Source organism: Mobula birostris, chromosome 13 (assembly GCF_030028105.1).
Source record: "Mobula birostris isolate sMobBir1 chromosome 13, sMobBir1.hap1, whole genome shotgun sequence".
Taxonomy (NCBI): Eukaryota; Metazoa; Chordata; class Chondrichthyes; order Myliobatiformes; family Myliobatidae; genus Mobula; species Mobula birostris.
Window position 1 is genome coordinate 13,219,919 of NC_092382.1, and position 60,948 is coordinate 13,280,866.

At 45.2% G+C, this 60,948-nt stretch overlaps 1 protein-coding gene across 4 annotated transcripts; it reads left to right on the forward strand.

Moving 5' to 3' along the window:
- Window positions 1-17,042: 17,042 nt before the first annotated feature.
- Window positions 17,043-48,262, forward strand: LOC140208387 (NACHT, LRR and PYD domains-containing protein 3-like). Of its 4 annotated transcripts, none has more exons than XM_072277046.1 (12): window positions 17,043-17,136; window positions 21,797-21,961; window positions 29,688-29,779; window positions 31,577-31,743; window positions 37,024-37,195; window positions 37,294-37,359; window positions 38,579-40,316; window positions 43,650-43,736; window positions 43,892-44,062; window positions 44,218-44,388; window positions 44,544-44,711; window positions 44,876-48,262. In XM_072277046.1, the coding sequence occupies exons 3-12, from the start codon at window positions 29,770-29,772 to the stop codon at window positions 44,961-44,963; spliced, it is 2,838 nt and encodes a 945-aa protein (XP_072133147.1). In that variant the 5' UTR covers window positions 17,043-17,136; window positions 21,797-21,961; window positions 29,688-29,769; the 3' UTR covers window positions 44,964-48,262. The 4 variants fall into 4 exon arrangements, with proteins under 4 accessions (XP_072133147.1, XP_072133150.1, XP_072133148.1 ...); XM_072277049.1 differs by having other exon boundaries at window positions 29,702-29,779; XM_072277047.1 differs by lacking the exon at window positions 17,043-17,136 and adding an exon at window positions 17,148-17,188.
- Window positions 48,263-60,948: the final 12,686 nt, after the last annotated feature.

Below are 60,948 nucleotides of genomic sequence, written 5' to 3' on the forward strand. Positions count from 1 at the left end.
TAATCCTGGGAAACACTGGGCCATATCACCGGCAACAAGGAGTCCTGGGCGAGTTGCCGCTTGAGCTGTAATCCTGGGAAACACTGGGCAAATGGACCTGTCAGTATCTGGGATTTGGTCCAGGTCAGTACTTCCACAGATGGGAGCTGGATGTTCCTCCTTTCATGATGAATCAAAAGGCTTGGGGTGCTGGGCATTGGTTCTGGGGAAATTTCTGATCACACCACTCGCTGTGAGATGTGGGGATGATGTGTGAGGATTCGGGGTCGGTGAGTGCCAGATTCAGCAGTGTGACCCTGTGAGTTTGGGTCCTGGGATATCACAGTTTTAGATACAAGTAAAATAGACCCGGTGTTCAAGCTGCCCAGGTTCTGAGGTATTTCTGTTCTGGTCTCAGATGTTTGTTTCTGGAGTTCCTTTGGAAATAATGACTGCTGTACTGAGGAGAGGATGAGTTAACATTCCATCCCTCACAGTGAGAAGCTGTGAGTAAATGGGCTGTTCCATGTTTACAACAGTACAAATAGACCTGTGAGCATGGTGTCCAAACTGTATGTGTAATTCCCCCCTTACTGTCACCTATCTGTCAGTCGGTGGAAATCAGACCGAATCTCAAGATGCTGGAAAACTGCACTAAAATGGAAGATGGTTGAAACCATTCTGCTGAACGGTTGTGAACCCAAATCGCTAACTTTGTTCCCTTTGAAATGGACCTATGCACAGGCGCTTGTTTTGTGATACTTCGTGGAACAACAAAGAAACCATAGTTTTCCTCTGTAAATTATCCTGTTACCACATTCCCTGTTATTCCTGGAAATGTGTTCAGTACAACTGTTGCTCACATGGTTCACAACAGTAATCTCAGGAATGAGAAGGTTTATGAATGACGAACATTTGATGACTCTGGGCCTGTACTCTATGGAGTTCAGAAGTACAGAGCTGGACGGAACCTTATTTAAACCTACCGAATGCTGAACAGCCTGGAGACGGTGGACATGGTGAGGGTGTTTCCATCAGACAGAGAGTCTGTGGTCTGAGAGGACAGCCTCGGAATAAACAACCTTCCCTTCAAAACTGAGATGAGAGAAACTTCGTCAGCAAAGGACTGGTCAAACTGTGGAGTTTGTTGCAAAAGATGGTGGTTGAGGCTGTCATTGGGTCTAGTTATATCAGTGGCTAATATAACATTGATTACTAGAGTATGAATCATGTTTTTGTTAGCCAGTACTTCAAGAGGATTAATTCAATACAGCACGAGGCATGGTTAAAAGCAGCCTTTACAATTTTTGATTCACATTTCAAAATGGCTGCAGTGTTACCCTTTGTCACAATATAACTCATGGCGTATGATGTTGAGTTTGTTATTTCCTTTTTCAGTTACCGTTGTTGAGACACTTCCTCCGTTTCCACGGTAACAATCAACGAGAACTGCAAGGCGTGTTGCTCAACTTTATCGCTCTGTGTTCACTTCCTCTCAGGGTGGAGGCGGCAACCTTGGGACCAGATGCAACAGAATGAGAGTGGGAGGAAAGGATGCTGTGAGCATTGACTGTATGGAATGTACTGAGAACATAGAAATATAGAAAAACTGCATAATACACAAGCCCTTGCTTCAGAGATTTCCCAGGGTTACCCATAGCCCTCTATTTTTCTAAACTCGATGTACGTATCCAACAGCCTCTTAAAAGACCCTGCTCGATCCGCCTCCACCACCGTCGCCGGCAGTCCATTCCATTTACACACCTCTGTCTGCGTAAAAGGAAAAAAAAACTTACCCTTGACATCGCCTCGGTACCTACTTCCAAGGACCTTAAAATTGTGCCCTCTCGTGTTAGCCATTTCAGCCCTGAGAAAGAGCCTCTGAATATCCACACGATCAATGCTTATCATCATCTTATGCACCTCTATCAGGTCACCTCTCATCCTCCAACTCTCCAAGGAGAAAAGGACAAGTTCACTCAACTTTTTCTCAGAAGGCATGCTCCCCAATCCAGGAACCTTCCTTGGAATTCTGAACTGCACACTTTCTATAGTTTCTACAATCTTCGGGTAGTGAGTTGACCAGAAATGTGCACAGTACCCAAGTTGTGTCCGATCACGGTAGTATACAGCTGTAACATTACCTCTCGGCACTTGAAATCAATCCCACGGTTGAAGGCAAATGCACCTGATGCCTTCTGAACCACACAGTTGACCTACACAGCAGCTTTGATTGTCCCATGGACGCGGACCCCAAGATCGCTCTGATCCTCCACACTGCCAAGAGTCTGACAATTAATACTGTATTCTACCATCATAGATGAACTAGCAAAATGAACCACCTCACATTTATCTGGGTTGAACTCCATCTGCCACTTCTCAGCCCAGTTTTACATCCAATCAATGTCCCGCTGTATCTTCGACAGCCCTCCACACTATCCACAATACCCGCAACCTTGGTGTCATCAGCAAATTTACTAACGCATCCCACCACTTCCTCATCCAGGTCATTTCTAAAAATTGCGAAGGGAAGGGGTGCCAGAACAGATCCCTTAGGTAGAGCACTGCTCAGCGGCCTCCATGCAGAATACGACCCGTCTACAACAACTCTGAGCCTTCTGTGGACAAGCTAATTCTCGATCCACAAACCAAGGTCTCCTTGGATCCCATACCTTCTTAGTTTCTCAATAAGCCTTGCATGTGTTACCTTACCAAATGCCTTGCTGAAATCCCTATATTCTACATCTTCTGCCCTACTCTCATCAATATGTTTAGTCACATCCTCAAAATCTTCGATCAGGCTGGTACGGCACGACCTGCTTTTGACAAAACCATGCCAACTATTCCTCATCATATTACGCCTCTCCAAATGTTCATAAATCTTGACTCACAGGATCTTCTCCATAAATTTACCAACCACTGATGTAGGGTTCTTTGGTGTATCATTTTCTGAGCTATCTCTACTAACTTTCTTGAATAAGGGAACAACCTCCGCAACCCTCCAAACAGTTGATATCTGTGCATCGAAAATTAAAAAAAAAAATCACTGCTGTTCTAAGAAACTTGAAGTAAAAGGGAAAGAATGTTGGAAACATTCAGCAGATCTGCAGCATCAATGACAGTCCCAGCTCTGAAACTGGGTCTTCCATTATTTCTCCTTTCACGGATGTACCCTGATGTACTGAATTCCCAGCATTCTGCATTTATAATTTTACATTATCTTTCTACTACACTGAGGTAACCATGCATGTTCTACTAGTTTGAATGTTAATATCCCCAACGATTATCATAACATTGCCCTTCCGACAGCCTTTACTATCTCCTGCTGTAATTTGTAATCCACATCCCGGCTGCTGTTTCGAGGCCTGTATAAAACTGCCATTAGGGTCCCCTTATCCTTTTCAAATCTTAACTTAACCCATAAAGACGCTATTCCTTCCGATCCTATGTCATGACCTTCGCATGATTTAATATTATTTCTTACACAGAGGGCTACACTACCCCCTTTAGCTACCAAACTATCTTTCCGATACACAGTATATCCTTGGAGAGGATTGCCTACTGAATCTCTGTGGGTGAATGTTAGGAACAGGAAGGGGTCAATAACTGTACTGTGTGTTTTTTATAGACCACTTAATAGTGGATAGGGTGACAAATTCTAGAAAGGTGTGATAATAACAGGGTCGTCGTGTTGGGAGGTTTTAATTTCCCAACTATTGACTGACAACTCTTTAGAGAAAGGGGATTAGATGTGGTGGAGTGTGTTAGGTGTGTTCAGGAACGTTTCTGGACACAGTATGTAGCTAAGCCTAAAAGAGGAGAGACTGTACTTGATCTTTTGTTCAGAAATGGAGCCTAGTCAGTGTCAGATCTCTCAATGCGAAAGCATTTCAGAGATACTGATCACAATACTATCTCCTTTACCGTAGCATTGGAGAGGCACAGAAAGAGACAAGCTAGGAAAGCATTTAATTGGAGTAAGGGGAAATATCCGTCTATCAGGCGGAAATTTGGAAGCATAAATTGGGAACAGATGTTCTCAGGGAAATGTACGGAAGAAATGTGGCAAATATTGAGGCGATATCTGCATGGAGTTCTGCGCAGGGACGTTCCAATGAGACAGAGAAGAAATTGTGCACACTGTCTGATGAAAATCTAGTCAAGAAGAAAAGAAAAGCTTACGAAAGGTTCAAAAACTTGGCAATGATAGAGGTCCAGAAGGTTATAATGCTAGTAGGAAAGAACTGAAGAATGAAATTAGGAGAGCCAGAAGGGGCCATGAGAAGGCCTTGGCAGGCAGGATTAGGGCCTTCTACAAGTATGTGAAGAGTAAAATCATAACACGTGAGAGAGCAGGAACAATCAACTGTGACAGTGGAAAAATGTTTCTGGAACCGGAGGAGATAGCAGAGGTACTTAATGAATACTTTCCTTCAGTATTCACTACAGAAAAGTATCTTTGCGACCGCAGGTGTGGCTTACAGCTGACTGAAAGTCTTGAGCATATAGCTATTAAGAAAGAGGATGTGCTGGAGCTTTTGGAAAGCATCAAGTTGGATAAGACACCAGGAGCGGACGAGATGTACTAAGGCTACTGTGGGATGAGAGGAAAGAGATTGCTGAGCCTCTGAGGACGGTCTTTGCATTATCCGTGGGACGAGAGAGGTTCTCGAGGATGGGAGTGTTGCGGATGTCGTTCCCTTATTCAAGAATGGGAGCAGAGATAGCCCAGGAAAAATATAGAGCAGTGACCATTACTTCAGTGGTTGGTAAGTTGTTGGAAAATATCCTGAGCGGCAGTACTTATGGACATTTGGAGAGGTACAATATGATTAGAAATCGTAAACATGGCTTTGTCAAAGGCAGGTCGTGCCTTACGAACCCCGTTGAATTGTATGACGATGTGACTAAACACATTGATATATGTAGAGCAGGCAGATGTACCGCATGCAAGGCTTCTTGAGAAAGTAAGGAGAAATGGGATCCAAGGGAATATTGCTTTGTAGATCCAAAAATTAGCTTGCTATAGAAGGCAAAGAGTGGTTGTAGACGAGGCATATTTTGCATGGAGGTCGGTGACCAGTGGTGTGTCTCAGGGATCTGTTCTGGGAACCTTTCTCTTCGTTAATTTTATAAATGACCTGGATGAGGAAGTGGAAGGATGTGTTAGTAAATTTGCAGACGACACAAATGTTGGGGTTGTGTGGATAGTGTGGAGGGATGTCGGACGTTACAGCGGGACATCGATAGGATGCAAATCTGGGCTGAGAGGTGGCAGATGGAGTTTAACTCAGGTAAATGTGAGGTGGTTCATTTTGGTAGGGCAAATATGATGGCAGAATATAGAATTAATGGTAAGGCTCGGCAGTGTGGAGGATCAGAGGGATCTCGGTGTCCGAGACCATAGGACACTTAAAGCTGCTACACAGCTGCTGAAAGCTTGACTCTGTGGTTAAGAAGGCCTACGGTGCATTGACTACAACAACTGTGGGATTGACTTTCGGAGGCAGAAGTAACGTTGCAGCTAAGTAGGACCCTAGTCAAACCCTGCTTGGAGTACTGTGCTCAGTTCTGCAAACCTCACTGCAGGAAGGATGTGGAAACCATAGAAAGGGTGCAGAAGAGTCTTACAAGGATGTAGCCTGGATTGAGGGGCATGCCCTACGGGAATTTGTTAAGTAAACTCGGCTTTTTCTCCTTGGGGAGACGAAGGATGAGCGGTGACCTGACAGAGGTGTATCGGATTATGAGAGGCATTGATCGTGTGGACAGTCAGACGCTTTTCCCCAGGGCTGAAATGGCTAACATGAGGGGGCACAGTTTTAAGGTGCTGGGGAGTAGGTACAGCGGAGATGTCAGGGGTAATATTGTTACGCAGAGAGTGGTGAGTGCATGTAATGGGCTGCCGGCAACGGTGGTGGAGGTGGATACGATACGGTCTTTGACGAGGCTGTTGTACAGGGACATGGAGATTAGAAAAATGGAGGGCTATGGGTAACCCTAGGTGATTTCTACAAGGAGTAGAGGTTCGGCGCAGAATTGTTGGCTTGGGATATCACAGAGTCCTGGGATATCACAGTTTTAGGTCCAAGTACAACGGACCCGGGAATCAGGCTGCGCAGGTTTGTGATGTGTTGAACCAGTACTTATTATCTCAGCTCAGAAGTTTGTTTCGGGAGTTCCTTTGGAAGTAGTGACCGCCATACTGAGGAGAGGATGAGTTACCGTCCCATCCCTCACAGAGAGAGACAGTGAGTAAATGGGCTGTTCCGCGTTTGCAACAGTAGAAATAGACCCGTGAGTTTGGTGTTCAAACCATGTTTGAAAATCCCCCCTCACTGTAATCTGCCTCTCAGTCGTTGGAAATCAGAGATAAACTCAAGATCCTGGAAAAGGTTCAGAAGGCTAGGTAATGTTCGAGATCCAAAAGATTAGAAGGCTAACAGGAAGGGGCTTAAGAAGAAAATTAGGAGAGCCAGAAGATGCCATGCGAAGGCCTTGGCGGGCAGGATTAAGGAAAGCCTGAAGGCTTTCTACAAGCATGTGAAGATCAGGAGGATAAGACGTGAAAGGATAGGACTTATCAAGTGTGACAGTGAGGAAATGTCTATGGAACCAGAGGAAATAGCAGATGTACTTATTGAATACTTTACTTCAGTATTAACTATGGAAAAAAAGAAAAGATCTTGGTGATAATAGTGACGACTTGAAGCAGATTGAAAAGCTTGAGCATGTAGATATTAAGAAGGAGGATGTGCTGGAGCTTTTGGAAAGTATCAAGTTGGATAAGTCGCCGGGCCCGAATGAGATGTATCCCAGGCTACTGTGGGAGGTGAGGGAGGAGATTGCTGAGCCTCTGGCGACGATATTTGCATCAGCAATGGGGACGGGAGAGGTCCCGGAGGATTAGAAGGTTGCGAATATTGTTCCTTTATTCAAGAAAGGGCGTAGAGATAGCCCAGGAAATTATAGACCAGTATGTCTTACCTGAGTGGTTGGTAAGTTGATGGAGAAGATCCTAAGAGGTAGGATCTATGAACATTTGGAGATGTATATTATGATTAGGAATAGTCAGCATGGCTTTTTCAAGGGCAGGGCGTTCCTTACGAGCCTGATTGAATTTTTTGAGGATGTGACGAAACATACTGCAGAAGGAAGAGCAGTAGATGTAGTGCATATGGATTTCAGCAAGACATTTGATAAGGTACCCAATGCGAGGCTTATTGAGAAAGTAAGGAGGCATGAGATCCAAGGGGACATTGCTTTGTGAATCGAGAACAGGCTTGCTCACAGAAGGCAAAGAGTGGTTGTAGACAGGTCATATTCTGCATGGAGGTCGGTCACCAGTGGGGTGCCTCAGGGATCTGTTCTGGGACCCTTACTCTTTGTGATTTTTATAAATGACTTGGATTAGGAAGTGGAGGGATGGGTTAGTAAGTTTGTTGATGACGCTAAGGTTGGAGGTGTTGTGGATAGCGTGGAGGGTTGTCAGAGTTAACAGTGGGACATTGATAGAATGCAAAATTGGGCTGAGAAGTAGCAGATGGAGTTCAACCCAGATAAGTGTGAAGTGGTGCATTTTGGTAGGTCAAATATAATGGCAGAATATAGTATTAATGGTAAGGTTCTTGGCAGAGTGGAGGATCAGAGCGATCTTGGGTTCCGAATCCATAGTACACTCAAAGCAGCTGCGCAGGCTGAATCTGTGGTTGAGAAGGCCTATGGTGTATTGGCCTTCATACATCGTTGAATTGAATGTTGCAGCTATATAGGAACGTGGTAAGACCCCACTTGGAGTACTGTGCTCAGTTTTGGTCGCCTCACTACAGGAAAGATGTGAAAGCCATAGAAAAGGTGCAGAGGAGATTTACAAAGATGTTGCCTGGATTGGGGAGCATGTATTATGAGGATAGGTTGAGTGAACTCGGCCTTTTCTCCTTGCAGTGACGGAGAATGGGAGGTGATCTGATAGAAGTGTATAAGATGTTGAGAGGCGTTGATGTCGTGGATAATCAGAGGCCTTTTTTCCCAGGGCTGAAATGGTTGCCACAAGAGGACACAGGTTTAAGGTGCTGGGGAATAGGTACAGATGAGATGTCAGGGGTACGTTTATTACTCAGAGAGTGGTGATTGCGTGGAATGGACTGCCGGCAAAGTTGGGGGAGTTGGAAAGGATAGGGTCTTTTAAGAGACTTTTGGATAGGTACATGGAGCTTAGAAAAATAGAGGGCTATAGGTAAGCTTAGTAATTTCTAGGGCAGGGACATGCTGGGCACAACTTTGTGGGCCGGAAGGCCTGTACTGTACTGTCGATTTTCTATGTTTTCTATGTTTTCAAAATCTAGTCAATAAGAAAAGAAACACTTATGAAAGGATCAAAAACTTGGTAATGATAGAAATCCATAAGACTATAAGGGGAACAGGAAAGTGCTGAAGAATGGAATTAGGAGAGCTAGAAGAGACCATGAGAAGGCCTTGGCGGGCAGGATTAAAGCATTCTACAAGTATGTGAAGAATAAAAAACATAAGACGTGAGAGGGCAGGAACAATCAAGTGTGACATTGGAAAAATGTGTCTGGAAACGGAGGAGATAGCAGAGGTGCTTAATGAATACTCCCCTTCAGTATTCACTGCAGAAAAGGATCTTGGAGATTGTAGGGATGACTTACAACTGACTGAAAATCTTGAGCATATAGCTCTTAAGAAAGAGAATGTGCTGGAGCTTTTGGAGAGCATTAGGTTGGATAAGACACCGGGACCGGACGCAATGTTCCAAGGCTACTGTGGGAGGCGAGGAAGGAGATTGCTGAGCCTCTGGCGAAAATCTTCGCATCGTCAGTGGGGACGGGAAAGGTTCCAGAGGATGGGAGGGTTGCGGATATCGTTCCTTTATTCAAGAAAGGGAGTAGAGATAGCCCAGGAAAAATATAGACCAGTGAGCTTTACTTCAGTGATCTTTACTTCAGTGGTTTGTAAGTCGATGGAAAACATCCCGAGAGGGTGAATTTATGGACATTTGGAGAGGCATATTATGATTAGGAATAGTCAAATGAATTTTTCAAAGGTAGTTAGTGCCTTTCCAGCCCAACTAAATTGTTTGACGACCAATGTTAATTCTCGGGGACCCTTTCTCTTCGTGATTTTTATAAGTGACCTGGATGAGGAAGTGGAGGGATGGGTTTGTAAATTTGCTGATGACAATAAATGTTAGGAGTGTTGTGGATAGTGTGGAGGGCTGTCAGACGTTAAAGCGGGACATCGATAGGATGCAAATCTGGGCTGAGAGGTGGCAGATGGAGTTCAACACAGGAAAGTGTGAGGTGGTTCATTTTGGTAGGTCAAAATGGTGGCGGAATATAGAATTAATGATAAGAATCTTGGCTGTGTGGAGGATCAGAGGGATTTTGGCGTTCGAGTCCATAAAATATTTAAAGTTGCTACACTGCTTCGCAAAGCTTGTCTCTGTGGTTAAGCAGGCATACGGTGAATTGGCCTTCAACAACCGTGGCATTGATTTTCCGAGCCGAGAAGTAACGTTGCAGCTATGTAGGACCCTGGTCAGACGCCGCTTGGAATACTGTGCTCAGTTCTGATCACCTCACTGCAGGAAGGGTGTGGAAAACATAGAAAGGGTACCGAAGATGCTTATAAGGATGTAGCCCGGATTGGGGAGCATGCGTTATGGGAATTTGTTAAGTGATCTCGGCCTTTTCTCCTTGGAGCGATGAAAGATGAGAGGCGACCTGATAGAGATGTATAAGATGCTGAGAGGTGTTGATCATGTGGATAGCCAGAGGCTTTTTCCCAGAGCTGAAATGGCTAACATGAGGGGGCACAGTTTTCAGGTGCTCGGAAGTAGGTACAGCGGAGATGTCAGGGGTAATATTTTTACTCATAGGGTGGTGACTGCATGGAATGTGCTGCCAGCAATGGTGGTGGAGGCGGATGCTATAGGGTATATGAAGAGGCTCTTGGATAGGGACATGGAGCTTAGAAAAATAGAGGGCTATGGGAAATCCTAAGTAATTTCTTCAAGAAGTAGAGCTTCGGCACAGAATTGTTTGCTTGGGATATCAGAGTCCCGGGATATCACAGTTTTGAATCCAAGTACAATGGACCCGGAATCAAGTTGTGCAGGTTTATGAGGTGTTGAGCCAGTATTTCCTTATTATCTAAGCGCAGAAGTTTGTTTCTGGAGTTTCTTTGGAAGTAATGACTGTCATACTGGGGGGGTGGGGAGTGCCATAAGAATGCCATACTGTAAAAGCGCTGGATGGTTGGAGTGTGTAAAATGTGTGCAGAATAGTTTTTTGCAGCAATACGTAGAGGTACCAACCAGAGAAGGAGCAGTGTTGGACCCCCTGTTAGGGAATGAGATAGGTCAGGTGACGGAGGTATGTGTTAGGGAGCACTTTGGGTCCAGTGATCACAATGTCATTAGTTTCAATATAATTATGGAGAAGGATAGGTCTTGACCCGGGGTTGAGGTTTTTGATTGGAGAATGGCTAGCATTGAGGAGAACCGAAAGGATTTAGAAGAAGTGGATTGGGACAATTTGTATTATGGGAAAGATGTGATAGAGAAATGGAGGTCATTTAAAGGTGAAATTTTGAGGGTGCAGAATCTTTATGTTCCTGTTTTGTTGAAAAGAAAGGTTGATAGAGTGAGAGAGCCATGATTTTCAAGGATATTGGAGACTTGGTTTGGAAAAAGAGAGATATCTACGGTAACTATCGGCAGCACGGAGTAAATGAGGTGCTCAAGCAATATAAGGAATATAAAAGAATCTTAAGAAATAAATTAGAAAAGCTAAAATAAGGTACGAGACTGCTTTGGCAAGTAAGGTGAAAATAAATCCAAATGGTTTCTACAGTTATATTAATAGCAAAAGGATAGTGAGGGATAAAATTGGCCTCTTAGATAATCAGAGTGGAAAGCTATGTGTGGAGCCAAAAGAGATAGGGGAGATTTTGAACAATTTCTTTTCTTCGGTATTCACTTAGGAGAAGGATATTGAATTGTGTAAAGTAAGGGAAACAAGCAGGGAAGTTATGAAAACTGTGATGATTAAAGAAGAAGATGTACTGGCGCTTTTAAGGAATTTAAAAGTGGATAAGTCTCCGGGTCTTAACAGAATATACCCTAGGACATTGAGGGAAGTTATTCTAGAAATAGCAGGGGCTCTGACAGAAATATTTCAATGGTCATTGGAAACTGGGATGGTGCTGGAGGATTGGCGTGTTGCTCATATTGTTCCTTTGTTTAAAAAGGGTTCTAAGCGTAAACCTAGCAACTATCGTCCTGTAAGTTTGATGTCAGAAGTGGGTGAATTAATGGAAAGTAATCTTAGAGATGGTATATATAATTATCTGGATAGGCAGGGTCTGATTAGGAGCAGTCCACATGGATTTGTGAGTGAAAGGTCATGTTTGAAAAATCTTACTGAATTTTTTGAAGAGGTTACTAGGAAAGTTGACGAAGATGAGTCTATATGGACTGCAGTAAGGCCTTTGACAAGGTTCCACACGGAAGGTTAGTAGGAAGGTTCAATCGTTAGGTATTAATATTGAAGTAGTAAAATGGATTCAGCAGTGGCTGGATGGGAGATGCCAGACAGTAGTGGTGGATAACTATTTGTCAGGTTAAAGGCCGGTGACTGGTGGTGTGCCTCAGGGATCTGTTTTGGGTCCATTGTTGTCTGTCACATACATTAATGATCTGCATGATGGCGTGGTAAATTAGATTTGTAAGTATGCAAATGATACTAAGATAGGTGGAGTTGTGAATAATGAAGTAGATTTTCAAAGCTTGCAGAGAGATTGATACCAGTTAGAAGAAAGGGCTGAAAGATGGCAGATGGAGTTTAAAGCTGATAAGTGTGAGGTGCTATATTTTGGTAGGACTAATCAAAATAGGGCATACATGGTAAATGTTAGGACATTGAAGAATGCAGTAGAACAGAGGGATCTGGCACCTCATGTGGATATGGTGGTGAAGAAATCTTTTGGTATGCTGGCTTTTATAAATCAAAGCATTGAGTATAGGAGTTGAGATGTAATGTTAAAATTATACAAGGCATTAGGAGGGCCAAATTTGGAGTATTGTTTCAAGTTCTGATCACCGAATTATAGGAAATATGTCAACAAAATAGAGAGAGGACAGAGAAGATTTACTAGAATATTAGCTGGGTTTCAGCACCTAAGTTACACAGAAAGATTGAACAAGTTAGGTCTTTATTCATTGGAGCGGAGAAGTTTGAGGGGGGATTTGATAGATGTATTTAAAATTATGAGGGAGATAGAATTGACGTAGATAGGCTTTTTCTATTGAAATAAGGGGAGATTCAAACGAGAGGACATAAGTTGAAAATTAGGGGAGAAATGTTTAGGGGTATAATGAGGGGGAACTTCTTTACTCAGAGAATGGTGGCTGTGTGGAACGAGCTTCCGGTAGAAGTGTTTGGAGGTAGGTTCGATATTGTCATTTAAAGAAAAATAGGATAGGTATATGGAAGGGAGAGGAATGGAGGGTTATGGGCTGAGTGCAGGTCGGTGGGACTAGGTGAGAGTAATGCGTTTGGCACGGACTAGAAGGGTAGAGATGACCTGTTTCCGTGCTGTAATTGTTATATGATTATATGGTTATATGGAGAGGATAAGTTAACATCCCACCCCTCAAAGTGAGAGGCTGTGAGTAAATGGGTTGTTCCCTGTTTGCAACAGTAGGAATACTGTTTGGTGTTCAAACTGTGTTTGGAAATCCCCCCTCCTGTCATCTGCCTCTCAGTCGGTGCAAATTAGTCAGAAACTCAAGATGCTGGAAATTTGCACGAAAAACGCGATACTAGTTGAAGCCACCATGACGTACGGCTGTGAACTCAAATCGCTAACTTTGTTCTTCTTGAAATGGAACTGTGCACAGGCGCTTGTTTTGTGATACTTAGTGGAACAGAAAAGAAACTACAACGTTTCCCTGTGAATTATCCTGGTATCACTTTCCCTGTTAGTGTGAGCACGTGGCCAAGTGGTTAAGGCATTGGACCAGCGACATGGAGGTCGTGAGTTCGATCCCCAGCCGAGGGAACGTGTTGTGCCCTTGAGCAAGGCACTTAATCACACATTGTTCTGCGACGACACTGGTGCCAAGCTGTATGGGTCCTAATGCCCTTCACTTGGACAACATTGGTGTCGTGACTTGCAGCATGGGCAACTGCTGATCTTCCACACAACCTTGCCCAGGCCTGCGACCTGGAGAGTGAAGACTTTCCAGGTGCAGATCCATGGTCTCGCAAGACTAACGGATGCCTTAATACTTTTCTTGTTATTCCTGGAAATGCGTTCAGTACAATTGTTGCTCACATGGTTCACAAGAGTAATCTGAGAAATGAGAGGGTTCATGTATGACAAACAATTAATGACTCTGGGCCTGTACTCTATGGTGTTCAGAAGTACAGAGCTGGACGGGATCTTATTTAACACTACCGAATGCTGAACAGCCTGGAGACGGTGGATATGGTGAGGGTGTTCCCATCAGACGGAAAATCTGTGGTCTGAGAAGACAGCCGCGGAATGAACAACCTTCCCTTTAAAACTGAGATCAGAGAAACTTTGTGAGCCAAATAGTGGTTGAGCTGTGGAGTTTGTTGCAACAGATGGTGATTGAGGCTGTCATTTGGTATATTTACGGCAATATATTATTGATCGCTAGAGTAGGAATCATGTTTCGTTAGTCAGAACGACGATATGATTAATTCAATACAGCACGAGGCATGCCTAAAAGAGCAGCCTTTACAATTTTAGGTTCACATTTCAGAACGGCTGCAGTGTTACCCTTTGTCACAATGTAACTCACAGCGTATGATGTTGAGTTTGTTATTTCCTTTTTCAGTTACCGTTGTTGAGTCACTTCCTCCGTTTCCACGGTAACAATCAACGAGAACTGCAAGGCGTGTTGCTCAATTTTACCGCTCTGTGTTCACTTCCTCTAAGCTTAAGGACAGTAGCCTTTGGAAACAATGCAACAGAATAATAGTGGGAGGAAAGGATGCTGTGAGATTTGGCTGTATGGAATGAACTGACAATATGGAAATATAGAAAACCTGCAGCATAATACACAGGCCCTTTGGCTAATAATGCTGTCTGAAACATGTACTTACTTTAGAAATGTCCTAGAGTTAGCCATTGCCCTCTATTTTCCTATCCTTTCAATGCCTCTAGCAGGGGTTCGCAGTCTGGGGACCATGGATCCCGCGGTTAATGGGAGGGGTCTATGGCATAAAACAAGTTTGGGAACCTCTGCTAGCATCTCCCCTCATTCTGCTGTGTTTCACGGAATGATTTTCTATCTTGTTCAATCTACCTTTGTAACTCAGCTCCTTAAATGCCAGCAACATCCGTGTCTGCCAGGGCTCCTGTAGTCTCTACACTAGGCTGCCAAGAGCTATTTGTTATAAACTGGTCCATCTCTGACACGTCCGTGTCCTTTCCTGATGTTTCTCTGTCTCCATCTCGAGAGACATGTTGTCAACCTACTTCTTTTATAAGCCTACTGATTCCTATGATAATCTCGACCGTACCTCTTCCCAATCTGTCACTTGTAAAATGCTCTTCCTTTACCTCAGTTTCTTTGCTTCCACTGCATCAGTTCCCAGGATGTGGCTGTCTTCCCTTCGCTGTTCCCAGGGTGCGGCTGTCCTCCCTCCGCTCTTCCCAGAATGTGTCTGTCTCCCTCCGCTGTTCCCAGGATGTGGCTGTCCTCCCTCCACTATTGATACTGTCCTCACTCACATTTACCATAAGTCGTGCTCCACCCATCTTGCTACCACCGTAATAGTGATAGAGTCCTTCTTGTCCTTACCTACCACCCCTTCAACCTCTGCAACTTCCACCATCTCCAAAGAGATCTTACAACTAAACATATATTCACCCTCCTCTCTCCCACCCCGCCCTCTTCTTTCAACAGGGATCACTCTCTCCACAATTCCCTTGTTCATTCATTCTTCCTCACTAATCTCCCTTCAGCCACTTATCCCTGAAAGCGACCTATGTGCGACAGCTACCCGTACACCTCCTCCCTCACCTCTATTCAGAGCCCAAAACAGTCCTTCCAGGAACACTTCACCTGCGAACCTGCTGGGGTCACCTATTGTGTCCTATGCTCCCGATGCGGCCTCATTTACATTAGTGAGACCCGCCATAAATTGGGAGACCGTTTTGTTGAGCATCTCTGTAACACCTGCCACAAGGACGACAAGGAGAAGTAGCCGAACATTTTAATTCCGATTCTCTTTCCGACGTCTCGATCGATGGCCTCCTCTTGTGCCAAGATGAGACCGCCCTCAGGGTGGAGGAGCAACAACTTGTATTCAATCTGAGTACCCTCCAACCCGATTGTATGAATATTGAATTCTCCTTCCAGTAAACAAATTTCCACCCCGCCCACTTCTCTATTCCCCACTCTGAACTTTCATTACTCATCACCAGCCTATTACTTCCCCCTGGGTCCTCTCTTTCCCTTTCTCCTATTGATAACACTCCAATTCTTTATTCTCCAGCCCTTGACCTGCCCATCACTTAACTTCAGCTATAACCTTCCAGCTCGCCTCTTTCTCCTCCCCGACCTTTTTAATCAGATATCTTCCCCATATTCCCCAGCAAAGAAGAAGGCTCTTTGCACAAAATGTTGAATGTTTACTCTTTTCCATAGATACTGCCTGATGTGCTGAGTTCCACCAGCATTTTTTGTGCGTTGCTTTGTATTTCCAGCACTTGCAGGCTTTTTCGTGTTTACGTATAGTAATTACCATAACTATTATTTGGGCGTTGTTGAGATTATATCGGGAATCTGATGTAAAATCCTGCACCTCATACTCACACGGGTTATACAGACCAAAGAACAAACTGCCGGTGGAACTCAGTGGGTCGGGCAGCATCTGTGGAGGGAAATAGACCGTCAAAATTTTGGGCTGAGAACCTACTTTTGGACTGAGAGTGGACAGGTAATAGTCAGAGAAAAGAGGTGAGGGGTGGGGATCCGACAAGAGCTGGGGTGTGAGAAGTGGATCCAGGTGAGGCGGGAAGTGGGAAGTTGGAAATAGTGACGGGGGTGGGAATAGAGTGGTGGGGGCAGCACGGGGCTGCAGAAGAAGGAATTTAATTCTATGAACGATTAACAAAGAACTTAGAGAGTATTTGTTTTAGAGATTCACCAGACTGATTCCTGGAGGACGATGAAGATCAGTGATCGTCTTCCCATAAAAAAAGAGGTCGACAGATTTGTGGAGACCGAAGGGATCGAGGAAATGAGGATCGGGGCAGAAACAAGGGGCTGAGATGGGAGAGCAGTCGTCATCTTGTTGATGGTTAGACAGGCTGAATGGCCACCTCCTGCTGTTTCTCATTTGATGTTTCAGTGTTTCTGCCCAGTGAGGAATGTGAATAGAAATTAGTGTTTATAAACATAGAAGAGATTTGAATTGAACCTGCACAATTCCTGTTGGAGTGGGAGTTGTGTATCGGATCGGTGTGGGAATCGAACTGCTAACTCTGAGAACAGGGAGGTGGAGCTAAGGGGGGACGTCGACTCAGAGGCCTGCTTCGGGCATTTTCATGCCTTACAAGGCGCAGATTCGAAATCTGTGTGGGGCGCCACTCCTCGCACAGACACGAGAGCACTGTGTGATTAAGTGCCTTGCTCAAGGACACAAACATGTTGCCACAGCTGAGGCTCGAACTAGCGACCTTGAGATCACTAAATGAACTCCTTAACCACTTGGCCAAGTGCCCAACACAAGGGGATAATGAGCTAAGGGGACAGCGAAGGTACTAAGGGAAAAATTGAAAATGTAGCTGGTGTAAATAAGAAATAATGTGTAAAATGTGGCAGGTGGGTCGGGCAGTGGGTGTGGGGCGAGGAGCAGAGTCACCGGTTCAAGTGGGAGACACTCCACTCGTCACGTGATCTAGTTTCTCGCTCCCATTTCAAGCGCAGATCTGCAGCATCTGCGGGGTTTTCGCTTCCGAGGCCCCGCCCCGTCCCGCCCTCACAGTCCCCGGATGGACGCTGGTTTTCTTTCCTTTCTCTGTTGAAACGGATCGTCGGCGGGGAGTCGGTGGACGGATTGCTGTCTGCGGGGCAAATAAATCAAGTTCCCACCGGTGAGTACTGAGGCCGGTCACTCGGTTGAACGACAGGGGCAATTTACCATCGGTGAGTACTGAGGCAGATCCCAAGGGGGACGACCTGATGTTGTTCAGAGAGTCCCGTTAACTTCTCGGAACTGCAGGGCTCCTCCCGCTTCATGGACATATCCTGCCCGGGTCGGTCCGGGTTTTGGAACCTTCACACCGAGCCGCCTGAGTTGAGCCGCCGCTCAGCCCCTGTTGCACTGGTCCCAGGTGCGGGATGAGGTGGTGATGCCGGGACTAAACCCATCGGTCCGGTTGTAGTTGGGGAACTTTACCTCCATGACCCGGCCCCGTATCGGATCCAAACTTCACCTGGATCGATAGTTATTTTGCATATTTCCAGCACAGTAGAAGCAGCCGTTCGGCCTGTTGTGTTCTTGCAGACACAAGGGTTAAACAGAGTAATAACACCCTCGGGACAATGCTCCACGTGTATGAATAGTTTCATTTTCCCCCGTTCAGACAGGACAGTGAGATCCGGATCTCTCACGTCCTCTCGGGGGACTGGGAAGTTTATTTCCATCTTCTTTCCATGACTACGACTTGCCGAAATGCTGACAGTGTTTCCCGATATATGAGCCTATTAATGCGAGAATTAAGTCTTTTTCATCTATCTGGGCTTCTCAGAAGTGTGTACGCTGCCTGCAGAATTTCCAAAGGAGCACGGTTAAATTGGGGAGTCTTTATTTTTTTTACATGTACTGAGGTAGAGTGAAAATCGTGTCTTCGTTATCATCGACATAGATCAATACATTACAGCAGTACATTGAGGTAAAACAATACTACAGTGTAACAACTCATTCTGGTTACAGAGAAAGTGCAGTGCTGATAGGTATGTGGTTCAAGGTTACATCGATTTAGACTGTGAGGTCAGGAGTCCACTCACCACGCTGGAGAACATTCAGTTCGCTTATAACAGCAGAATACAAACTGTCCTTGAAACTGGTGGTATGTTTCTGTTCCCTTTAATCTTCGACCCGAGGGAGGGTGAGAAGTGAGAATGTTTACGGTTCCGGGGATCTTTCATTATGTTGGCTGATTTACTGAGGCAGTGGGAAGTGTAGACTGAGTCCATGGAGGGGAGGTTGGTTTCTATGATGTGCTCAGCTGTGTCCACGGTTCTCCGCTACTTCATTCGGTTAAAGAAATAGCAGTAGACAGTAGTTGTATTAAGCTGTGCGGTAGCGGGATGGGCTACTTTCTCCGGAGCACCGATGAAGCTTGTAGAGTGGAAAACGACATATACCGAACTTCTTATTCAAGTCAAGTCAAGTCATGTTTATTGTCATTTCGACCATAAGCTGCTGGGGCAGTACACAGTAAAAACGAAACAACGTTCCTCCAGGGCTATTGTTTGTTCTGGCTTTGTTATATTGGAATCTGTTATCTAGTAGTGTGTACTATTATTTCAGTGTCTGTGTATTACTGGACGACCATCGGAGAGTGCACTTGATTCCTTCTCCCACCGGGTTCCATCTGCTTATTCCCTGCCCATCTGGTTCAACCTCTGTCCAGTCTGAATCCCACCAACTGAATGATATATATCAACCCACTGTTCAATCTCTGTCCAGCCTGCGTCCCAATGCCGCGATGATATATATCAACCACCTTGTTCAATCTCTGTCCAGTCTGTATCCCATTGCTGCAATGATATATTTCAGCAAACTCTCTTCTAAACTTTGTCTTCATTGTGAAGTTTTGTTTTGCATCTTTTCCAGGATTGTTTTTTTGATAGCTGGAGCTACCAGAGGTTTAATTGAACACAGCAGGTGGCAGCGTAAAAACAGCCATTTCAATTTTAGTTTCCCCGTTACAAAATGGCTGCAGTGTTAATCTTTGTAATAATAGAGCTCAGAGCATCTGATGTTGAGTTTGTTATTTCCTTTTTCGGTTATTTTCGGTGAGCCACTTCCTCCGTTTCCAGGGTAACGGCCCGTCAGAGCTGCAGCAAGTGTTGTACTTTTTATCGCTCTGTGGTCACCGCCTCTCAGCGTAGAGACAGTGGCCTCAGGAGCAAATGTAACAGAGTGACAGTGGGAGGAAAGGATGCTGTGAGCATTGACTGTATGGGATGTATTACACCAGGGTCAGGATGAACTGAGGAACTAACAAATGGGTTGGGGTGGGGTGGCATTTACAGTTTAGGGTGTTGTTGATATTTTACAATCAGTTACTATCTGTGCATTAAAACGAGGAGGGAGAGAATACTACAGTTGCAGGAAATTCAAAGTAAGGAGGAGAAAATACTGGAAACGCTCAGCAGATAGGCAGCATCTCGAACAGTCTCAGTTCTGAAACTGGGTCTTCCACCATTTGTCCTTTCAGAGATGTAGTCTGATGAACTGAGTTCCCAGCATTTTCTACTTTATAATTTTACATTTTGTTCCTGCTACACTGCAGGAAACATGGCAGCCAGCTGTACTGGGCGAGATCCCACGCAGCAAGAAGATTGAACTGGGATTAGCTGAGACACTGCCGCATATTACCGGCAGCAAAGAGCCCTGGGAGAGTTGGTGCTTGAGATACAATCTTGGGATGGGGTCTCCAGGAATATGGAACTGGCAGTGTTTGGGCTTCGGTCTACGTTGGTGCTTTTACAGATGTGGCTGGATGTTCCTCCTTCCACAGTGAAGCAGACGTCTCCAGGGGCTGGATATTGGTAGCGTGAGTCTGTCAGTGTGAGATGTGGAAACACCCAATGTGATATGTGGAAAAGATGTGTGAGGCTCTGGGTGTGGGCTGTGACCCTCTGAGGTTGGATCCTGGAATACCACACGTTTTCACCCAGATAAAATGAATCAGGGGATCAGGTTGTCCGGGTTTATGAGATGTTGAGCGAGTATTTCTGTTCTGTGCTCAGATGTTTGGTTCTGAGGTTCTGAAGTTCTGAAGCAAAGCAGAGAATGAGTTCCCATTCCATCCCTCGCAGGGAGAGGCTGTGATTAGTACGCTATTTTGTGTTTGCCCCAGTAGAAATAGACCGGGGTTTCAGAATTCAATTCACTTTTGGAAATTCCCCCTCACTGTCACCTGTCTATCTGCCAGTGGGAGTCAAAGGGAAACTCAAGATGCTGAAGATAGAACAGAACATGGAACAGTACATCACAGGAACAGGCACATCGGCCACAATGGTGTGCCAAACCAGATAAAAAGTAAATCAACCCCCCCCAAAAAAAAATAATGACGCCTACGTACACAATGTCCATATCCTCTCAATCTTCCTCACACCCATGTGCCTACCTAAACATCTCTTAATAGCTTCCAATGTGTTGGCTTCCACCACCATAACAGACAATGCATTCCAGGCATCCACACCTCTCTGAGTAGAAAAACTTACCCTAACATTTCCTTTGCAACTACTCCCTCACACCTTCATTGCATGTCCTCTGGTATTAGACATTTCTAACCAGTGAAACAATACTCCCCGTCTACTCTATCTATGTCTTTCATAATCTTATAAACCTCCATCCGATCTTCCCTCAGTTCCTACCACTCCATGGAGAACAACCCAAGATTTTCCACTAAAAGCTGGATGATGTTTGAATCCATTCTGATGAAAGGTTAAGAAACCGAATTGCTAACTTTTTTCCTCTCCCCACAGCTGTTCCTTACCTGCTGAGCATTTCTAGTGATTCCAGTTTATCTGTGTTACATTCATCCTGGAACATTTTGTGAGAGTTGACAGAAGAGTAAAGAAGGCACAGCTTTTCCCAGTACATTATCCTGGTACCAATTGTCCTGTTTTCCCCGGAAATGTATTCAGTACAGCTGTTGATAACAAGGTTCACAAGAATAATCTGAGGAATAAGCATTATGCATGTGGAGCATTTGATGGACCTGGGCCTGTGTTCAGTGGAGTTCAGAGGGATGGTGGTTGGGGTTTGGTGGTGGTGGGGGGTGGAAGTTAGGGCGGGGGTGATTATTTACACCAACTGAATAACAGCAAGTCTGGATGCACTGGGAATGGAGAGGGTGTCTTGATTAGACGGAGAGTCTGGGATCTGAGAGTGCTGCCTCAGAATAAACAGACTTCACTTTAAAACTGAGACGAGAGCAATTACTTCAGCCAAAGGTTGGTTCATCTGTAGAATTTGATGCCACAGAGGGTGGTGGAGGCTATCGTTCGGTATATTCATGTTCTGGATTGCTAAATAGGTCGAGTGTTATAGCAGGGAAGCAAGAATATGGGGTTGGAAAAAAAAACATCCTCCGTGATTGATTATGGAGCAGACTGGAATGACCGAATCACCTAATTCTACTCCTATGTATTATAACTTGTATCTTATAACATGACTGAACGATGACTTCTTTGTATCCCATCACAAACAAGAGAAGATCTTCAGATGCTGGAAATTCAAGCAACACACACAAAATGCTGGAAGAACTCAGCAGACCAGGCAGCATTAATGGAAGAGAGTAGAGTCAACGTGCACATGTTGCCTGGCCTGATGGGTTCCTCCAGAATTTTCTGTCTGTTCTTTTGTATCCAAGACAGGTTATGTAAAGTGTGAGGGACAGTTCCAGATTTCTTCACTCAGATCATATCTGTATTAAGATTTAAATTTCAGGTTAATGCTTTGTTCTTGTTTGTGTTAGTAACATATTTCATTATCTGTCTGGTTAAATTTAGACCTGCGGTGAGAGGTTTATTGGAAGAAAAGCCCACGACTGGAAGCGAACCACAACTGAAGATGAGGGAACAGCAAGAATGGAACCAGCCCGAGGACTGAGAGCATCAACTGGAGAGAACCCTTCTGACTCGAAGTTTCCATTAATTCAGCCAGGAGAAAGTTTGGTGAGTCTCATTTACTCTAACATTGGTCCTTTAGACATTGCACTTCTGTACCAAGGAAAATAGGAAATAGCTGGAATGAGACTAAATAAACCTAGATGTGCCAGTTATGTCAGTTGCAATCATTCCAGATCTGCTAATATGCTGTCGGCATCAGCTCTGTGAAGCCACGCACATTCCCTCATATTGTTTGCTCATTTCAAACTTGTCACTTCCGATTTTTCCTTGCTTTGTCTGTGAAATGCGTTTAGAATTTCTTCCCTCTATTAGACGCCGCAGTTGTTTCCTGCTGTAGTGATAACAGAAATGTGGAATTACCATGACTACTACTACATCTACTCAGGCCTAGGGGGCCGGCGTCAGGCACGATGACGGACTCCCCACTGCTCCGTCTGCCTCATCAGTGTGTTCAGTTCACCTACATTAGCCGTGCCGCTGTCTTCTAGGACCGTGTTGACCATAGTCTTGAGAGGGCGCCCAGGGTTCATCCTCCCATGTTTCAGCTCCCATATGATGACTAGGCTGGCAGGTAGCTCGGGGTGTCGTACCATGAACTGCAGCAACATGTCATTAATTCCCCCGTCTATTGCAAGCTGCAATGATATACTTGCCCTCAAGTATATCGTCGTGCAAGCCTCTGCTAAGAGCAAACCCTCTTGAAGCCAAATGTCCCAGCACCACATTTCATTCAGTCCTAACTAGCAACAGCCAACCAATAAATAATACTTACATACCCTGGCGTCATAAACTATTTTTTTTTACCAAAAAATTGTCAGAATCCGTGCTCAAGCAGAAGTAGGTTTTGCAATGTTCCCATCTGACCCTGTAGCAAAGGCACAGGTTACATCTGACTTGAGATGAACGAATGTCCACGCAGCCAGGACTGCTACAGCTGCCGGAGTCGGTTTAAACTCAGTCGTTGAGGGATGGGAAGCAGCCTGTTGAGTCAGATGATGAAGCCGTTGATATTAAGGAAGATGCAATGTTCAGAGAGACTGCGGAAGGATTAGCTGTGGATAGGGCATCATGTAATGAAAAGCAGCATCAGTTTCCCCTCCCCCTCCCCCGACTCCCCTTCTCACTCTCCTGTTTTTTTTTTACCAGTATTAATCACGGGAGTCAGGAACTCTTTCTGCTCACAGACCAGTGAAAGTAAAGCCTTTGATTCCATTTCAGAGCCCAGTTTCTTTATAAAGAGTGGTGTTGAAGTGTTTTCCAGATGAACATGGGGGAATGTGTAACGGAAGTTTGAATCAGATCAGCAGCAGCTTCGGAAAGCCGAGTGGTCCACTTATGCATTTGGTGCGTTGATTAGAAAAGTTCTGACAGTTTAATTAGTGTAAGCCAATATAACTTCTGCATATTAATTATATTGTGGAACTGAATAGAAACACTACATTGATTAGGTATATACATGGATATTTATGAGTTAGTGTTGTACCGCAGCGGGTTGCGGATCGACCATGACTCATTCGGTGAGCTGGCCAGCACGGTACGGGACCGAGGGCCAGGCTCCCGCGGTCTCTGTTACTGACTCGACAGTCTCCCCATCTACCGCGCGCTCCAGCTCACCACCCCTCCCACTGCCCACGCGCGCCCTCTGGCGGAGCGCCGTCACCCTCGCGCTCCCGTGCTGACGCTGCGCGTGCCCGGTATCTCCCGTGAAGTGACGTGAGATTTACTTGTCTCTCATTGGTGACAGCAAATGCCAATTTAGCATACCAACCAATGGGAATATGGGGTTTGTCATTAAGGAGTTCCCTCTCTAGACCCCGCCACTTGTTTCCTAAACTGACTCTTGGGAAAGATCCAACAAGCTTGTTGCTTCAATGCCGCTCTTCCTCGCCATGGAGTTAGAGGAGCTGCAAGGGCGACGGATTGAAGAGGGAGAACAGGGGGTTTATCTCCTCTGAAGTGGCGAGGACGAAGGCTTCAATACATTTGTAGCGGACACCGGTAAAGTGTTGACCAGCAAGTGCAGTGTGCAGGGGGTGGGGGGGGGGGGGATATTGAGAGCAAGTCACGATCTTTCTCTATGACACAACGGGCTGCAGGGACTCAGTGGCTGCCTTTTGTTTGAGCTGGCTGGGTTTAAACAGCGGAGTAAACAGACCCACCTTGGGCCAGCAGCCTGTCCCAGTAACACTCACAACACGACTGTCCCAGTGGGCGCTGTGGGGACAGATGTTTGGAGTATGGTTTCTCCCTGTCTGCATCAGCAATTTATCTGAGGGACAAAATGCAACATTTACAAGTCTGTTATTGACTGAAAACATTTGTATTTATTCTGTATTTTGCTTACGATACAATCATTGTCCAACTTATGTTCCTTTAATCGTCATTCAAAACATACATGAAAACCCATGACTACAGCCAAATACAACAGCGTTACTGCACACCGAGTCTTCTTGTTGGAAACTGCCTCGGTAAGATCCCTCGAGGGCATAGCCATTGTCTGAGTAATATTATCTATCCATCGTAGTGTCTGTCATCCTCTCCTTCTTGTTTTGCCTAACATGTGAGTCTTCTCCAAGGAATCCTGTCTTCTCATGATGTGGCCAAAATATTTCATCTTCTCAAGCCTCCTAGTGAGCAGTCTGGCAGTGTTTCTTCAAGTATTGACTTGTTGGATCTTCTGGCTGTCCAACGAACTCTTCACACTTTTCTCCAGCATCCAAGTTGAAAGCGTCGATTCTTTTGTGTTCAGTCCAGCTCTCACAGCCACACATCACAACTAGAAATACCATAGACTTGACTCTACGGACTTCGGAGACAATGTTATGTGTCTGCGTTTCAGTATTTTTTCTAAATTCCCATCGCTGCCCTCCCCAGGAGTAAGCACCGTTTAATTTTCTAGCTGCATTTACCATGTAGAAACTGTTGAACTGAGGAAGACAAAATCCATCACTGCTTCCACTTCCTTTCCACTTAATACGACGGAGTTAATAGGACTGCCTGGTTTTCTTAATATTGAGCAAGGAGCCAGCTTTCTTCTTTCACTTTCATTCGAAGCTTCCTCAGATCCTCCTCACTTTCAGCCATTAGAACAGTATCACCTGCATATCTGAAGTTGTTTATCTTTTGTCTGGTAATTTTGATTCCAACATTTTGAGTCCTCTAGACCAACATTCCTCATGATGTGTTCAGCATATAGATTAAATAAGTAGGGTGACAGAATGCAGCCTTGTCATACTCCTTTCCCAATCTTGAACCAGTTTGTTGTTCCGTGGTCAGTTCTGTTGCTTCTTGATCTCCGTACAAGTTTCTCATAAGGCAGATCAGATGCCCGGGTATCCTCATTTCTTTAAGGATTTGCCATAGTTTATTATGGTCCACACTGTTGAAGGTTTTAGATTCATCATTAAAACATAGATAAATACTTTTCTGGAATTCTGCTGATTTCTCTATTATCCAGCATATGTTAGCAATTTTGTCTCTGGTCCCTCTGCCTTTTCGAAAACCAACTTGTACATCTGGTTGTTCTCGTTCCATACGTTGCTGTAGTCTTGCTTGCGTGATCTTTAGTGTCACCTTGCCACCGTGTGAAATTGTTCGGTAATTTGAACAATCCTTTACATTGACCTTCTTGGGAATTGGGATATAAACTTTTATTTTCCAGTCTAAAGGCCATTGTTAGGATTATCAGATCTGCTGGCAAATTGCGTACAACACTTTTACAGCAACATCTTTTAAAGTTTTAAACAATTCAACTGGACTCCTGTCACATCCTGCAGCCTTTTTATTGGCGCAAACACGAGGAATTCTGCAGACGCTGGAAATTCAAGCAACAGACATCAAAGATGCTGGTCCTGACGAAGGGTCTCGGCCCGAACCATCGACTGTACCTCTTCCTAGAGATGCTGCCTGGCCTGCTGCGTTCACCAGCAACTGTGATGTTTGTTGCCTTTATATTGGCAATGTTTTCTATCACCCATTTGACTTCACTTTCCAGAATGTCTGGCTCTGGATCGTCGAGGGAGTCATTGCTGGTGTCTTGGCTGTTGGGATATTTTCTGTACAATTCTTCTGTGTATTCCTGCCATTTCTTTTTGACATTTTCTGGATCTGTAAGGGCCTCCCCTTCTTTGCCTTTTACTATACTTATTTTTGCATGAAATGTTCCTTTGATTTCTCTAATCTTCTTGAATAGATCTCTTGTTTTTCCAATTCTTTGGTTTCTTCATCTTCTTTGCATCAGTCTGTTAAGTAAGTTTTCTTATCTCTCCTTTGTCTTCTTGAACGTTGTGTTCATTTGGAGGTATTTGTTCCAATGTCCTTCACTTCTCTTCGCTGCTCAGCTTTCGCAGAAATCCATTTAGCTTTCCTGGTCTTCTTTTTGTTTGCAATGCTCTTCTGGCTTCTCTCTACCAGCTTCACTGCATATTCTTGAGGGATGCTATCAACATCAAACCTTACTTTACCTTGGTTTTCCTGGTGCTCTGCAGTTTCATTTTGAATATTGCATTGAATATTGGTCTGAGATTGTCGCAGAACGGGGGCATTGTGGAGTATGGGTGCACTGTTCGCTCAATACGGCAACATGGGGTGGTGAAGATGTGTTTACCACGTCGTCCTTCAACAGTCAGGGTACTGAGTGCTGGATTTGGGACATTATTTTATTTATTTTTTTATTGAGATACAGTGAGCCGCGCTGCCCATTAGGTCCCCCGAGATCATCTGGAGGAAACCCATGTGATCACAGTGAGAACCTGCAAACTCTTACAGGCAGCGGTGGGAATTGCAACTGGGTCATTCAAACTGTAAAGACGTGTGTTAACCACTATGGGACCGTTGTATCAGTCGTTGGTGAGACTGTGTTTGTGGTACAAAGTATAGTTCTTGCCGCTATATGTTTCAAAAGGCTTGGGTAAAGTGGAAAGAGTGCAGAGACGATTTGCGAGTCTGTTGTCAGGGCCAGAAGGCCTCAGTTCTGGGGAGAGGATGACCACTCTGTTTTTACTCCCTGGAAAGTAGGAGACTGAGCAGCAATCTTACAGAAGTGTTTTAAATTTGAAGGGCAGAGTAAAGCGTGGTTTATACTTCTGCATTAACTGGACGGCGTAACCTACGCAAGTGGTCTACGCGCATTTTGAGCATTTATACTTGTGCGTTGGTGTATCTGTGCAGCTCGGCAATTCCCGCACGCCACGCATGCGCACTCACCCGCCCACGCAAGGCTTCATGGTCATGGTAGTGTCAGGGTAAACAAGACGCGAGCGTCTTTTTTCGTGCGAAATGTGTCCTCCATAATTTAGAACCATAGCACCATAGAAACTACAGCACAGAAACAGGCCTTTTGGCCCTTCTTGGCTGTGCCAAACCATTTTCTGCCTAGTCCCACTGACCCGCACATGGACCATATCCCTCCATAAACCTCCCATCCATGTATCTGTCCAATTTATTCTTAAATGTTAAAAAAAGAACCCACATTTACCACCTCGTCTGGCAGCTCATTCCATACTCCCACCACTCTCTGTGTGAAGAAGCCCCCTCTAATGTTCCCTTTAAACTATCACCCCCCACCCTTAACCCATGTCCTCTGGTTTCTTTCTCCCCTTGCCTCAGTGGAAAAAGCCTGCTTGCATTCACTCTATCTATACCCATCATAATTTTATGTACCTCTATCAAATCTCCCCTCATTCTTCTACGCTCCAGGGAATAAAGTCCTAACCTATTCAACCTTTCTCTGTAACTGAGTTTCTCAAGTCACGGCAACATCCTTGTAAACCTTCTCTGCACTCTTTCAACCTTATTACTATCCTTCCTGTAATTAGGTGACCAAAATGGAACACAATACTTCAGATTCGGCCTCACCAATGCCTTATACAACCTCATCATAACATTCCAGCTCTTATACTCAGTACTTTGATTAATAATGATTAATAAAGGCCAATGTACCAAAAGCTCTCTTTATGACCCTATCAACCTGTGATGTCACGTTTAGGGAATTTTGTATCTGTATTCCCAGATCCCTCTGTTCCACTGCACTCCTCAGTGCCTTACCATTAACCCTATATGTTCTACGTTGGTTTGTCCTTCCAACGTGCAATACCTCACACTTGTCTGTATTAAACTCCATCTGCCATTTTTCAGCCCATTTTTTCAGCTGGTCCAAGTCCCTCTGCAGGCTCTGAAAACCTTTCTCTCTGTCTACTACAACTCCAATCTTTGTATCATCAGCAAACTTGCTGATCCAATTTACCACATTATCATCCAAGATCATTGATATAGATGACAAATAACAATGGACCCAGCACTGATCCCTGTGGCACACCACTAGTCACAGGCCTCCACTCAGAGAAGCAATTCTCTACCACCACTCTCTGTCTTCTTCCATCGAGCCAATGTCTAATCCAATTTACCAACTCTCCATGTATACCCAGCAACTGAATTTTCCTAACTAACCTCCCATGCGAGACCTTGTCAAAGGCCTTACTGAAGTCCATGTAGACAAGATCCACTGTCTTCCCTTCACCCACTTTCCTGGTAACCTCCTCGAAAAACTCCAATAGATTGGTCGAACATGACCTAACATGCACAAAGCCATGTTGACTCTCCCTAATAAGCCCCTGTCTATCCAAAAGCTTGTAGATTCTGTCTCTTAGTACTCCCTCCAATAACTTATCTACTACCAACGTTAAATTTACCGGTCTATAATTTCCCGGATTACTTTTCGATCCTTTTTCAAACAACGGAACAACCTGAGCCACTCTCCAATCCTCCGGCATCTCAACTGTAGACACTGACATTTTAAATATTTCTGCCAGGGCCCCTGCAATTTCAACACTAGTCTCCTTCAAGGTCCGAGGGAACACCCTGTCAGGTCCCAGAGATTTATCCACTTTAATTTTCCTCAAGACAGCAAGGAGCTCCTCCTTTTCGATCTGTACAGTTTCCATGATCTCACTACTTGTTTCCCTTAATTCCATAGACTTCATGCCAGTTTCCTTAGTAAATACAGATGCAGAAAAAACTATTTAAGATCTTTCCCATTTCCTTTGGTTCCGCACATAGCCGACCACTCTGATCTTCAAGAAGACCAATTTTATACCTTACAATCCTTTTGCTCTTAATATACCCTGTAAAAGCTCTTTGGATTATCCTTCACTTTGACTGCCAAGGCAACCTCATGCCTTCTTTTAGCCCTCCTGGTTTCCTTCTTAAGTATTTTCTTGCACTTCTTATACTCCTCAAGCACCTTATTTACTCCCTGCTTCCTATACATTTCATACAACTCCCTCTTCTTCTTTATCAGAGTTGTAATATCCCTTGAGAACCAAGGTCCCTTATTCCTATTCAATTTGCCTTTAATCCTGACAGGAACATACAAACTCTGCACTCTCAAAATTTCTTCTTTGAAGGCTTCCCACCGACCGATCACATCCTTCCCAGAGAGCAACCTGTCCAATTTCGGAGGTCTGTAAAGCTTTATGGAAAGCATTACAACCAGAGTTCCTTCCCTGCCCTTCAGTCGCCCAATGGGAAGCTATTGCAGCGTAGGATGACATGCGATACAATGAAGCGGACCGATCACAGTTGTTGCGTTCTGCGTTGCCGCGACGCGCGATTGAATTTTGTGAGAGGTGCGCGTCGCAGCAATGCAAGCTGTCGCGTGGGGGTCCTTATCAAATTTGCGTAGGGTTTGCGGTGACGCAGAGCTTACGGCGACGCGTTGACGCAGAGTATAAACCAGGCTTAACTGACTCACTCTTTTATTTGTGTAATTCAGATCATCGCCAGCAGGTGGTGCTTTCTTCCACCCAGACGGCGGACAAGCAGCCGACAATCAACCAACGTCATTCAGAGTCAGAATGGACACAGGTATGTTCACTGGGCTCTCTGTCATTAAAACTCTGTCATCATTGTACACGTGTAGTCAAATCATCAATAGTTCAGAGGAATAAACTTGGGCGCTAAAGGGGCACAGCAAAACGTGCCATTAAACGGGGTCATTGACCCTACCGGTAAAGCGACCTTGAGCACTTGAACAATTCACCAGGTCCAGCGCAGGGACCTACAACGGGAATGGTCGAATCACTCTGCTCACCGTGCAGATCTTCACCTGAGTGAAAGGGGAAGGAGCTCCTGAATAAGGCGGGTATGGGTGAAACTCAGACAGGAATACAGCAGCGGGCAATGTATCTGTCCAGGGAACAGACAGAATTTCTGTCAGTATTTGGTACATCCTGATGTGGGAAATGCCTTCAACAGACAGTGAGAAACAGATGCTGTTTTCTGTTTGGAAGGCCAGTGGTGAATTCCCCCCGGATTTCCGGGTTGTTGCTCAATGGAGCTGAGGGGAGTTCTCGGTGTGTTTTCTGCGGCCGAGTTAAGGAGCGTTATATTGTGGGAGAACGGGCTGGGTGCGGGAGACAGTGACAGAGAAATTTTAAACAGGGAATCTGAGTGGGCTACGGAGGCATTGAATGTCCTTGGTGAATAGGATTAAAGTAAAACAAGAGGGTAAGTAGGGAAGGCAACACACAAAATGGTGGAGGAGCTCACAGGTCAGGCAGCACCTATCGAGGGAAAGGAACAATCGACGTTTCGGTTTGAGGAATCTTCAGCGGAGACTTTGTACATTGATTTCAGTGTTGTCTTGGCCACATCAAATAGAGCAGGAATGGAGGAGCATTCTTCTGGGTGAAGGTCTGTGACCAGTAATCTCCGCAAGGCTACTGGCTCGCTATGTGTCATGTGTGATGTAAATAACTTAATAATAAACTATGTATTACTCAAAATGATTAAATAGAAAGAATCACGTAGGTGGATTGGTTCGTCGATTAACCAACTCGGCGGAGTTGTGTAAATTTGGGACTGTTGTCAAAATGTTCAGCATCCAATGAGAAATATGAACAGAAAGTCACCGAGTACAGTTAATTCGGGCAAATGTGAGGAGTTGCACCTTGGGAGATCAAGTTTGCTAGCGATGTGCACAGTGAATGCTGGGACCGTTAGGAAGGCTGATGAGTGGATGGGTCTTGTGATGGATGGGCATAGCTCCCTGAAAGTGGGAACACAATTGGCAGCGTGCTAACGATGAGTTGATGTGTGAGTACGTAATTTTTAAAGTTGTGCTGTAACTGGATGAACTGTGGTTAAGAGACAATCTCAGTATTGTGCACAAATCTGGTAGCCATATCATGAGAATGATGTAGAGGCTCTGGCGAGGGTGCAGGTGAGTTTCACCCTGATTACAGAATATTGGCTTCTGGGAGAGGTCGATCAAGCTTGGATTCCTTTCTCTGGAGCGTCGGAGTCTGAGACCGCTATCTCAGAGAATTCATAAATTTATGAGGGGCAAAGCAAAGTTCGATAGTCCATGACTTGGTGCAAATATCAAGCACTGGAGTGAATAGGTTCAAGGTTAGAGGGTAAAGTTTAAAGGGGATTTAGGATGCATGTTTTCCACAGAGAGTAATCGGTGTCTGGAATGAGCTGCCGAGGGAGGGACTGGAAACAGATACTCAGCAGCATCTGAGAGGGTTTGAACTCATGAGTAGGCCGGGAACGGAGGGATATTGACCATGTTCCTGAAGATGGGATTGGTTTAAATTGGCATCGTGTCCGCATACACATGGTACACTCTACTATTTTATGCTCTGTGACTGACTACAGATCTGAACTCCGCAATCTCCGCCTTCCTGTCAAATTGTGAGGATCACCAACTGTTCCTGTTGACGAGATTCTACATGGAGCGACTGGAGCAGGCGATTGAGGAGGGTGTGGAGGGAGTCAGCTTCATGTTAATGGGCGAGGATCACTTCACCGGGCCAGAGTATCACGTAAGTGGTAGGAACATAGACTGAGTTTAGATTCTACTGAATCTATCACAGACTGACAGAACCAGTGTAATGTTACCTCTGGGCTATGAAAGTCCTGCAATGCTTGTGGTGAGCATCAAGAACAGAGTTTTTGTTTGCAGAAACCAACCCAGGCCTCTGTTAATATTACTGAACACATTCATTTTTAGACAGGTTAGGATACAGACAATGATTGACAGGTGAATTTGGTGACGTGACACTTGATGGACATTGCAAGTGGACAGAGAACCACTGACATCACATCATGTTCCCAATGCTCGACCTTAATGGCCATTCAGCAGACTCTCTTGATTACTCCCGGGTTTCCCACAAATCAAATATATATTAACTTATTTCTCAGCTCATTTCTCGAGTCTACCTTCAACTCCATCATCAATTGAACAGGCAGGACTGAATATCGTCTCTCTTTTCAACTACTGACCCTCTTTCATTTGATCAAATATTCCAACAATCCTCATGGTTCAGTTACCTTCTGTTCCTTGTCACTGTTCCATGTTGAGTTTGTAATTACCACAGTTCCTGTTAGCACTAGGAACTGCAAAATAATATCACTGAAAATCGTCCAAGCATCTGCAGATAACACAGAATTACCAAGAAATGTCTTTCCAATGGTCCTCCTGTTACTGGGACACATTCACCTATTGCTCACCAGACTGAATTTTAGTGAAGAGCCACATATTATCCCCAACGCTAACATTCCACATGCGACAGCTGACAATTTCAATCCAACCTTCCCTCTCTGTATTACTACCATTTGACTTTGGTCTCTCTGACACGCACAAAAGTCCTGTAATTACTGTCTGCTCCTCACTGCTAGTTCCCAGCTGTAGGCTGACACTGGACTCATCATGGAGCCGGGCAGTTAATTGTGAACCTGCTGCGGTCACCAGAGATTCCCCCTGGGAAAATCAACAGTGACTCTGTCATAGTTTGACTTAGCCATAGTCATCGAACTCTACAGTACAGCAACAGGCTCTTCGGCCCATCAGGTCCACACTGACCTATTATATGCCTAGTTGCATTGATCTGCACACCGACAAGAGACATCCATGCCACTTTCATTCATGTACTTAAAGTAAATTGTTTTTAAATGATCAAATCGAATGCACATGTACCACTTCCGATGGCCGCTCGTTCCATACTCTCACCAGCCTCTGAGTGAAGAAGTTCTCCCTCAAATTTCCTTTCATCTTTCATCCTTAATCTATGGCCTCTAATTCCAGTCTCACCCAACCTCAGTAACAGATGCCTATTTGCATCTACTCTATCTATACCTTTTATAAACTTTTATACCTCTATCACATCTCTCCTCGTCCTCCTACACCCTATGGCAGTCCTAACCTATTCAAACTTTCCCTCTACCTCAGGCCCTCAAGTCCTGACAACACCTTGTAATTTTTTCTGCACTCGTTCAATCTTATTGATATCCTTCCGAGAGGTAGGTGGGCTGCGTGCGGGTCGGTGGGACTAGGTGAGGTTAAGCGTTCGTCACGGACTAGAAGGGCTGAGAAGGCCTGTTTCCGTGCTGTAATTGTCATCTGGTTATATGGTTACATTGCTCCCAATTAGCCTCTGCAACATGAATTTCAACATAATATCCCAACTTCTGTATTCGATATTTTGATTTAAGAAGGCCCATATCCTAAACGTTTTATCAGGACATCTACCTTTGACAACACTTTTAAGCAATTTTGGATCTGTATTCCCTGATATCTTGGTTTTACCGCACCGCTCATTGCCAAACCACTCAATGTCTTAATGCTATCCTAGTTTGTCCTCAAATAGTGCAACACCTCACACTTGTCTTCATTAAATTCTATCTGCCGATCTCCACTCCACCTTCTTCCAGCTGTTTCAGGTCCCGCTGCAAACTCTGATAAACTTCCTCGCCGTTACTACCTAGATGTTATCCACAGATTTACTGACTCAGTTTACCACATTATCATCCAGATCCATGAAGCACACCACTAGTCATAGACCTCCAGTCAGAGAATCTCTACTGCCTCTTTTAGATTCTCTCACGAATCCAATATCTAAACTAACTTACTACCATGTCATGAATGCCAAGCGACTTAACCTTATTAACCAGGCTCCCATGAGGGACCTTGTCAAAGGCCCTGCTGAAGTCCATGTAGACAACATCCCTCACTTGCCTTCACTGCTCCCCTGGTAACATCCTCGAGAAACCATAAGATTGGTAAGACAAGATATACCAGGTACAAATCAGTGATGACTATACCTGATGAATCCTTGTCCATCCAAATACTCATACCCAGTCCCTTAGAATACCCACCAATAACTTTACCACCACTGTTGTCAGGCTCACGACCCTATAATTCCCCAGCTTATTTCTACAGCCTTTTCAAACAGCAGAACAACATTATCTACCCTCCAATACTTCTGCATCTAACATTTTAAATATCTTTACTGGAACACCTGCAAGCTCTGCACTCGCCTCAGACAAATTATGAAGGAAAACCCTGGGGATTTACCCTCCCTAATCTGCCTCAAGACAGCAACCACCTCCTCCTCTGTATAGAGTCCATGATCTCACTGCAGTTCCGCCTCACTCTAAAGATGCTGTATGTCTCCTGAGTAAATATAACTGTAAAAAATCCATTTTAAGTCTCCCCCATCTACTTCAGCTTCAAGCACAAATGCCCTCTCTGAGCTTCAAGCACAAATGCCCACTCTGAGCTTCAAGCACAAATGCCCACTCTGAGCTTCAAGCACAAATGCCCACTCTGAGCTTCAAGAGGACCAATTTAGACCGTTGGAATATTTTTGTTCTAAATACATTTGATGAAGGATTTGGGGTTCTCTTTTCCCTTGTCTGCTGTAGCAAACTCAGGCTGTACTTTCGCCCTCTTGATTTCCTCCTGTAGTAACTCTTGCATTTCCTGTACTCATCAAATGCCTCATTTGATCCTTTGAGCCTATACTTGTGATATGCTCAGGGCCTTGATATCTCTTTTTTTAAAAAAAAAAGAAGAAAACAACATTCCCTAAACGAAGGTACCCTTGTCTTTTATTCTGTCGGGAACATTCAAACTCTTCATTTGTGGTCATTTATGTATTTGAACTCGGTACTCTCAAAATATAGGTTTTGGAGGCCCTACACTTACCAAGCACATCTGTACCAGAAATCAACCAGTCCCAATCCACTTTCATCAGATCCTTTCTGGTACCATTAAAATTGGCTTTTCTCCAATTTAAAGTCTTAACCCAAAGACCAGACCCATCCTTTTCCATAATGATTGTTAAACTGATGTTATTATGATCACCAGATCCAAAGTGTTCTCCTGCACACTCCTCTGTTGCTTGCCCTGTTTTGTTCCCTAATAGGGATTCCAGAATGCACTCTCTCCAGTTGTGACCTGAATATATCGATTACAGAAACTTCCCTGGACACATTTGACCTACACTATCCCATCCAGCCCTTTAACCCAGTGAGTCAGTCAATAAATGGAAAGTCAATTGTCTACCATCAGAATCTTATGTTTCTTGTTTCTGTGAACTCCCTGCACGTTTGTTCTTCTAAATCCCATTGATTATTGGGTGCTCTATAATATAATCCAACTAACATGGTCATCCCTTTCTTAATCCGTAGTTTCACCTATGTAGTCTCATTGGACCAGCTATCCAGTTTGTCCTGTCTGAGCAATGCAGTGACATTTTCTCTGACTAGTTATGCCACCCGTCCCTCTGTAATCCCTCCCACTCTATCGAATCGTGTCTAATGCAACGGAACACTGGAATGCTGAGCTGTTAATCCTGCGCCTCCTCCAACCAAATCACAACAATGGTTACAATGCTGTAATTCAATGTGCTGATCCACATGCTAGGCCGATCTGTCTTTCATACAGTACTCCTTGCATTGAAATAATACGTATTTTGGGAAAAACAATTCTCATCCTTTAGTTTCCTGACTTTGTATGTTGGCTTAACAACATCTTTCCCACACAACCACTCCACCATCCATGCTGGTTCCTCACCCCCTGCAACTCAAGTTTGACACCTCCCCTCTCTCCATGCAGCGCTAACAACCCTTCCCACAGGGGTATCAGTCTGCCTCCAGTTCGGGTGTAAAACGATCACGGCTGTCCAGGCCACAACTTCCTTGGAAGAGAGCCCAAACATCCAAACATCTGAAGCCCTCGGTCATGCACCATCTCATCAGCCAGACGTTAAACTATATTATCGTCCTATTTCAGTCCTCCCCAGCATGGGGCACGGGTAGCAATCTTAAGAACACAACCCTGGAGTTCCTGCACTTCAGTTTAGCATCTAACTCCATGAACTCACTTTGCAGGACCTCATCACACTTACTACTCTTGTCATTGGTACCAACGTGGACCATGACCTCTGGCTGCTCACACTGCCCTTAAGAAAGTTTCAGACTCGAACCGAGATATCCCTGACACACCATCCAGAAATATTGTTCTCGTCAACAGAACCTCCAGTCTGTTTTCCTAACCGCGGAATTCCCCCTGTTAGTTCAGCTCACGCTTCTCACTCGTTCTGAGTCACAAAACCAAACTCGGTATCAGAGGCTTAGTGACCGTGGCTTTCCTCTGCTAGGTCATACCCCGAAACAGAAACCTGTATACCTGTTACAGAGGAGTTTCCTGCAGTGGCTGCCTCTCAGTTACCTGTGTCCTGCGCCTTAGGTATAGCTCCATCCCTGTATAGCCTGTCAGTCAACCTCTCATCCTCTTGAATGATCCTGGGTTCAACCAGCTCCAGCTCCAATTCCTGATCACAGTCTGTAAGAAGCTGCAGCTGGATGCAATTTCCTGAAGGTGTAGTTATCGGGGACACTGGCGGTCTCCCTGCTTTGCCACACCCCGTATGAAGAGCATTCCACTATCCTGCCTGGTATTCTCACTGTTCTAACCATGAAACGGAAGGGAAAATACTATCTAAAATCTACCTAAAGCCTCCGCCTCTCCTCACTGAACCCTCTCTGACACAAACCCTCAACTCCCCTCTCTATTTCTGACTCACTCACACTATGTCTGCTCTGCCTAAACCTTGCCAAGTGGAGGATTCCCCGCAATCTGTGGCGCAGGAAGTCCCGACTGACCTCACTCGCTTCTTTTTAGATACTTTCCTTGCTATGAACACTTCAATGGCTGTTAGATTTCTCTGGCGAGTAGAATGTGCTGGGTCAGTCCATGTTCGGCGTAGATTTGTACCCATCCCTCCGCTCCTCAATATATTCCCCATTGTTCATTACAGAGCGTGACTGAGCTGGCGGAGAAGGGAAACCGAGCAGGCGCTTCCAAACTCCTCCTGGATCTGGTGATGGAGAAGGGCTCCGGGGCCCGGAGGGTGATGTGGGAATCCTTTGTGAAACTACACCACCATTTACCGAAGCTGAGCAGAATATTGAATGAAATATGGGAACGTGGTATGGTGAACAATACACTGTGTGTTACAGATGTAAATGCTGATAAATTTACAGTATTACACAGAACAGACTTCATACAGGTTAATCTGTTTGAACAGGTGATGCCCAGTTCGCCTACATGGACACTGAGCGGGGTTTATCTGAAGTGCCCGCACATCTGAAAGGTAAGCGATGGGATAGAAACCTCAAAGTCTTTATTTCTCTCTGTGAATATGTACGCCTGCTTAGCTTTTGTCGGAATCAGGTTTCTGTTGTTGGGTCTGGAGGACCATCGCCCTCAAGCACCGAGCGACGTTTGCAGCTTTCGAGCAGAACCGTCCAAGGTAAGTCCATTGGCCGGCCGCAGGGGACGATGCAAGTTTGCGAATTCTGCGTTCGGCAGCGCCGACGAGAAGCCCTGAGAGTTGCCAGTTCCTAAACTAACTGAAGGCAGAGGGATCCATATGGAACCATGAATCCCAGGTTAGGAAGTCTAACATCACTGCATCCAATGGCAAAACGCAGATCTCCTGGGAATCTCCAACAGTGCGGTGACCCAGAACAGCCTCCATGCATCGGGTCCTCAGAGAAGAGGTGGCTGTGGAGAGGTTATCAAGGCTTTAATACCACTCCTGGCTCAGACTGGATAAGGAATAAATTTTCTTTTCTATTACAAGGTGACCAAATCTGAAAACGTGAGTCCCGAACAACATCTTATAACTGCAATGTGTATTCAATGTGCTGACTGATGTTGGCCTTCTTCACCATCGCAACTCCCTGAGATGCTGCTTTCAGCGAACTATGCACCAACACTCCCACTTTCCACTGTTTAATATCGGTCCAGCGGGAACCTGGCATTTACTGTATATTAGGGGCATTAATAGGAGATGTCAAAAGTAGTTTTCTTTATTTTTTTACATGAGGAGTGGTGTCCGGAAAGCACTGCTGGGGTGGTGGCTAAGGCTGATACATTAGGGTCATTTAAGAGACTCTGAAAAACATGGATGAAAGAAATATTGAAGGTTATGTGTTATGCAGGAGTGAAGGAGTAGAGTGATTGTGGACTTGGTTAATAAGGTCAGTACAATATCCCCTCTTTTGCAGAAGATAACCAGTGAAGGGATTGTGTATCACACTCAAAGTACAACCACAACAGTGAACTATCCAGGATTGTGCGCGTTGACCTCATCGGCGGGCGGGGGGGGGGGGGTAGTGCAAATGTAACCTTGAGGAAAGATGTCAAACCAATGGGCGGGGAAATTATTTTGCTCAAGGATTCATTTTCAGCACTGTATATCAGAATTTTGCCTGAACTTCAGCAAAGTTTTATCGAGAGTAAATGTTTTGGAAAGCTCAGGAACATTACAATAGACACTTACAAACTGTTTTTTTTAATGTCCTAAGATGTTCAACAGAAACACAAGGAGACTCTGCGGACACAAACTGAAACACTGAGAGTGAACACAATCCTGATGAGGGAGAAGGTGAAGGTTTTCCAGCTGGTTGATCGATACGCTGAGCTCACAGTCATTTCTACTGTTCGAGATCGGAGACTGGTGGAACATGAGCTGCTGGCAAGAGGCAGAGACCACGAGGAGTGGAGAGAGGAACATCTCCGCAGAGAGCTGGAAAAAATCCTGACTGATCAGTTGTTCCAGAGCAGCTTTTCCCGGAGTAATTCTAAATCTGGGAGTTCGGCAGCAGTGGCCGGAGTCGCGGGGATCGGGAAAACAACAATGGTACAAAAGATTGTTTATGACTGGGCCACGGGGAAAATATACCAACAATTCCAGTTTGTCTTCAGTTTCAAATTCCGAGATTTAAACTCCATTAACTGGAGAATAAACCTGAAAGAACTGATTCTGGATCAGTATCCTTACTTTGGGAATATCCTGAGAGAGGTCTGGAAGAACCCAGAGGGATTGCTATTTATATTCGATGGCTTGGATGAATTCGAGCACAGAATCGATTTTGCTGACAGTCGGAGAGACACAGGACCTCAGTACACATGCACAGATCCTGAATTCCGGTGCAAGGTGTCTGACATTGTGTACAGTTTAATCCAGCACAAGCTGCTCCCAGGGTGTTCAGTGCTGGTGACCACACGTCCCACTGCGTTACATTTATTGGAAAAGGCGGAGATCGGTGTTTGGGCTGAAATCCTGGGATTTGTTGGTGAGGAACGGAAGGAATATTTCATCAGGCATTTTGAAGATCAGACAGTGGCAGAAGCTGTTTTCAAACACGTGAAGGAGAACGAGATCCTGTACACCATGAGCTACAACCCCTCCTACTGCTGGATCCTCGCTCTGGCACTGGGCCCCTTCTTCACACAAAGAGTCAGGGACCCGCAGCGAGTTCCCAAGACCATCACCCAACTGTACTCCTACTGTATTTACAACATCCTGAAAAACCACGGCCGTGAGATTGAGAACCCCCGTGATGTGTTACTCAGGGTCGGTCAGATGGCCTTCAGAGGAGTGTCCGATAAGAAGATTGTGTTTACAGATGGAGATTTGATCAACTACAATCTGCAGCCTTCCCAGTTCCTGTCCGGGTTCCTGATGGAGCTTTTGGAGAGAGAGGATTCTGCCCGGAGCGTGGTGTACACATTCCCACACCTCACCGTCCAAGAATTTGTAGCTGCAGTCGCACAATTCCTGACTATATGTCCCAGGGATATCTTGAAATTCCTCACTGAAGCCCACAGCACTACAGATGGACGATTTGAGGTATTTCTCCGTTTTGTTGCTGGTCTCTCCTCCCCAATGACAACTCGGGGCCTGGAAGAGTTTCTGGGTCCATTTCCTCATCAGACAACCTGCCGGGTGATTGACTGGGTGAAGGAGGAATTTAAACGCCAGGTTCGATACACATGGAATAAAGCTGGCAAAAGGAGCTTCCTGAATACATTGCACTACCTGTTTGAGTCTCAGAATCGTGGACTGGCTCAGGCCACACTGGGATCTGTGGAAACACTTTCATTCAGTGGAATGACACTGACCCCGATTGACTGCGCGGTCCTGTCTCATGTCATCGGACACTGTGATACAATAAAACACCTCGACTTGCAGTACTGCCACATTCAGTGTGAAGAAATCCAGCGTCTGGGACCCGGGCTACACAAGTGCCAGGAGTTGGGGTAACTTAATTTATGTATCACTTTGAACTGTAAAGTTGTTCCTTTGTGTTGTTTCAATAGTAAAGGATTTGGGAAAACACTGGAGAAAACCAGACTGTCCAGATTGTGACAAGAACGAAAGGAGAGCCTTAGGCAATGGAGATCACCTCTGTGGCCATCCCCCTTAACAATAAGTACTCCATTTTGACTACTGGTGTGAGGAACGACAACCTGGGGGAAGCAACAGTGGCAGGTCTGGAAGAGAATGGCAGCATTAATAGGAGATTCGATACTTGAAAAACAAATAGGAGATCCTGTGGACGCCTAAAAGAAACACAGTTTGCCTCCCAGGTGCTAGGGTTTGTGATGTTCTGAACGTGTTCAAAATACTGTATCCTGAAATCGGTCGTGGTACGCATTGGTACCAAAGACATAAGTAGAAAAATGGAAGAGGTCCTGAAAGCAGAACACAGGGAGTTAGGAAGCTGGTCCTCAAGGTTAGTAATCTCGGGATTGCTGCCTGTGCCACGCAACAGTGAGGATTGGAATAGAATGAGGTAGAGGATAAATGTGTGGTTGAAGGATTGTAGCAGGGGGCCGGGATTCAGATTTCTGGAACTTTGGGACCTCTTTTGGGGCAGGTGTGATCAGTACTAAAAGGGCGCATTGCACCTGAGTGTGAGCGGTCTAATATCCTGACGGGAAGGTTTGCTAATGTTATTACGGAGGTTTGAAACTAGATGTTCTCGGCGGTGTGATGCGAAGTGAAGAGGGGGAGGATGAGGCGGTTTGCACACAAGCAGAGACAGCCTGTACGAAGTTTCTGAGGAAGGATAGGCAGATCATAAAGCAAAGATGCATTCAGCCTGATGGTTTGAGATGTGTCGTTTTTAATACAAGGGATATCATAAACAAGGCGGATGGACTGAGAACGTGGATCAATGCATGGAACTGTGACGTTGTGGCCATTACAGAGAATGGATGTCTCAGGAGCAGGAATGGCTGTTGAGTGTGCCGGGCTTTAGGTGTTTCAAAAGGGACAGGGAGAGAGGCAGAAGAGGTGGGGGCATGGCATTGCTAATAAGAGATAGTGTCACAGGTGCAGGAAAGTCGGAATCCATGGAAGGAGTATCTGCTCAGTCATTGTGGGTGGATGTCAGAATCAGAAAGGGGACAATAACTTTACTCTTATATAGGCCCCAACAGTAACAGAGACATCAAGGAGCAGGTATGGAGGCAGATTCTGGAATGGTGCAATTATAATAGAGTTGTTATGATGTGTGATTTTAACAATCCTAATATTGACTGGCATTCCAATAGAGCAAGTGGTTTGGATGGGCTGGAGTTTGTTATGTGTGCTCAGGAAGGCTTCCTGACGCAAAATGTAGATGAACCAACTAGAGGAGAGGCTGTACTTGATCTGGTATTGGGAAATGGACCTGCTCAGGTGTCGGATCTCTCGGTGGGAGAGTATTTTGGAGGTAGTGATGACAATTCTTATCTTCTTTACCATAGCGCTGGAGAGGTATAGGAGAGACAATTTGAGAAAACATTTAATTGGGGTAGAGGGAAATATGATGCTATTAGGCAGGAACTTACATGGTATCATAAATTGAGAGGAGATATTCTCAGGGAAATGTACAGCGTAAGTGTGTCAAATTTTCAGGGACCATTCAGGATGCTGCCTGGGTTGGAGAGCATGCCTCATGAGAATAGCCTGAGTGAACACGGTCTTTACTTCTTGGAACAAAGGAGGTTGAGATGTGACCTGATCGAGGTGTATAGGATGAGGAGAGGCATTGATTGTGTGGATAGCCAGAGGCTTGTTTCCGGGGCTGAAATGGTTAACAGGATGGAGCATCGTTTTAAGGTGCTTGAATGTCGGTAAAAGGGTGATGTCAAATGAAATTTCTCACACAAAGAGCAGTGGGTGGTAGAGGCGTACAAAATAGAGTCTTTTAAGAGACTCTTAGATAGATACAGGGCACAAATGGCTAACACGAGTGGGTACATAGTTTTAAGGTGCTTAGGTGCAGATACAGAGAGGATGTTAGGGGTAGTTTATCACACAGAAAATGGTGGCTGCGTGGAATGCAATGCCAGTGACAGTGGTGGAGCTGGATACAAAAGTGCCTTTTAATAGACACTAAGGAAGGTAAATTGAGTTTAGAAAAATAGACGGCTATACCGTAGGGGAAATCTGGGCAACTTCGAGAGCAGGTTCCATACTCGGCACAATATTGTGGGCTGAGGGACCTGTAACGTGCTATAGAATTCTATGTTCTATGTTCTGAATGACCAGGGAATTGGTCAGTAATTTCACCAGGAAGCAAGGGTTGTGGGTTTATGCGAAGAGATTTTGGAGACTTCAGCAGATCAGTGATCAACGAGCATTGGTTGAATCGCTGTAAATCATAGGCATGGCCGTGTTTCTCTCTGGCTGTGACAGTATTCCTTCTATCTGCTACTTACACCCAGACAGATACTGACTGCAGCAGGAGATTCGGAGCTTCATGCTCTCTTCCCCATAAAGAACAAAAGAGGGTCACCGGACTGTCCCATTCCGAGTGAGAGAGATACCTGCGTGAGAGCCTCCTCTCCCTGCCTTCCCCGTGTGTCACTATCTCCATCACTCCACCTGTTTGTCTTTGCTCACAACAAGATACCCAGACCCATGTGGGCAACTCTTCTCTGGAATATCTGTTTCAATTCAGAATTGCCCCTTCCGTGCGACCTACATCTGCATCACATCCTCTCTTACACACCCCCTTCCTCTTGTGGGACCTCACTTCCCTATTTCCTGTCCTCCTGTGAGATGTCTCTTCCTGCTTCCTCCATCCTCTTCTCTGACCTCTCTTCCCCGTCCCTCTTGGGCCTCTGAGATCTGTTCCCCATCCCCCTTCCTCAAGTGGGATCTCTCTTTTCCATCCTCTTTCCTCGTGGGATCTCTCTCCCCTACATCCTCCTCGGGTGGGATCTCTCTTCCCTACATCCTCCTCGGGTGGGATCTCTCTTCCCCATCCTATTATGCTGGTGGGGGTCCCTCACGCCATCCCGTTGATATTTTATCATCCACAACTCCTCCTCACTGTGGGATTTTCCCCTAACCTTCATTCCTGCTCCACCTGACCATCTTACCCTGTGGGGAGTTTACAGGGTCACGCCGACAGACTAAATTACCGACATTCGGTGAATACCCTGGAGCTGGGCAGTGAGGGACATTGACAGTGATGGGAACTCTGATCAGTGATTTACTGAAGGGTTTAATGTTTCCTGAAATATCCGAGTGAGAGAAATTCCCTCAGACCCACAGTTTGAATCACTTTGTTCATCAATTTGTCTGTTTGTCTTTAGACTGAGTAGTAATGACCTGGGAGATTCAGGAGTGAAACTGGTGTCTGCGGCTCTGAGGAACCCAGAGTGTAAAATACAGACTCTGTGGTAAGTACCAGACTGTGGGAGATTGTGTTTACAGTCACTGGGTGTCTGACACTGAACATTAATGTGATCAGTAATTGTGTTACTGATAAACACTGGGGATTTGTACCGTCTCCTGTCTCTCTGTGTCCTTCGTCCTCTCTCTCTCTCATCTCCAGGCTGAGGGAGGTCGGTCTCACAGATTCTGGTGCCGAGGATCTCGTCTCCGCTCTCAGTACAAACCCATCACTGACGGAGCTGAACCTGAGTGACAATAAACTGGGAGATTCAGGAGTGAAACTGGTGTCTGCGGCTCTGAGGAACCCGGAGTGTAAAATACAGAAACTGGGGTAAGTACCAGACTGTGGGAGATTGTGTTTACAGTCACTGGGTGTCCAACACTGAACATTAATGTGATCAGTAATTGTGTTACTGGTAAACACTGGGGATTTGTACCATCTCCTGTCTCTGTGTGTCCTTCACCCTCACTCTCTCTCATCTCCAGTCTGAGGAAGGTCCGTCTCACAGATTCTGGTGCCAAGGATCTCGTCTCCGCTCTCAGTACAAACCCATCACTGACGGAGCTGGACCTGAGTGGTAATGCGCTGGGAGATTCAGGAGTGAAACTGGTGTCTGCGGCTCTGAGGAACCCAGAGTGTAAAATACAGAAACTGGAGTAAGTACCATACTGTGGGAGATTGTGTTTACAGTCACTGGGTGTCTTATACTGAACATTAATGTGATGAGTAATTGTGTTACTGATAAACACTGGGGATTTGTACCGTCTCCTGTCTCTCTGTGTCCTTCACCCTCACTCTCTCTCATCTCCAGGCTGTACAATATCGGTGTCACAGATTCTGGTGCCGAGGATCTCGCCTCCGCTCTCAGGACAAACCGATCACTGACGGGGCTGAACCTGGGTTACAACTCGCTGACAGACGGATCTGTCCCCGCTCTCCGCTGCCTCATACTGACCCTCCCGAGTCTGGAACGGATCTGGTGAGTGTTTGTGTTAATGTTCAATGTGATAAAATATCAGCGGATCCGCGGGTTTTCTGGTAATATTTGTCTGTGAGTGTTGTTGAAACATTAACCCCAGTCCCCTGTTACTGACACTGTTGTATAATCTATTTATTTCATCTACATTCTTCCACCTGTTTTAGGTTACGGTACAATCAGTTCAGTTGGATTGGGAAGAAGGAACTGAGGCCTCTGCAGGAACTCAGACCAGAAGTAAGAGTGGACCTGTGAACATCGTAATGGGTGAACATCCCCAACCTCGTGATGGGGACGCTTTGGCCGATTTCCCGGCGTCCCCTTTAACGTCCGCCCTCCCCTTTAATGGCCGCAATCCAAGTTTCATCCCACACGGTTCTGATGGACCCCGGCTCCAGCTGAGCACTATGTGACGTCAGAGTGTCCCGCAGTCATGTAGCAACACAGACAAAATACAGGAGGAACTATGCTGCATCTATAGGAAAGATCACAATGAACGTTTACGGCTGTGACCCTTCATTTGGACGTAATTCCGTCTCCTGTCCAGCAGCGTAATTCCACCGGACATCTGGGTGCAGTTTTTCCCTGGGAGACCCTGGGAGCTCAATTCAGGACAACCGTGTACCGGGTGTTAGTATCCGTGGAGAGAATCCTTTTGCTCCCTTCAGTGAGGGTGATACATTCCCTATTCTGATGAATAAAGTGATGTTAGATTGACAAAAGCTCTTGGGAAAGACCCTGGATCTGCAGCAATCTCGGACACTGCCCCGACGTGTGATTTTAGAATCATCGTTGCCCCAATGCAGAGAGACAGTAAGAAATAAGACTGATTATTCAACCTGTCGCCAGTCAGTTCATTGTGTGTGACTGTGATTGAATCAGGAACTGCTCTAACTTCTTCTCTTAGTGTTCGACTTGAGTCTCATTTGAGGAAAACAGTTGCCTGAGGTTACTGCTGCCTCATGCACCCCGTGTACTGCAACAGTGCCCAAGATCTCGTTTCGCCACACCCGCACTCTATCCGCTTACCGGTCCCGCGCTCACCACGTGATCCTGAAATCCCGCGCTCACCACGCTCCCTGCCCTCTGCGCTTTCCTAGCCCATGCTCCCAGACCCTTCCCACGCCCGCTCCACCTGTGTGCGCTCCCTGCGCTCTCTGCCTCCCAACTCTCTCCGAACCTTCCCCACTGCACAGCTCATATCCCTGCACTGTTGTGTTATCCCCCAGCCTATCTACGACTCTCTCAAATGACCTTAATATATCTGGCTCAATTACTCCCCTCGGCAGAGCATTCCAAGCACCTAGCACTCGTTAAAATGAAACACCTTCCTTTAATCTTCTTCCACACTGTAAAATTATGTGCCTCACTTAACACTTCTTCAAATTTTCTGTATGTGCCTCTACCACCGTCCCAGGCTCCACACTCCGTTAAAAAAAAACCTGGCTCTCACACCTCCTTTGCATTTTCCCCCATCTCAACTTAAATGTATCAGAACCAGAATCAACTCTGATGTCACCGGGATATTTCGTGAAATTCGGTAACTTTACCGCAGCAGGATCATGAAATAGATGATCAATAAATATAGTGAAAATACAGAATTGCACTAAATATATGTTATTAAATAATTAAGTTACAAATAACCAGTGCAAAGAAATAGAAACACTTTTTTATTAAGTAGTGAGGTAGAGTTAATAGGTTCAATGTCCATTTAGAAGTCGGATGGCAGAGGCGAAGGAGCTGTTCCTGAATGGCTGAGTGCGTGCCCTCAGCCTTTGGTACCTGATTCCGGACAGTACCAGCGTGATGAGGGCATGTCCTGGGTGATGAACACTACCTTTCTACGGCATCGCTCCTTGAGGATGTCTCGCATGTTACGAAGGCTTATACTCATGATAGAGCTGACTAATCTTATAAGTTTCTACAACTTACTTCGATCTTGCGCTGTTGCGCCCCCTGCTACTATCAGACAGTGATGCAGCCAATCAGAATGCTCTTCACGGTATATTTGTAGATGTTTTCGAGTGCTTTAGTTGACAAAACAAATCTTCTATACTCTGAATGAAATATAGCAGCTGTCTCCACTTCTTTAATGCGGCATCAATATGTTGCCTCCGGGTTGGATTCTCAGAGATGTTGACACCCAGAAGCTGAAACTGCTCACGCACTCCACTCTGATCCCACTATGAGAAAAGGTCTATGTTCCCTCTCATTACCCTTTCTGAAGTCCACAATGAGCTCTCTGGTTTGCTGACGTTGTGTGCAGGTTGTTGCTGCGACACCACTCAACCAACTGGAATTTTGCACTCCTGAACGTCCTTCTGTCACCGTCTGAAATTCTGCCAACAAATGTATCATCGGCAAATTTATAGATAGCATCAAAGCTGTGCTTAGCAACGCGTCGTGGGTGCAGAAAGAGTAGAGCAGTGGGCTAAGAAGTCGAGGATCCAGTTGCAGAGGGAGATACAGAGGCCTCGGTTCTGTAACGTTCTGATCAGGGCTGTAGGAATGATGGTGTTAAATACTGAGTTATAGTCAGTAAGCAGCATCTTGTATAGGTATTTGCATTTTCCAGGTGTTCCAAGGCTGCCTGGAGAGCCATTGAGGTCGCATCTACTGTAGCCTTCTAGTGGTGGTAGGCTCTATGTCCTTCCCGAGAGAGGCGCTGAGTGTAGCCATGACCAACCTCTCAAAGCATTTCATCACAGTGGACGTGATTGCCTCTGGACTATAGTCATTAAGGCAGCTCACGCTACCCTTCTTGGGCACTGGTATAATTGTTGCCCTTTTGAAGCAGATAAGAACTTACCACTGTAGCAATGAGAGACTGAAGATGTCTCAGAAGATCCCCGTCAGTTGGTTAGCCCATGTTTTCAGAACCTCACCAGGTACTCCATTGGGCTCAGCCGCCTTGCGAGGGTTCTTCAGATATTCGGCATGATATCTAAAACTTCGGCAGATTTCTGCAGATATGTACTAGATAGTGTATTGACCGGCTGAATCATGGCCTGTAAACAAAATCCTACAAAGGTAGTGGATTAAGCCCAGTACATCACGGGTAAATCTATCCCAACCATTGAGCACATCGACATGAGACGTTGCCATGGAAAAGCAGCATCGCTCATCAAAGTTCCTCACCACCCAGAGCATGCTCTACTCTCTCTGCTGCCATCAGGTAGAAGGTACAAGAGCCTCTGGACTCGCATCACCAGGTTCAAGAACAATTGTTACACCGCAGATATTAGGCTTTTGAACAAAGTGTATAACTACACTTATTTGCCCATCCATTGAGATGTTTCCTCAGCCAATAGTCACTTTAAGGACTCCTTATCCTGTTACTTCACATTCTCGTCATTTATTGCTATTTATTTACATTTGAACAGTTTCTTGTCTTTAGTACTTTAATGGTTCTTACACTTACCCCATTATCGTTACTATTTTATAGATTTGCTGTGCATTCCTGCTGGAAAATGAATCTCGAAGTGGCTTAGGGACATGCATGTACTGTGAAATTAAAATAAAATATGACAGATATGTATGTTGATAATAAAATTAACTTAAAAGAAATCCTCCAGTTTTAAATGGATGTCCCTCTATTCTGAGGTTCTGCCCTCTGGTTCTAGACTCCCCCAGTATAGGAAAAATCCTCTTCACACACAGTCTGCCACAGCCTTTCAACATTCGATAGGTTTCAATGAGATTCTCCCCCTACTTGATACCCCTAGTTTCCAGCAAGTATAGACCCAGTGCCTTCAAGTGGTCTGGAATCATTTCCCGAAACTCCTTTGAACGCCTTCCAATGATAACACATCTTTCCTGAGATCTTGAATTGGCCTGTTCTGTCTCCGAGAAAAGCACATCCTGCTTGCGTCCTTCTGAGTTCTGTACTCTGTGCCTTGACCGATGAAGGCCGGCATGTCCTATGCCTGCTTCATCACGTGAGATCTGCCTGAGTAACCATCGCTGCTCTGACTACGTGAAACAAAAGATTCAGCAGACACAAAATTCAATAGCCTGCTTTTTGATTTGCCCTGTGTGAGCCCTCTGAGTCTCACAATGCACAGTGTTTAGTCCACTGTCTTCACAATTAAATGCCCAGTTATACCAATCCTGCACTCATTTACTTTCACCACAACCCGGAATTTGACCCCTGTGGACAAGAACGTGAATCGAAGGTCTATAGCAGGGCCTAACCATAGGATTGGACTGTGAATGGCAAGACCCTGTCTGGCCGAAGTGACGGTGTCTGTGCTTTAACGACTCTCGCGTGTTTTTAACTAATCTCGCGTGGCGCGCCCCTTGTCTACCTCATGTCGAACCCTTGCAGAGTGGTCAGCTGAATCGTAAACCTGCCTCTTTCTGTATCCCTCACTACCCTACCCACTGTATTCCATTAAGTTCCCTATACGAAGTGCGAACTCCTCAACGCGGCCAACAGCTAAACATTTCCCATCTGCTCTTTATCTCTGCTGCTTGGCTCCGTGTCGTATACGCAAGAGAGTGGAATAAAGCGGTACTGCAGGGCAACAGGTCCTTCGGCCCACAACGACTGTGCTGAACACAATGCCAAACTAAACTAGTCCCTTGTGCCTGCACATGGTCCACATTCCTAGTTTCCTGATGCAGTTTTGGCCTCCGACGTCCGACAACCCTTTCCAACCACCCCCACCCACAGATGCTGCTCGACCAGCTGAGTTCCTTCAGCAGATTGTGTGTCGCTCTCCACTCCATTGTGTGTCCGAGAAGATGGTCAGACAGGTTGGAATTTAGCCCTGGCATGGTGAGACGATCAACCTATTCCCGGTCTGTACTCTCCTCTGTTCTATAAACCAAGCTGGGGACACAGAGGGGAGAGAGAGGAGATGGCCATTTCCGAGGGAGAGGGAATGGTGAGGCAGTGTTAGGGAGGTGATGATTGCTGATGGTAATTTTATGAAGTAGTTAACCTCCCTCTTCTGCCATCTCCGCAGGTCTCTCTTCCCATCTGTGGATAGCATTTGTCCACTTTTTCAAAGATTGGAGAGTTTCTCTTTATTCGTCCGGGATTGTGTTCAGGAATTGCGAGTTAATGTTGCAGCGACACAAAATTCTGATTAGACCACACGAGGTATTGTGGGCACATTTGGTCAATTCATCATTGGATGAATTAGGAAGTTTGATAGAGGACGCCGAGGTGATTTACCAGGATGCTGCATGGATCAGAGACGATAACTTATGGGGAGAAGCTAAGCAAGCGAGGGCTTTTCTCTTTGGAGAAAAGTAGGATGACAGATGCCTTAATAGATGTGTACAAGATGATAAAACGGCACACATAGAGTGAACAACTGGGCGTCTTTCACCCACGGCAGAAATTCTAATCGGAGAGGACAGAATTTAAAAGGGATTGCAGGGAATTATAAGGGGGATACAAGAGGTAGTTGTTTTTTATACACAGAGTGTGGTGGGTCTGTGGAATGCACTGCCGGGGTGCTGATGGAGGCAGATATTTTGGGGACATTTAAGAGACTCTTAGATAAGCACATGGATGAATGAAAAATGAGGGCTGTGTTGGAGAGTAAATTGACCTTCCAAATGTCAACAGAACATTATAGGCTGAAACGCCTCTGCTGTTATATGTTCTATAATCCTGATTTTGATCCTGTCTGACTGAACTCCTGCTTCTCTTTCTGATGTTTATATGTCATGACGGATCGCCCACCCCCAGACCCTGCTGAACTCAGACCTCGGGCCCTGAGCTCAGGATGGCTCCCCACCCCATCACACTTCTTAACAACGTAGGAAAGAGAGGATAGAGGAACAAACAGAGGAAGAAATATCGTGAGAGGTATGGAGAGTCAGCGGTAAATAGAGAAAGGGAGGAGAAAGGTTGAGAAAGGGATTTGTATTGAGAGAAGGAGATGGAGAGAAAGAGAAGGACAAACATTGAGGGGAAAATTTACAGGGAAAGAGAAAAAAAATCAAGAGGGAGAGGAAGATCCTGATTGAGCGAGAAGGAGAAGCACCGAGAGAGTTTGAGAGAGAAGGCAGAAACAGCAATAGAGATAAAGGGAGCTGAAGAAATATTAAATGTGTCCATCCATCTACACCCCCTCCCCTACCTCCGCTCTCTCTCTCCTCTCTCTTTCTCTCTCCCCCTCACCTAGTACCTCTCTCTCCCTCTCTCTCTCCCTCTCTCGCTTTCCATCCCCCTTCCTGTCCCTCTGCCAATCCCCCTCTTACACACAGTGCTGCTGAGATCCATGCTGTACGCAGATTACCAGAGCTCTTTTGACATAATGCGGCCATCCTAGAAGTAATCTAATTTGCCTAATTTGACGAAACAAGGTCTACCGTGACCTCAATGTTAACGCGCTCGATGGGTTTGAGAAACATAGAAACATGGAAACATAGAGAACCTGCAGCACAATACAGGCCCTTCGGCCCACAAAGCTGTGCCAAACATGTCCCTATCTTAGAAATTACTAGGGTAACACATAGCCCTCTATTTTTCTAAGCTCCATGTACCTAGCCTAAAGTCGCTTAAAAGACCCTATTGTATCCGCCAGTACCACCGTTGCTGGCAGCCCATTCCACGCACTGACCACTCTCTGCGTAAAAAACTTACCCCAACATCTCCCCCTGTACCTACTCCCAAGCACCTTCAGCCTGTGCCCTCTTGTGGCAGCCATGGGCCCCGAGTAAAAGCCTCTGATTATCCACACGATCAGTGCCTCTTATCATCTTATACACCTCTATCAGGTCACCTCCCATACTCCGTCGCTCCAAGGAGAAAAGGCCGAGTTCACTCAACCATCAGGCTGAAACACAGTCAACCATCAGGCGGAACCACAGGGTCATTCCAGGAGACGGGAGAGATGTCGAGACTGACTGTGGGGCCGGTGTTAGGTGGTTACTTTGTGTATTGTGGTCACATGCATCGAGGTTCAGTGAAAAGCTTATCTTGTAGACTGTTCATAAAGATTGGGTTATTACGCATTGTATTGAGGTAGAACAAGATGAAACGGTAGGAGAATGCAGAATAAAGTGTGGCAGCTACAGATAAAGTGCAATGGAGGCGGATAATAATCTGGGAACACATTTTGTGGCAGATTTTGTGGTCAAGGCTTGAACTTATCATACTAGGGAGTCCGGTTAATCGGCTTATAGCAGCCGGGAAGAAGACGTCCTTGCCTGTCGCAATGTGTTTTCAGATTTGGCATCTTCTGACTGATAGGAGGGGCTGGGGAAGGAAAAAGAATTTCAAAATTGTTTTTTTTTTCACATGAACAGAAATACAGTGAAAAGCTTGTCGTGGAAACGGCTCATATAGATCAGCTATGTAGAAAAGTCCAGTAATAGGCCCTTCGCCTCACCATGTGCTGAACTTTTAAATGCTCAAGATGCATTTCACCTTTTTTCTCAGCCAACCCTCAATTTGTCTTTAGTCCATGTGCCTCAGAGCCTCTTAAATGTCCCTAATGTATCTGCCTCCCATACCCATACCTGGCAGTGTGTTCCACACACCCACCACTCTCTGTGCAAAATCTATCTCTGACATTCATAAGACCACATGCCATAGGAGCACCATTGGGCCATTCAGTCCATCGAGTCTGCTCTGCCATTCCATCATGGCTGATTTATAAACCCGCACAAACCCAGTTACCTGCCTTTTCCCCGGAACCTTTGACTATTCAAACACCTATCCATCTCGAATTTAAATATATTCAGTAACTTGCCTTCCACTGCCATCTGTGGCAATGAATTCCACAGATTCAGTATCCTCTGGCTAAAGAAACTCCTCCTGGTTCACAGCAGTATTATGTTATTGCCAGTAATACCTTGTAATTAATGACCCTTAATGAAGAGCAGTTAGCTTACCTCTTTGCGGGGCAAATAGTGTCTTACTAACCGTTGAGTTCGACGAGGAATTGGCGAATGTGGCAGATGGGGCTAAATTCTGAAAGTTTTTTTTCATCGGAGTTCAGAGAGGCGGGACTGCGAAGGCGCGTAACGTCGGGCAGTGAAGCGCGGAAGATTTAAAAGGAACAGAGCCTCATACAGCGGGCAGCGTCGTTTGCGGGCGGCGGAGTGAGCCGGGAGCACAGTGAAGGCTTAAGGGTTTTGGCTCAACTGGCTCCGGCGGAAACGGGCGAGGCGAAGGAGGTTTGGTTTTCATTTTTTCCTGTTATTTGAGGAGAGGGGGAAGTATGAGTGTGAGGGCAGTTTGTTGTTCTCGGTGCCGGACTTGGGGGGTCGTGGAGTCTCCCAGCCTCCCGGACACCACATCTGCGCCAGGTGCGCCAAGATGCAGCTCCTAAGGGACCGCATTAGGGATCTGGAGCTGCAGCTCGATGACCTTTGTCTGGTCAGGGAGAGTGAGGAGTTGATAGAGAGGAGTTACAGGCAGGTGGTCACACCGGGGCCACGGGAGGCAGACAAGTGGGTCACGGTTAGGAGGGGGAAGGGGAAGCATCAGATACTAGAAAGTACCCCAGTGGCTGTGCCCCTTGCAATAAATACTCCTGTTTGAGTACTGTTGGGGGGAACAGCTTACCTGGGGGAAGTGACAGTGGCCGTGCCTCCGGCACAGAGTCCGGCCCTGTAGCTCAGAAGGGTATAGGAAGGAAGAGGAGGGCAGTTGTGCTAGGGGACTCGATAGTAAGGGGGTCAGATAGGCGATTCTGTGGACGCAGTCTGGAGACCCGGATGGTAGTTTGCCTCCCTGGTGCCAGGGTCAAGGATGTTTCTGATCGCATCCAAGATATCCTGAAGTGGGAGGGAGAGGATCCAGAGGTTGTGGTACATATAGGTACCAATGACATAGGTAGGAAAAGGGAAGAGGTCCTGAAAGAAGAATATATGGAGTTAGGAAGGAAGTTGAGAAAAAGGACAGCAAATGCAGTAATCTCGGGATTACTGCCTGTGCCACGTGACAGTGAACATAGGAATGCAATGAGGTGGAGGATAAATGCGTGGCTGAAGGATTGGAGCAGGGGGCAGGGATTCAAGTTCTTGGATTATTGGGATCTCTTTTGGTGCAGGTGTGACCTGTATAAAAAGGACGGGTTGCACTTGAATCCTAGGGGGACCAATATCTTGGCGGGGAGATTTGCGAAGGGTATGAGGAGACTTTAAGCTAGAATGGTTGGGGGATGGGAATCAAATCGAAGAGACTAGGAGAGAGGGGGTTCTTTGACAAATAGAGAAAGCTAGTAGATAGTGTATGAGGGAGGATAGGCAGGGGACAGAGATCGGGTGCACTCAGACTGAAGATGTATGGGAGAAGGAAGAAAAAGACAACAAAGTTGTTTGCTCCATTGAGGATAAACAGAGAGCAAGAGTTGGAGAGTTTCTTAAATGCATCTATTGTAATACTAGGAGCATTGTAAGAAAGGGGGATGAGCTTAGAAGACTAATTGATACCTGGAAATATGTTGTTTTAGCTATTAGTGAAACATGTTTGCAGGAGGGGTGTGATTGGCAACTAAATATTCCTGGATTCCATTGCTTCATGTGTGATAGAATCAGAGGGGCAAGAGGAGGAGGTGTTGAATTGCTTGTAAGAGAAAATATACCAGCGGTGTTCTGGTAGGATAGATTAGTGGACTCCTCTAGGGAGGCTAGTTGGGTGGAATTGAGGAATGGGAAAGGTGCAGTGATGCTTATAGGGGTGTATTATAGATCACTTCATGGGGACCGAGAACTGGAGGAGCAAATTTGTAAGGAGATAACAGATATTTGTAGTAAGCACAAGGTTGTGATTGTGGGAGATTTTAATTTTCCACACATTGACTGGGAAGCCCATTCTGTAAAAGGGCTGGATGGTTTGGAGTTTGTAAAATGTGTGCAAGATAGTTTTTTGAAGCAATACATAGAGGTACCAACTAGAGAAGGGGTAGTGTTGGATCTCCTGTTAGGGAATGAGATAGGTCGGGTGACGGAGGTATGTGTTGGGGAGCACTTCGGGTCCAGTGATCACAATACCATTAGTTTCAATATAATTATGGAGAAGGACACAGGGTTGAGATTTCTGATTTGAGAAAGGCTAACTCTGAGGAGATGTGAAAGGATTTAGAAGGAGTGGATTGAGACAATTTCTTTTATGGGAAGGATGTAATACAGAAATAGAGATCAGTTAAAGGTGAAATTTTGAGGCTACAGGATCTTTATGTTCCTGTTAGGTTGAAAGGAAAGGTTAAAAGTTTGAGAGAGCTATGATTTTCAAGGGATATCGGAAACTTGGTTCGGAAAAAGAGAGGGATCTACAATAAATATAGGCAGCTTGGATTAAATGAGGTGCTCAAGGAATATAAAGAATGTACAAAGAATCTTAAGAAAGAAATTAGAAAAGCTAAAAGAAGATATGAGGCTGCTTTGGCAAGTAAGGTTAAAATAAATCCAAAGAGTTTCTACAGTTATATTGATAGCAAAAGGATAGTGAGGGATAAAATTGGTCCCTTAGAGAATCAGAGTGGACAGCTATGTGCGGAGCCAAAATAGATAGGGGAGATTTTGAACAATTTCTTTTCTTCAGTATTCACGAAGAAGGAGGGTATTGAATTGTGTTAGGTGAAGGAAACAAGAAGGGAAGTTCTTGTTTCCTTCATCTGACAATTGACAATTAAAAAAGAAGTACTGGCGCTGTTGAGGAACATAAAAGTGGATAAGTCTCCGAGTCCTGACAGGATATTCCCTTGGTCCTTGAGGGACGTTAGTGTAGAAATAGCAGGGACTCCGACAGAAATATTTCAAATGTTATTAGAAACGGGGATGGTGCCGGAGGATTGGCGTATTGCTCATGTTGTTCCATTGTTTAAAAAGGGTTCTAAGAGTAAACCTAGAAATTATCGGCCTGTGAGTTTGACGTCAGTGGTCGGTAAATTGATGGAAAGTATTCTTAGAGATGGTATATATAATTATTTGGATAGACAGCATCTGATTAGGAACAATTAACATGGATTTGTGCGTGGAAGGTCAGTTTGACAAGTCTTATTGATTTTTTTGAAGAGGTTACTAGAGAATTTGACGAGTGTAAGGCGGTGGATGTTGTCTATATGGACTTCAGTAAGGCCTTTGAGAAGGTCCTGCAGGGAAGGTTGGTTAGGAAGGTTCAATCATTAGATAGCAATATTGAAGTAGTAAAATGGATAGCAGTGTCTGGATGGGAGAGGCCAGAGAGTGGTGGTGGATAACTGTTTGTCCGATTGGAGGCTGGTGACTAGTGGTGTGCCTCAGGGATCTGTTCTGGGTCCAATGTTGTTTGTAATATACATTAATGATCTGGATGATGGGGTTGTAAATTGGATTAGTAAGTATGCAGATGATACTAAGGTAGGTGGAGTTGTGGATAATGAAGTAGGTTTTCAAAGCTTGCAGAGAGATATAGGCCAGTTAGAAGAGTGGGCTGAAAGATGGCAGAGGGAGTTTAATGCTGATAAATGTGAGGTACAACATTTTGGTAGGACTAATCAAAATAGGACATTCATGGTAAATGGTTGGGCATTGAAGAATGCAGTAGAGCAGAGGAATCTAGGAATAATGATGCATAGTTCCCTGAAGGTGGAATCTCATGTGGATAGGGTGGTGAAGAAAGCTTTTCGGTTGCTGGTCTTTATAAATCAGGGCATTGAGTATAGGGGTTGGGATGTAATGTTGAAGCTATACAAGATATTGGTGAGGCCAAATTTGGAGTATTGTGTACAGTTTTGGTCACCGAATTATAGGATAAATGTCAACAAAATAGAGAGAGTACAGAGGAGATTTATTAGAATTTTACCTGGGTTTCATCATCTAAGTTACAGAGAAAGGCTGAACAAGTTAGGTTTAGAGAGTATGCATTCTGATCAGAGATTAAGGGAGCTAGGGCTTTACTCTTAGAAACATAGAAACATAGAAAATAGGTGCAGGAGTAGGCATTTGGCCCTTCGAGCCTGCATCGCCATTTATTATGATCATGGCTGATCATCCAACTCAGAACCCCGCCCCAGCCTTCCCTCCATACCCCCTGACCCCCATAGCCACAAGGGCCATATCTAACTCCCTCTTAAATATAGCCAATGAACTGGCCTCAACTGTTTCCTGTGGCAGAGAATTCCACAGATTCACCACTCTCTGTGTGAAGAAGTTTTTTGTAATCTCGGTCCTAAAAGGCTTCCCCTCTATCCTCAAACTGTGGCCCCTCGTTCTGGACTTCCCCAACATCGGGAACAATCTAGCCTGTCCAATACCTTTAGGATCTTATACGTTTCAATCAGATCCCCCCTCAATCTTCTAAATTCCAACGAGTACAAGCCCAGTTCATCCAGTCTTTCTTCATATGAAAGTCCTGCCATCCCAGGAATCAATCTGGTGAACCTTCTTTGTACTCCCTCTATGGCAAGGATGTCTTTCCTCAGATTAGGGGACCAAAACTGCACACAATACTCCAGGTGTGGTCTCACCAAGGCCTTGTACAACTGCAGTAGTACCTCCCTGCTCCTGTACTCGAATCCTCTCACTATAAATGCCAGCATATCATTCGCCTTTTTCACCGCCTGCTGTACCTGCATGCCTGCTGTACTCTTTGGAGAGAAGGAGGATGAGAGGAGACATGATAGAGGTATACAAGATAATAAGGAATAGGTAGAGTGGATAGCCAGTGCCTCTTCCCCAGGGCACCACTGCTCAATACAAGAGGACGTGGCTTTAAGGTAGGGGGTGGGAAGTTCAAGGGGGCATTAGAGGAAGGTTCTTTACTCAGAGAGTGATTGGTGCGTGGAATGCACTGCCTGAGTCAGTGGTGGAGGCAGATATACTAGTGAAGTTTGAGAGACTACTAGAGAGGTATATGGAAGAATTTAAGGTGGGGTCTTATATGGGAGGCAGAGTTTGAGGGTCGGCACAACATTGTGGGCCGAAAGGCCTGTAATGTGCTGTACTATTCTATGTTCTATGTTTAAGTTAGGTTTTTATTATTTGGAACATAGAAGGGTGAGGGGACTTGATAGAGGTATTTAAAATTATGAGGGGATAAATAGAGTTGACATGGATAGGCTTTTTCCTTTGTGAGTGGGGGAGATTCAAACAAGAGGACATGAGTTGAGAGTTAAAGGGCAAAAGTTTAGGGGTAACATGAGGGGGAACTTCTTTACTCAGAGAGTGGTAGCTTTGTGGAATGAGCTTCCAGCAGAAGTGGTTGAGGCAGGTTCAATGTTGTTGTTTAAAGTTAAATTGGACAGCTATATGGACAGGAAAGGAATGTTAGGTTATGGACTGAGTGCAGGTCGGTGGGACTAGATTAGAGTAAGCATTTGGCACGGACTAGAAGGGCTGAGATGGCCTGTTTCCGTGCTGTAATTGTTATATGCTTATATGGTTATATATCTCCATCCTGATGGTAACACTGTGCAGAGAGCGTGTCCTGTTGGTGGGAAACTTTAATGACGGAGGCCACTGTTACAAGAATCACCCCTTGTAATAATGATCAGTGATGTACAGAGAATCTGTATTTAACAACAAGTAACATTTAATTATTTCAACTAAAGAGCACGTAGGTTCATACTCTATCTACCTGTGTGCACCCTACCAGAACCCCTGACACTCCATAGACAGCCAATGAAGAGAAAAGGTATTACCCAGGAAAGTAGTCTACGCTGGCCAGGTGTCCGTGGGGTCCTCCTTATCAGCGATGGTTGGATGGCTGCTGATGAGTTATCGCCCCTGCATATTTGGATTCCTGAGTCTTATACTGTTCCTCATCAACTGGACTGTTGGATCTCCATCCCGTTGGCTCAAGGTCACCTGACCTACCTGGGACACCTTCTTTCTGGTCATTGTACAGGGCTACAGCCAACACTGTTTCACAGGTCTGCCCACCCCTGCCTTGTGTATTTGTATCTGTACATCCTTGCTGGTCCAAACCAGTTAAATGCAGCAAACCAGACAGAGTCTAACGGGACTACAGATTTCTTATTTGGCAGGTCTGGTATTTTACATAACAAGTAGCTACTCCTCTGAGAATGGTCTCAGGTTTATTGTTCTGATTAGATTGTCCCAGAGTCCGAAATCAATTCAGAGTCCACGCCCTTTACATAACAAAAGGCTACGTGGTTGAGAATGGCCTCAGGTTTAGCAAATCATCACCTGAAGCTTCCTGTGTCCACATTCAGTTGCTCTGGTTAGATTATCCAAGAGTAGACAAACTGGGGGAAAACAGAGAGAACTGGTTTGTCTGCTTCCCCTGTCCTTGATGCGACTGAAGTTTCTTCTTTTCTGCGGGGAGTTTTCTGCCACGGACAGTGTCTTTTTCGGGTCAACTGTGGTCTGAATGCTCCAGGGTGGATGGTGGAGGGTTTTGCAGAGATACAGGGTGTTCTGGGGGTTTACAGAATTGGGGAGTGGTGTAGGGGTTGGAAGGGTTTTTACAGATGGCGAGGGGTGTCTGTGCACTTTTCCACCACTGTGGAAATATGCTTTACTTGTAGTACCAAAATGGCATTTTTGTCTGAAACAAAATTAAAACTGTACTGTGTCGGAGTGTTCTGCTAATAATGTTCGTGCATCACTATGCTACGTGAACCTGAGTCCCTGACTGTAGACCGCAGTCCCTACACTGCATTCCATCTGCCACTTCATTGTCTGTTCTCCAAACCGGTCTGAGCCCTTCTGCAGACACCCACTATACTCTGAGCTACCTGTCCGGCACCTACCTTGGTATCAACTGCAAAGTTGGTTATCAAGCCATCAATCCTCTCATCCAGATTGTTGATATCTAACAGGAAAAGAAACGGTCTCAATAATGACCCCAGCGGAACGCCATGAGTTACTGGCAGCAAACAGAATAGGCTCGCATTGTTCTGACTCTGTGCCTCCCGCCACTAATCCAATCTTCCATTGATGTCAGTATTTTTTTCCTGTAACACCATGAGCTGTGATGTTGTTAGGCAGTCTCATGTGCAAGATTTTGTTAAAGAACATCTGAAAATCCAAACAAACAGCATCCACTTTCTCTCCTTTGTCTGTCCTGCCTGTTAGTTCATCAAAGGATTCCAACGGATTCCTCAAACAGGTTTTAGATCATGTGCCGCCAAGTATCCTGGAAAATTATCCTGAATGGACTCCAACCACTGAGTTCAGACTGACTGTCCAAAAGTTTCCTTTCTTCTGTCTCCCTCCCTTCTTAAAGCGTGAAGTGACATTTGCAACTTTCTAGTCTCCCAGAAACATTCCAAAAACAAGAGACACTTAAAAGTTCATTACCCAATCTTTAAGAGAAACAGGAGGGGTAACCTTTTCACTCAGAGGCGGGGAGAATGTGGAACAAGCTGCCAGAGCAAGTGGCAGGGGCGAATTCAACATTTAAGTGAAGTTTGGATGGGTGCATGGATGAGAAGGGTATGGAGGTCTATGCTCCTGGTGGAGATTGCTGGAACGAGGCAGATTAATGCTCTTGCACAGACCAGATTCGCCGAAAGGCATTGTTCTGTGTTGTAGTGTTACTTGACTGTAATGCCTTCACAATCTCTTCAGCTACCTCTTTCTGCACCCTGGGGTGTGCACCATCTGTTTTCAGGAGTCTTATCTACCTCCAGGCCTTTCAGCTTCCATAGCAAATTTTCTCCTTAGTAATAGCATCTATACTCACTTCTGCCCCGATACTCTTGAAGTTTTGGCATTTTGTGGGGGGGGGGGGGGGAGGAAGATGAGAAGTCAGAGTAAGAAGTGCAAGGTTCCTAAGGATATATTTCCCTTAACAAAACCAGGATTCAGCACTCCATGCTGGCATGAAAAAACTAATAAGAAATACACATCACTACACTGAAATAAAAACACAATTAAGAAAATGAATGGATGGTCACTCTAGAAGATCAAGTTAACCACTCATGTCCCGCCATAGAAGACATCCCCGCGATTTGAGCAGACAAGTTCCAAGCAAAGTGAGAAATGAGTGTGCTTCGCCATGTCTGTACCTCGTTTTATCAGCTGGAGCTGAGATACAAGAAAAATATAATACAAATTAACTCTACTTGATACCTAGTTAGCCCATCGCTTTACTTTGCTTTTTAGATTAGTTGTACGGTGGTTTTTTTTTTGTTTTTTTTTCTTTTCCTTATTGACAGGTATGAAAATTAGTATACTATTTTATTACCTTGTTATTTTATATCTAAACTGCACTGTTTGTATTAACTTATTTTTGTGTATTAATATCTCTTGTAAAGTTATATTGCAACAGTGTATCAGTGCCAATATGGTTTACCTTTTGTGTACTAATTCAATAAAAAGA

Excerpts from the sequence above, each read along its gene's own strand:
- LOC140208387 (XM_072277046.1), top strand. Across the intron at positions 43,737-43,891 it reads TGTAAAATACAGACTCTGTG|GCTGAGGGAGGTCGGTCTCA; the intron begins GTAAGTACCAGA and ends TCTCATCTCCAG. Across the intron at positions 44,712-44,875 it reads CCGAGTCTGGAACGGATCTG|GTTACGGTACAATCAGTTCA; the intron begins GTGAGTGTTTGT and ends CACCTGTTTTAG.